Genomic DNA, 72,089 nt, shown 5'->3' with positions numbered 1-72,089 from the left:
AGTAGAAGAAATCCCCTCACTGGGAGTTCCTTATTTCAATGAAGTCATAGGCACGGTTCCTATTTTAAACCCAATTACAAGACTATTACGAGGGGTCTTTAAAAAAAAACTTTTAAGAAACCCCAAAGCATATAATAAAGTCCTCCAAAATGCCCTTGGAAAGTAGAAACAACATTTCCCCAATCTAACATGCCATACTCAAATATTAACATAAACCCCCCTGCAATATCCCAATATCAAACACCACTATTTGTTTGATCAGTAATAATTACAGCAGTCCTACTTCTTCTATCCTTAACAGTCCTAGCAGCCGGTATTACAATGCTTTTAACAGACCGCAACCTAAGTACAACATTCTTTGATCCTGCTGGAGGAGGAGACGCAATTCTTTATCAACACTTATTTTGATTCTTTGGGTACCCAGAAGTATATATTCTGATTCTACCAGGTTTCAGAATTATCTCTCACATTGTTACATATTACACAGGCAAAAAAGAACCTTTCGGATACATAGGTATGGTATGAGCAATGATAACCATTAGATTCTTAGGTTTCATTGTATGAACTCACCATATGTTTACCATTGGTCTAGACGTAGATACATGAGCATATTTTACATCAGCTATCGCTATCCCAAGCGTACAAACATCTTAAAAGTTACAAACCATTGAGCAAAGAAGACAGGTTTACTGAAGAAACCTATGGGACTCAACCTGGATGTGGTTTTCGGCTGTTTCTCCACCTAGGCTTGTATATTTGAAGTTGGCAGGATTTTAGAACTCATCAAATAGAAATTCCTCACTGTACAGATGAGGAAAAAGAAAATCAGATCAGATAATTGCCTGCGGTTATGGGCATAGTACATAAAAGAGTTGATATTCCTACCCTGATCCAGGATTTGACTCCAAATCCAGCACACTTTTGATTCTACTACATCATTTACAAATTACTTCTGTAAGTTGGAATTTTTACAAGACTTACAAAGCCTACCTACAAGAATTGTCATAAGGAAAACCCAGTGAAACCTTAAACAGCTAGGACTTATTAATTCTCATGATAATGTCATTTGCCCAAATCACCCATGAACTTAACTGATAGGACTGGAACTGAAACTCAGGTCTCCTGACTTCTCTTGAGATCAGTCATCCTCCATATGAAAATCAGATCTGAGAAGTTCAGCCAAGCCCAGGTCACAAGTTTTAAGCCTTCCCCTTGTCCTAGAAGGGCAACAGTAGATAGATAGCATGAAATGTAGGAAATCACAATTGTCTTGGGCATAAGAGATCTGGAAAGTACTTCAAGCTGCTTCTAGCTCAGACATTTACTAGCTGTCAGTCCCTAGAAGGCTTCAGTTTTCTCGCCTATCCAAAAATAAAATGAATATTTGTGTTTTTTTCCTCATGGGATTGTTTGTTATCTCTTTGTAAACACTAGACAAGTCATTGAACTTCTCTATTTCTCAGTTTCCTAATTTGCAAAAGAAAAAGATTGGACTAGAAGCTTTCTGATGTTCTTCTAATTCTACGATATAAACTTAAAATGTGACAGAAAGGAATAAGTTTCTTAATATTTTCTTTTAGAGATGAAATGTAGTTACATTGATGAAGGCAGTTTATGTGCCAAAAACTTCCCTGTTCAAATAAAATCCTAAGTCTACACCAAAAAGAGACGAGCAAAACACTGTGGTTTTCCACAGACCCCACAAATCTTGAAGTCGGGAAGGACCAGTTAATCCAGTTAATTTTAAAAAAGAATCTTCTTGTTAAGTTATTACTGTATCTTGAGTCATTGCCAGTCATCTTGATTTTTGTCTTGCCACTGGATTTCTGATGACTCTGGAAGAGAGAGAAAAGCTGACAACTTGGTACAACTCTGCCTTACTTACATCTATTACCCCCTGATGTCAGTGGTTCTTTTTGAGAAGAGAAAAGAAGGAGGGGAAGGAGGAGGAGAAGGAGGAGGGGGTGAGAAGGAAAAGGAAGAGGAGGAAGGGAAGAGAAGAAAAGAAGAACAAGAACAAAAGGAGGAAGAAGAACAGAAGAAGAAGGAGGGGGAAAGAGGAAAAGAAAAAGGAGGCAGACAAGAAGAAGAAGAAAGAGGAGGAGGTAAAGAGGAGAAAGAAGAACAAAAAGAATAAGAACAAGAACAAAAAGGAGGAGAGGAAAAGGACAAGAAGGTGGAAAAGAGGAAAGGAGAAGAATAAGAACAAAAAGAAGGAGGAGGAAGAAAAGAGAAATCTTCCTTTTCAAGTTCATAGATTCCTTGCATAGTTCCCAAAGTAAGTAAATCCCTGTTTCAAAGAAACAGATTCCCCTTCTCACTATCAGTGTCCATTTGGATAAAGTGACTGGGTAACTGTCTTGCTGAATCAGATTAGCGTGTGACAGAAATATGAAGATCCAAAAGTTTCAATAAGGAGAAACTGGGTTCCTGGCTTCTCCCCCATCCACCCATCCAGTGACAAAAAAATAGTGTATCTTGGCTGGAAATCAGAAATGCCCCTTCAACCAAGAAATTGAAACTTAGAGAAAGGTCCCTGGGTTTCTACTCAGAAACTGAAAGGGACACGGGGATGTTGGCCTGAGGAAGGGCGCAAATGATGATCACAGAGCTGAGAAAATAATAGTGGGAAAGGACCTGGGCTTCCCCAAAAGGCAGAGCTAGCCTCGTAACATTAGTTAATACTGCATAGACAAAGAGATGAGAAGAGATAGAATTGAGGCAAAAAGAACAATCACAGCATCATAGATTGAGAAGGGACCTCACACATCAATCAATTCCACCTCCTCATTTTCCAGAGACACAAACTGAGGCTCAACTTGCCTAGTAAGGAAGGAAAAGAACAGAATCAGAAGTGGAGTCCAATATTTCCAATTCCAAATTTCCCATGAATTTCTAATTTCTAATTTCATTTGTTTTTAAATTATTAAGTAGTACAGAAAAAAGGATATAGGTAGACCCCTCTGGTATTTATGATGTGTGTGAACTTGTGAAAGACACTTATCCTCTCTGAGCCTCAGTTTCCTTATTTGTAAAATGAAGAAGTTGGACCCACTGACTTCTAAGGCCCCTTTAGTTCTAGGTCTATGTTCAAAAAAAGAAAAAACCTATGAACTGAGCTTAGACCAATATCTGGCATATAATGGATACTGTACAAATGAACAAGGGATAGACTTGCTTCAATAAATGATGTCAGAGTGAAGTATTCCTTCCCTGCTAAGTCCCTCTCTGCTGCCAAAAGCACAGCCTCACAGATTCACATTGGGAGAGAATGTAAGTCATTTAATCCAACTTCTTTATTTAAGTTTCTTATTTACATTTTTTATTTTCCTTTTCAATTAACAAACATTTATTTTCTCCTCCCAATAAGTCATTCAGCAAACATTTATTAAGTATCTACAATGTGTCAGGCACTGTGCTAAGTACTGGAGATGACAAGAAAAAAAAAAAAAAAACGAGATAGTCTTTGCCTCCAGGATCTCACCATCTAATGGAGAGAATACCCAGAAAAGAAAAAAGAAAAAAGAAACTAAAAAGAGGGGAGAATACTTGACTTGGGGAGAGAAGAAAAGAGAGAGGAAGAACATGATGATGCACAATCATATTGGAAATGAGATGACTGGTCCTCTTTAAATGAATGGTCTAGGAGGAGCTCATCACTCTCCAGTGGCCACCCTTACTGAACAGAGGGAAGTTGCTGGGTCTTGATGAAGCCCAAAGAATTTTAGTCTTAGGACCAATAAATACATAATCACTCCCCTCATTTTGCAGATAAAGAAACCTAGAACCAGAGTAGACCTAGAACCATGGACATAGATAATTAGAATTGGAACCCCAAACACCTGACCCCATACCAACTTTAAAGGTTATGTAGCTAATTAGTGAGCCAGGTAGAAACTAAGTTAATGTTCAGACTATTATTGTTTGGACTTCAATGTTTTTCAATGAAATCTTATTCTGTTGGGACATCCCACTCTCCTTTAGATGTCAGGATATCTTTGTATACCTAACCACCACACATGGTAGGAAAAAAGGATAACAGGAAAGAAACATGGCAGGCTATGATTCCATCTATCTATCTATCTATCTATCCATCTATCTATCTATCTATCTATCTATCTATATTTATATATCTATATATCTATACATATATATATATAAATAAATATATATATGATACATTTATATATATATATAAATAAATATATATGATACATTTATATATATATATATAAATAAATATATATATGATACATTTATATATATATATAAATAAATATATATGATACATTTATATATATATACATATATATATGTATATATATATATATATATATGTATATATATATATATATATATGTAAAATGTCTTCCTATATATTTCCTCCCTCTCTCCCTCCAAATTGGGTTTCTAGCACTCACCAACCACCCAGGAAACTGTGGGGCTTAAGATTGGATAAGTATTGTGATTAATTGGTCTTTTCCTGAGGGAGAATGAAAAAAATATTGATTTTGAGATTACTGAGATAAGATAGTTTTATTTGTATATGAATCAGTGTTTGTATAAGTTATTCCAGACCATCTATCTGGGACTTTCCATTTCAAAACTCTTGTCTAGACTCATTATCTCATCTATTGTTTAAGGAGCAAAGCAATTTTGGTCAGAATTTAAGAGAGCAAGATTATAGGAGAATGAATGACTTAAGTAATTGTCTGAGATTCCCAGCCCAGTCTGTGTTGTTTTATCAACAGCTATAGAATGTTAGTGGATAGAGTACCAGACTTGGAATAATGAGAAAGACCTAAATTCAAATTCAGCCTCAATTATATAACTTAACTGTATATCCCTGGGCAAGTCATTTAATTCTGTTTTCCTCAGATTTCTCATCCATAAAATCACCAGGAAAAGAAATGTCAAAACAGTTCAGTATCTTCCCCAAGAAAGGGGTCTTGAAGAATCAGATACATCTAAATAACAATATCACAGTGACATGACTGAGTCTTGAGGAACCAGATACATCTAAATAACAATATCACAGTCACATGACTGAGTCTTTAAATTTTTATACGGTCTATGGTCCTTGCTCACTGAGGCAGCTTCACTACCTGCCTATTGCTTCTAGGATAAAATAGAAGTACACAATGTATGGAATATATAGATCCTTCCATTGTTGTTCAGCCTTCATTTTCAAAGAGCACCAATGACATCACAGATCACGTTTTTATTACACGTGATTTGGACTTAAGGGAGGCAGAATTGCTCGAAATCTCTCTTTGAGTCACCAAAATTCAGTGGCAAGACAAAAGTAAAGATAAATAATAATGAACCAGGGATGCAGTGAATGGCCTTGACATTGGTGACATCTGATCAAGCTCTAACCACTCTACCATACCTATTTCAGCCACCTTCCTGGTCATGGCAACAAATTGTTCTCATCCACCCATTCTTCCAGAAGATGTCTTCTCATGCTTGGTATCCCAGCATTTCCCTAGGTCAGCAATGGGTCTGAGGCTTCTGGATTTCACTCAGATAATCTGAGAGGGAAAGGGAGCTGGGAGTAGCAAATGTGAAAAATTTCCTGAAGGAGGCACAATTTTGAGGAAACCCAGGGAGTAAAGTATAAACTTTAACATGTCCTACCAACCTGGAAAAGCTTCAAGGATGGACCTAGTGATGAATCATGTATTTCTGGTCTAAGGATATGGCATATGGGGAGCATTAATAAATGTTGCCTGACTGGTTGATTGACCAGTCTAGCCTAGTTTCAGGGCAGTTCACCATCAATTTGACCACAGGATAATGCAGTTGTTTCTCAACTTTATAGAGCATGTCTTTCCTCCCCCCGCAACTATCACTTCCCCCCACAAACACTCACCCCTAACAAACGATTAAGCCCCTATCTCATGGCACAACAGAAGGCTGCAATTGGCAGGAGAACATGAGTTATCTGAGTCTTCAGTCCTCCTCAGTTCACAGTGATGGTGGCATCCAACTCAGGTTAGACCTTATTTGACTTTGCTTCCCCATGGTGGTATTAAATAATGGCTGGACTGTACTTAGTTTCAGTTGGGCTGAATTCGCAATGTCAATCTCACTTTTGTTGACTTTGATTTGAACTTTATTTTTATTGAGAAAAAGTGAATTCATTTAAGTTGGAAAAGCCCTTGAAAATAACCAATAATTTTGGCCATCACTTCATTTCCTCTGGGGACAGGGAGCCCTATCATTTGGAAAACTTCAGGGTAATGATATTTTTTTTTAGGAACCACCCACAAAGCCCAACTACAAAGGCAGAGAAAAGTTGCCTTTGGCAGAAGGTAAGACTCACACCTTTAAAATCAAAAATCTTTGCAGTATTGGACTCAAAATTGGATCAACAACTTATTGTACAGGTCTCAAAATAATTCTAAGCTTCTAGTATTATATACTTGATTTGGATTCAGAGGAAATGGGTTTAAATCTGAGCCATTCATGTTGCTAGTTGTATAACCAAGGGTAGAGTTACTTCAACACTCAGTACCTCAATTTCTTCATTTGAAAAATGAAGAGGTTTCTTGGGTTAGATAAATTCTAAGTTCTTATAACTCAGCTCTGGTTACACTTTCCCCTATCTTAATTGACCTCCAGTTCCAAGGCAGGGTCATGATTGCGTCCCCCTATCTCTTCTATCCACAATATTATTTCCCAGCCTCTTCAATTGTCAGTGTTTCCATTTATATGATGAGCAGACGAGCCAGACACCTTTTAAGCTTCCTTCCAGTGATCATGTAGCAAGGACTTAGAAAGTGTTTTCAGATCACAAGTTTACTTCCATACTACCTGTTTGACTTGGGTGACTCACTCCCCATTTCTGAACCTCAGTTTTCCACTCATCTGATACCAAGGAATTCATCTAGCTGATCACTAAGGTCTGCTCCAATCAACCAATGAATAAGCAAGCATTTATTAAGCAGCTCCTAAATACCATGCTTTGGGACAGGTAGATGTGTGAAGAGTGTCAAGCTTGGAATCAGAAAAATTCTTCCTGAGTTCAAATCTGGCCTTAGATACGTAGCAACTGTGGGATCCTGGACAATTCATTTAATCCTATTTGCCTTAATTTCCTCATCTGTCAAATGAGTTAGAGAAAGAACTAGTAAACCAGTCTAGTATCTTTGCTAAGAAAATCCCAAAAGGGATATGAAGAGTCAGACATAACTGAACATTAGCAAATATTATATATTTTGTTAAGAGCTTAAAATTGAAATGTATTCCATCTCCTTCCCAACGAGGCATTTTCTTTTTTCTTTTCTTTCTTTCTTTCTTTTTTTTTTAATGATGCTCAACATTTTTTATTAATTTTTTTATAATTATAACTTTTTTTTGACAGTACATATGCATAGGTAATTTTTTTTTTACAACAGTATCCCTTGTACTCCCTTCTGTTCTGAATTTTCCCTCTCCTTCCCTCCACCCCCTCCCCAAGATGGCAGGCATTCCCATACATATTAAATATCTTAAAGTATATCCTGACTAGGCATTTTCTCTGAATTGAACACTTCCCTCCTTACCTCTGCTTCCTGGCCTCCTGGGCTTCTTTCTAGTCCAAATTAAAGATCTACCTTTGGGATGAATATTTTCCCAGTATTCCTTAATCTTTGTGTTTTTCCTCCATGATTTCAACCAACATATATTATTATTTGTATGTCCATTGTGGTGGTTGTTGTGGTTGTTATGGTTGTTGCTTGTATGTTCCATTGAACCATGAGCTATTTGAGAGTAGGGGCAATTTTGTCCTTTCTTTGTATTTAGAACACCCCCTCAAACATAATTAGCACTAAGTAAATGCTAACTGACTCACTGAACAAAAACTCCTGCCCTCAAGGAACTTACAGTTTATCCCAAGAAACTAACATGTATAGAATAGATTAAAATGGTAGGGGTACTAGATCTCAGGAAAGATTCCTTGTAAAAGATGGCCCTTGAATCAAGTCTCTAACAAACAGATATTAAGAGGCAGAAGTGAAGAGGAAGAGCACTTCAGGCATAGGAGACAGAACAAAATATTGGAGCTCACACTTTGCTTCCATTGAAACACTAGATCCAATCATTAGATTAACCTTCTACATATTGTAGATTAGTCTGGCCACCTCTCCAGATACTCACATTTCTACCTTCATGCTTATTGAAATGGTATTTGAAATGTTCCCTCTTTCCCTTTTCTCTGTTTTCCTATTTCCTTCTTTATGGTCCAGTTCAGCATCAGATTCTTCTGTCAAACCTTCCACGACCACAGTAGTTCTTGGTGAGACAGTCATCCCTTGAGCTCCTGCTATTCTCATGATCTCGATTTTGAACCTGGTATTTAATTTATGATTTCTTTGGCTATAGCATAGTGTCTGGCACATAGCAGATGCTTAATAAATTCTTATTGACTAATACACTGTTAACTGACCAAATCTTACCTTCCCAACTAGTCATTTCCTCATTATCATGCAAGACTCTCTAGGACACTGACCCCAGACAGCAGAACTAGAGGCAAAATAAACAAATCCAATGCAACCAAAATTAAAAGGAAAAAAGAAATCTGGGAAACAATTTTTACTTCCAGTATTTTATAAGGGTCTCATTTCTAAAATATAGAAATGACTGAGTCAAATTTATAAGAATACAGATCAATCTCTAGTTGATAAGTGGTCAAAGAATACAAACAACTTTCAACTCTTTGAGGACAGGAATAAAGTATAAATTAAATGTCTCTTTAGCCCCAGCACTTAGAACTGGGAAAAACACACAAATGTTAATAATGGTGGTACTGTGGTCCCAAGATTGTTCAAAACTTTAGAACAGAACTTTTGATTTCTAATTTTCATAAATCTCTACCCCAATCCATAAATAAATGCCAAATGAGTGGGGCATATGATTAGTAATGCAGGAATTCATAGGAGGAAGCTGATATGGTCAGTGAAGGAAGACTTCCTGAAGAAGATGGCAATTAACAAAGCATTGATGGAGAATTAGCTTTGGGATATAGGATGAGAAAAACTGAAAGCATTCCAAGTGACAGCCATGATGAATAAAGGACTCCAGGAGCCTCAGTTTGGTGCTAGAAGAGACATCACAGGCCATCTAGTTCAAGAATTCTATTTTGTATTTAAGGAAAGCAAGACCAAGAAAGATATGACTTATCCAATGTCTTTCTAGGGTTGTATGTTAGGTTCTTACTAAGTGCTAATGAGATAATGAGATATTAGGTTCTTACTAAGTGCTAAGTCAATACTTAACAATTCTCTGGTTCCCCCCTTTAAGGGGAGTTTTACCCCTTTGAACTTCTGGGGAGGAGCTTAATGTTTAAAAGGAACAAGTTCCTTGGTAGAAGTAATTTTCCCACAAGCCCTTGCGTTATCCCACGCCCATTCTCTGGGAGGATAAAAGACGGTGGGACTCTGGAGGAGAGGAAGCTACTCTGGGTCAGAGTTGGTGGCTCTCTACAGGAAGAAAAATCTGGGACAGCAGATCTCCTCCCAGAGAGCGATCGGCAGTTTCTGGAGACAACAGGACTTTACAGTTGTACAGGGAGCAAGTTGCCCTCACTAAAACCAACCTTATGCCTACTGCTTGACATCATTTTTAACTTTCCATGAGTTCATCCTCTATGAAGTTTCATACAAGCATCTGCTAAGGACATAAAACTGTGTAAGAATATTTAAGGCATCCTTAGAAGTGGTATAAGAAGTCTTTCATTTGTATTTCTGCTTTTTTTTAAGCAAAAGAAAAATCCCTTCAGGCATTTCCATAGCCAAAGAAAGGGTGAAATTATGATTCAACAGTGAAAGGCAAAGAAAATGAGACTTTCCAAATGAACTACATCCTACAAAGCTTTTAAAAAAAAGGGGGGGGATCAGATATTACCCCATCTCCTTTACCCAATAAAAATGCAAGGAGAGTGTTCTCTGTCACGTCTCTGGTCAAATTAAAGTATCATTTTACAAAAGCATTAAAAGAAAATCATAGTGAGGAAAATGAGTGAGATAACTATCACTGAATGAGTCCTTTTTCCTCTACTCAAAGATTTCTCTTCTGAAAGTCAAAGGGCTGAGTAGCAAATGAGTTGTAAAGTTTTCTCAACCCCAACATCTTATTCCATGCTTTAAAATCCCTCTTAGCTCTGACTTTCCCTGTTCTAAATCATTTTCCAGCTCTGACCTTCCCTGTTCTAAGATCCTTCCCAGCTCTGACCTTCCCTGTTCTAAATCATTTTCCATCTCTGACCTTCCCTGTTCTAAGATCCTTTCCAGCTCTGACCTTCCCTGTTCTACTTCATTTTCCAGCTCTGACCTTCCCTGTTCTAAGGCCCTTCCCAGCTCGGATATTCTAAGTTCCTATGGTTTCTTTCTAGCTCAGAAATCGGATGCTCTGAGGCTTTTGCTAACTTTACTACTATGTATTCTGTATCCTAAATGGTCTGTGATGTAAGGTGATTTCTACTTCCATGATCATGTTAGCAATTGCTTCTAAAGACCAAAAGTGCCATGTCTGCACCTCCTGGCACAGTGTGCTTGGAATTCGTCTGGGAACTGTGGGCACGTCTTTCATATTCAGCTGGGTGATAGAATGTGGTAGTCAGAGCCCATAACCATTTTAAGCAAAAATAATCATAGTAAAAATTGCCCTGACTTCAGCCAGCTTTCATTGCTTCTCCCCTCTCTTCTCAGGCCTCCTGAGCCTCCTGTGCTTAAAGATCAATACCCTAGCTCCCCTTTCATCATTTACACTCATTATTTTGTTCCTCTCTTTCTGGCCAAACACGTTTTTCTCCCTTTTCTTGGCTGCCAGGCAGAGGGGAGAAACCTATAATGTCTGGAGTGTCTCTGGATCATGGTTTTCCAAGTCTCTTTTGTTTTCTAATAAGACTCAGGAAAACTTATTGAGGCCTTTTCTTGAATATCAGGCCCCAAACTTTGATAATTGTTCTTTTTAGCCAAGGAAAGATTTGAGAGCTTTGATTTTTTGGGGGGAAGGGGAAGCAAGAATTGTAGAAATAGCTGGACAAAGTGGTGCACATTGGAAATACCTGCTTTGAGGGAAGGTTAAGACTGGGGAAATCACATGAGATCAAAACTTTGGAGCTGCAGCGGGCTAAGTGGCTGTCCACACTAAGCCAATAAAGTGAGCTCCCAGAGATTAAGGGCTTGCCAGTTTAACTTGGGAGGACTAAACTGGCCTAGGTTATGGAAAAAACAATAGAGCAAGTCAGAGTTCTTGTAATGATTAGATTGGGACCAGATGGTAGGTAATTGGAATACTTCTAGTCTGGGCAAGACAGGAAGACCCAGTTTGAAAAAAATTTTAAAAGCTCTTCCATGACATGCCCATAATTCATGGGAGCCTGCTCTCTGGGCTCTGTCCTGGATCTTTTCTTTTTCTCTAGACAGTCACTTGGTGCCATTATCAGCTCCCATTTTTGAAACCATATTTTCTCTAAGGAGATGACTTTCAGATCTATTGATTTAGCCTCAGTCTCCCTCCTGAGCTTCAGTCATATATCAATTGATGCATGTGGACATTTCTAGCTAAATTGCTTAACTATGGTAGCTCAAACATAACATCCAAAATAGGTCTCATTATCTCTCCTTCAAATTTAGCTTTCTTTTAATTCCTTTAATTTCTTTTAATTTAATTTTCCTTTCTTTTCATTTTAATTTTAATTCACCACCATCCTTCAAGGATAAGATAATTTTGACAGGTTAGAAACCTGAGTTGAATCTAATAAGATGAAATTCAATAGGAATGAATACAAAGTACATATAAATGTATATATATATATATATACATATATATATATATATATACATATATATATACATACATATATATAATACACACACACACACACATATATATATATATATATATATATATATATATATATATATATTTTATACACACACACATACACATAAAATCAGCTTCACACATATAAAATAGAGGAAGTACAGTTAGAAAGTTGCTATTCTGAAATGATCTGAGGGGTTAAGTGAAATGGAAACTCCATTTGAGTTAGCAGTGTGATAGGGCAGAGCAAAAAGTAAACGTGCCATTGGCCTTCATTAAGGCATTAAGCAAGAACAGGTCTCAGGAACAGGGAAGTAAGAGTTTCATTGTATTCAGCCCTCATCAAATGTCATCTGGAGCATTGTGTTCAGTAACGGGGACCATGTTGTATGAAGGACATTGGTAAGCTGGAGATAATATGTCTTCAAGCATTTGAATGCCTGTCATGTAAAAGAGATTAAACTTTTTTACCTTGTCCCCTGACATCAGAATCAGGAGCGATGGGAGGAAGTTGGCAGAGAGGCAACTTTCACTTTGAATTCACTAAAAATGTTCTAATAATGAAAACTCTCCTAACACAGGATGGGCTGCCAGAAGAGCTAATGAACTCTCTCTTCTCAGAGAGAACCTCAAGCAGGAACTGGACGGTCATTTGCAAGGGATGCTACAGTGGGATTCTTTCATTGAGATTCCTCCCACTCTCAAATTCTGTGATTGAGTCTGTGAATACTTTCCATGATGAGAAACTCATTTGCTCACAAGAAATAGCCCATTCCATAATTTGATATCTCTGACTCATAAATAGGTTCTCTTTATTTTAATCCTATATATATATATATATATATATATATATATATATATATATATATATATATAATCCTATATATATATATAGGATTAAAAGGATATATATATATATCCTTTTAAATTCTACCAATTAAGATTAGCTTAGCCTTCCAATATGTTAAAGAATTAAGATTAAAACTCGTTTAAATTTATTCATTCAAAACAGCTCTTAATTACTTAACAACAAGATATTATAACAAATCTTGAATACAGAGCGAGAGAAAAAAATAAAAGAAATTTCTTTGGAATTGACCATCTAATATTTGAAGGCAACTAGTATAGATAGCCCCAATAGAACTTCCCATTCCATTTTTTTTTTTCAGTCTTGCCTCTTATAATATGTTACAAAAAGACAAAAATCCAAATAAATTGACTCCAGGGACCCTCTTCAATGTGTTGCTGCCATCTAGTGACCACCTTTTTCTGAATCAAGCCAAATATACCTCCAAAAAATCCCATTGAATATTCCATGATGAATTCATAGAAATTGCAACTAGAGGAACTTGGGAATTCAGCCAGGAGTACTCATCTAGATAGACAAGAATCCTGAGATCTGTGAGATATGATGGATTTATTCAAGGTCACATACCTTTGAAAAGGAATAACAATAACGATGATGATGATGATGATAACACATTTCTATAATGTTTCAAGATTTATAGAGCTCTTTACATACATCATACAGTTTATTTCCCATAAGTCCTTTGTTCTGCACACTTGTCATTTAAAAGGGGAAAGGATTAGATTTAAGCTCCTGTTTATATTATGTTTATATATGTATATATTATTGTTTATATTATGGCAGGTTTTAGCTCCATACAGCAACAACCTCAAAAACCTCCTGAAAACTTAGAGCTGTCTAAAAGTCAAATAGGTTAATTCTGATGGTCTCCATTACCAGAAACATTCAAGTGGATTGTGGGTAGCTACTTATTATGTATGTTATATCAATCAATCAGTAATCATTTGTTCAGGACCAACCATGTGCTTGGCAAGGTGGTATGCTTTAGGGCTAGAAAGGCACTAGGAAATCACTGCCCTAAAGGAGCTCGAGTCCAATTGGGGAGATATGATGCAAAAATGCACAAATAAGCTAAAAAGGGGTTGTTTGCCCTTCATTTTCTTTTTTTTTTCTTTTTTAAATTAATTTTATAATTATATATTTTGGCAGCATGAGTAATTTTTTTTACAACATTATTCCTTATATTCATTTTTCCAAATTTTCCTCTCCCACCCTCTACTCCCTCCCCTAGATGACAGGCAATCCCATACTTGTCTGTTCATATCCTCTGACCATTTATCAATTGGAGAATGGTTTGATTTCTTATAAATTAGGGTCCATTCTCTATATATTTTGGAAATGAGACCTTTATCAGAACTTTTAACTGTAAAAATATTTTTCCAATTTATTACTTCCCTTCTAATCTTGTTTGCATTAGTATTGTTTGTACAGAAACTTTTTAGTTTGATGTAATCAAAATCTTCTATTTTGTGATCAATAATGATCTCTAGTTCTCCTCTGGTCAAAAATTCCTTCCTCCTCCACAGGTCTGAGAGGTAGACTATCCTCTGTTCCTCTAATCTATTTATGATCTCATTCTTTATGCCTAAATCCTGGATCCATCTTGATCTCATCTTGGTATATGATGTTAAGTGTGGGTCATATTTAATTTCTGCCATACTAATTTCCAGTTTTCCCAATAGTTTTTTTTTTCAAATAATGAATTCTTATCCCAAAAGTTAATATCTCTGGGTTTGTCAAACACTAGATTGCTATAGTTGTACACTATTTTGTACTGTGAGCCTAACCTGTTCCACTGATCAACTAGTCTATTTCTTAGCCAATACCAAATGGTTTTGGTGACTGCTGCTTTATAATATAGTTTTAGATCAGGTACAGCTAGACCACCTTCATCTTCATCTTCATCATTTTTTTTTTCATTAATTCCCTTGAAATTCTCGACCTTTTGTTCTTCCATGTGAATTTTGTTGTTATTTTTTCTAGGTCATTAAAATAGTTTCTTGGGAGTCTGATTGGTATAGCACTAAATTGACCTTCATTTTCAAAAACAAAACAAAACAAAACAAAAAAAAAAAAAACAAAAAGACAAGACATTAGGAAGCTTGGAAGTGAATTGGATTAAAGTCAGAAAGAGCTGTACAGTCATTAGTCTCATTCTCTCTAAAATAAATAAATAAACAAACAAACAAACAAACAAATAAATAAATAAATGAATGAATGAATGAATGAATAAATAAATAAATAAACAAATAAATAAATAAATAAATAAATGAATGAATAAATAAATAAATAAATGAACTGGAGGGAATCAGCAAAGGAAAGACATTAAAATTAAGGATTGGAAAATGCCTCCTGCCTAAAAGAAGATTGCAGCTAGGACTTGGAGGAAGCCAGGGAAGCTAATGGAGGGAAGTGAGGAGGGATAGCATTGATGAAATGAAAAATATCCTGAGAAAATGTCCAAAGGCCAGAGATGGAGAGTCTTGTATAAAGAAAAGTAAGAAAGTAGGTATCAGTGGTCCACAGAGTCTATGAGGGGAAGAGGGGGAATTGAAATATAAGAAAATTGGAAAGGTATAGGGAAGGGAGGAAAGGTTATAAAATACTTGGAACATCTAGGAAATATGTTATGTTTTATCCTGAAGATATTTGGGAGTACTGGAAATGAGAGGGGGGAGAGGAGAGAAACTGAGAGAAAGAAACAGACAGATAGACACAGAGAGATAGAGAAAAGGAAGAAGGAAAGGAGAGAAGAAGGGAAGCAGAGAGGGAGAAAAAAGAAGGGAGTTTCTATGTGTGTGTGACTAGGAGTAACAGCAATAAGACATAATCAGAACTGTGTTTTAGAAAATCCCTTTGAAAAAAAATAAAGAAAAAAGAAAAAAAAAAGAAGAAAAAAAAAAGAAAATACCTTTGACAGTTAAATGGAGAATGGGTTGGAGTGGGGGAAGACTTGAGGCAGGCAAATCTACTGGCGGCTACTACGGTAATCCAAGGGTGATATGATGAAGGTCTGCACCAGAGGGGTCCTCAATATCAGAGGAAAGAATGGGATATATTCAAAAGACATTACAAAGGTCAAATTCTCAGGCCTGGTCAACAGATTAGAAGGAGACAATTAGAGAAAGTAATCTGTTAAGGATGGATCCTTCATACTGTTGAATCTGAATAACTGGCAGGATAATGGGGCTTTCTAAAATTATAGAGAAGTTTGGGAAATTTAAGATGTCTATTGGTCATCCAGTATGAGTTGTTAAAAAAGCAGTTGGATATACAAAATTAGGGGTCAGCAGAAAGATTAAGGCTAGATAAACACATTTGAGAATCAGGAGGTTCATGTTTCAGCTAGAGGGCCTCTGAGATACCTTCTGTCTCTGAGGATTTATAACTGATAGTCACTAAAGTTCTGGAAAAGGAGTATGGCTTGATCCGAATTATTGATTAGAAAGTTTACATTGGTGGTGAGAAGATCAGAAGGAAGAACATGCGCTTCTAAAGGTCCAAGAGTTCTCCCTCACTTTCAGCACATTCAGAGATGTCTTTCTGACACCTCAAACTGGAGGCTTATTTTGGCTTGAAGCCTTTTTGACTTCACTTGAATTAGAGAGAGTAAGGATGAGGGTGAAAGAACACATCAGTTAGGACAAGACTAATTGCCTACCATGTGCCAGGCTCAGTGATAATCACTGGAAAGTTTAACACTCCCCTTATTCCCAACAAATACACATCTTTAGCTGATTGTCCCAAATCACAAAAGCAGGGAGCAGTTATCCTTTTGATCCTATTTTTCAAGAAAGTAAAATTTTAACTATCTGTCCAAAAAAAAAATATGCTAAAGTAGGACTTCAGCAAAAATGACTTCTAATCCTTGCTCTGACCTTAAAGCCCAGTCTCTGTTCCCTTCTCATTAAAATGGGGAGTCTACACAACATGTCCTTGAGACTCATTTGTTCCAAGCTAAAGTCAGGTTAAATTTCAGGACCACTTGAAAGCAATAGGTCTTGGACAAGTTACTTCTCTGGTTGGGAATTCAGATCACTCTGTAAAATCAGGATGCTGGAAAAGTCGATCTTTATAATCCATCCCAGCTCTGATAACTATCATGATTTCAGAGGGGTTGCCTTCAAGTCCCCCTTTTTAGTCCCAAAATACCTAATTGGTCTAAATCAATTTTTAACCTGGGATCCATTAACTTAGTTTCTGAATATTTTGATAACTGTCTTCCTCTATAATTGTTTTTCTTTGTGGTCCTATATATTCTATTTTTGTTTACAGTGTTATTCTAAAAGAATTCAAGGACTTCACCACAAAGCAAAGTATTGAAGAAGAAAAATATCAGAACTTTTTAAAGGGTAATTATTCTATATCTCCTTTCCCCAAGATTTCACTTGTATGGGGAAGTTCCAAGTAGAAAAATTCCCTTCTTATGCAATTCAGTGTCTTCTATGCAACTTGTAGGCTCTAAGAGTTTCTAAGAACACCATGTCAGGAAACTGAATTGCTTCCATTTGAATTATCCTAGAAAGATTCTGAAGATTGTCTGACAGGATAAGGTCCTGGACAACAAGGTTTTTCTTGAGCTGAAGTGCCAAACATTCAAACTCTACTACAGAGGACACAATCCTGATGGGCTGGCCATGTTGTTTGAATGCCCAACATCCATTTGCTTAAAAGACTGTTATATGAAGAACTCACAAAGCAGGCATTCTGCAAAGCAGAATTGCAGCAGTTCAAAAGAAGCGTGAGGTGCCCAAGTTTAGAATTATCTGCCCTCCACTTGTTCATGTGGACCAGCCTATGGTAGAGCATTCTGAGCTTGTCTTGGTCTGATCAATCACAATCAAACACACTGTACTTTCTTCCAACATAGTGAAGCCATTTTAGTCCTTTTTAAAAAATGAAAGAATGACCAATGACTTGCTAAAGATCACACAGTATGTGACTGAGGCATTATTTAAACACAAGTCTCCCTGGCTTCCAGGTTGGTTATCCACTACCCCATATTGCCTCTAATTGAAAAAATAATAATAATAATTATACGATAGACACCAAAACTGAATACTGTGAAATTATGATGGCCCCAAAGGACAAGAAATAGAATGTTTCCTACACTGTCCCATATCGTCCTTGTACACAAAAGTAGATATCTAGGAATATGGATTGCTACGTACAATATTCGAGTTTGGCTATTTTCATTTTCTTTAACTCTGCCTTTGAATGAATGGTTCTCTGTGAGGAGCAGGTAAGATATACTAGAAAATACAGATGATATAAAAATATATACATATTTACATACACATATGTGTGTATATATATATATATATATGTACAATGCATTGTGCATACAAGTACATATTTACACATATATACATGTACTATATACATACATATGCACAAATAAATATGTATACATATATTTATATATGTAGATATATAGATATATATATATAATATGTGCTCACATATGGTATATACATATACATTTACACTGTGTGTGTATGTGTGTGTGTATGTGTGTGTATGTGTGTGTGTGTGTGTGTGTGTGTAGTCCTGTCATAGCCATTGGGAGCAGGAATTCTAACAATGTCCTTGGACATAGTTCACTGTTTTTCCTTCAGTTATAATTATTCCTAATAGGAATTAAGGTTTAACTCCCCTGGGCCTCAGTTTTCTCATCTGTAAAATTGGAGAGAAATGGAATATTTATTATGATTAACTTTTATTTATTTATTATTTAATATCCCTTCCAGCTTGAAATCTCATTCCCTTTTAACTTGAGATTAAGTCCTATCAATGTTTGCTCATATATGAAATATGTTAAAGGCAAGCCAAGGAATGTCCCTTGCTTTCCACTGCAGCATTTCAGCTTCCACTTTTACAGTGTCACCCAACAACCTCGATGCTATCATTATAATAAATCCACTTCTCCAGTTTGCATACAGACTCTGTTGATCGTTTTTATTGTACTTATTTTTTTATGTTTGTTACAAAAAGGTAAGGAAAGAGGGAGGGACATATTTGGAAAAAAGGACAAAGGTTTTTTTTTGTTTTGTTTTTTTGTTTTTTTTAAGATAGAAATAAGACATTTTAAATAATAACATTGGATAAATACATAGCAGTCATACAGATCTCCTTCATGAAAGTTCTTTGATTGTTCACAGTAACTTAGAGAGAACTTCTATTGCTCCAAGGATACTTAGGCACAACTGATGTCCTGAATGACCCTAACATTCTAGTATGTCTTCTAGTATAGAAAAAGTCAAAGAGGCTGACTGTCTTCACCCTAAAAATCAGTCCAGCCAAGGTCAAAGAAGTTGATCGCCAGAATGTCCATAGGATGGTGTGTTAGTTGGGCACAGTTACTTGCAAAGATTTCCACAGGGACTCAAAATCCACATTGGCAAAGGGTTTACCTAAACCTGCTTCAGAGATCCCTGAATTTTTTAAGTGTATTTATTTATGAGGTAGTGTTGATGACATTGTATAAGCAGAAATAAATTGGTTTGGTTTTCAGATAATATTAATTATCTAATTGAAATCAGAAGAATTCCTACTTATTTTGATTCTGGGTAGCAAATTTATTGCAGGGAGAGCTAGGTAGTGCAATGTATAGAGAACTAGGCTTAGAATCAGGAAAACATCTTCAGGAGTATGACCCTGGGGAAGTCACTTAAGTCCATTTACCTCAGTTTCCCAATCTATAAAATGACAGGGAAGGAAATGGCGAGCCATTACAGTATCTTTGTCAAGAAAACCCCAAAATGGTGTGCCAGAGATGATTTAACATGATTTAAATAACTAAACAATGCCAACAAAGTAAAAATCATTTCATATGACTAGAGATTCTGGCTCCTTGAAACATATGGCACATGTGTATATTCTTCACATTCTTGTTCCATCAAAAATGATTTCACTCTATACAGTTTTTCCTAAAGGAAAAAGAGCTTTCATGCTAAGCATATTGGAAATTATGTTATATGATCATGCAACTGTGTAAAGTTTGGTCATCTCTCAGTTATAATCCTTCTCTGGGAGGAAGTTTCTTTTCTGTAAAATCTTTTCCCTGTTCAGGCGCCAAATTGTGAGGGTCCGAGCTAGCTGCTCTGAAGGCTCAGAATAAGTCCTTGCTCCACGTTGGGCACCAAACATAAAGTTCTGTCATCTCTCAGTTATAATCCTTCTCTCGGAGGAGGTTTCTTTTCTGTAAAACCGTTTCCTCTGTAATCAGGTTTCTTGGGAGGCTTCTGGAACCTCCAGCCAGAGTGAAGGTGGAATCTCGAATCCTCTTCTTCCTGAATCCTGGCTCCAAAGTGTCCTTGAGTTTCCCTGAACTTCTCCTGGGAAGTCTTGTTCTTCTCCCAGTCTAGACTCTCCTTCCAGACTGCTGTCTAAACTCAATCTCCCAGTCTAGACTGATTCCTTGCCCAACTGCCCTCCTCTTTTATCCTAGCAGAGATTGGGCTAGTGAGAACTCCCAGGAGTTTGTGGGAACTCCTACAGCCAATGAATTTGCTTCTTTAAAGGTGTAAACTCCTTTAAATATGCAAACTCTTTTTCAGAAGTCTAAAGGTGTAAACTCCTAAAGGTGTGAACTCTGAGCTAGAGAATTGTTTAGACAACCTGAGTTATCACCTTGTAATCCTAACACAACTGGAACACTATAACCTATGAAACACTTAGAAAGTCTGTAAGGGACAATGGTGAGATAAGAGGTAGCTATAAGCAGCCATGACATATAATCAATGAGGTTTTCTGAAGAAGTATAAGATCCAAGGATGTCATCATGGGAGTATATACCAGAAAGAAAAGGTGGATAAATCACTTGTTGAGGTCACATGTTGATGTCAAAGATAGGCAGAATGTTTTGTTGATATCTTCAGAAGTGGAAAAATCAAAGATGGTTCCAAGTATAAGACATATTTTTTGTGTCAAATTTTTGGAACACCATTGTCAAGAGCAACATCAAACAGGCAGATATGGAGGGATCACATTCTGTTTCACCTTACATCACTGGGAGGGATTCCAAAACTCATGAGATCATAAATCCACTGCAGAACTGAAGTTGAGGAATATGAGAAACAAGATCAAAAGATCCCTGGATCACAGAAAGCTCAGCAACACCATGGGAATCATCTTGAAGGAGCCAACTGGTTGACTCGCCTGTTTCCTTGCCAGTTTCAGTAATGCAGCTAAGCACAGGTTGGAGAATACTTCCAGTGTCAGTACAAAAAAAAAAGGTTATCATACAGCTTCTGTCCTTTGATGTTCAATGGAAAGTTTGTTTGAGAACCTCCCGCAGCAGATCTTTGGAGTCAACCAAGTGGTGGCCTGTTAAGAAATGACAAGGGTAAATTTTCTGAGCACTGTTTTTGTTGTTGTTGTTGTTGTTGTAGTAGTTGTTGTTGTTGCTATTTTGGTTTTTATGAAAGTTCATGAAAATAAATTTAATTCTATAAGCCCTTCCTAGCTTTCATAGGCTCAGAATCATAATTTCATTTGGATTTGAGAGTGGACAATTGCAGAAGCAGAACTTTGCCCTTACAGATTTAGCAAAAAAACACTATAGCTGAACTCTGCCATTTATAGAGGATTGTTTTGTGAAGGACCTTGCAAAAGCTACTCCATTGCCTTTTTTTTTTTTTTTTTTTGTAAAATGAAGAATTTAGAAGTTATCTCTATGCATAATCTTGAACCATATCTAAGACTAGATCTAAATCTTATGATAAAGAAAGATCTGAATTCAAATCCTTGCTCCACTATTTTCTCTGTGTGTGACTGAAGCACCTCATGCCTCTTGACTATTCCTTATATAATAAATTCATAGAGAGTTGGAAGGAATCTCAGAGACAATCTGGTCCAAGCTCATTATTTTATAGGAAGGGAAACAAAGGCTTGCAAAAGAGAATTGATATGCTCAAAGTCACATAGGTAGTAAGCATTAGAGGTGGGATACTGCCCAAGTCTACAAAGATATATGCTTTTTCTGTTCTACCATACCATCTCTTCCAGATGTGACTTTTCTAATCTGAATGTCTCAGGATTATAAATCTGTAGCTGAAAATAACATTAGAAATAGATTAAGGGACCAGCATAAAATAATGGATAGGTCCCTGAAATTGAAAATTTAAAAATCCTGGGTTCATATCCTGTCTAGTCCATCCTGGGCAAGTCATGTAAATGTGTGCCTCAGTTTCCAATTCTACAAAATTCTATATAATAGCACCTGAGGATCAGATGACATAGTGTATGTAAAGCATTTTGTAAACTTAAAATGCATAAAATGTTACTTTTATCATCATCATCAATGCTTTGTTTATAAGTCCTTTAGCTGTCCCCTGGGCTTGAATCTCCTCCAGGGATCTAACTATCTAGCACATCTGACACAGCTGTCATCTACCTATCTGTGTGATCTTAGCTCCACAGTGAGAACGGGTGTTAAGGACCATGACTAAGTGCACCGTAAAGGGCAGGTCAGTTCTCTGAGAGCCTCCACAGCTGTGAACATCTGAAGGAGTTACAAAGCAGCCTTTACTGACACAGGTGTTGCTTTCGGACTGTGAAAATAAATTGGATAAAGAGGTAAGAGGAGAGAGGACAGACAATAGCAACTGCCTCTCAGTGGAGAGGTCAGAGAACAGCAACTGCCTCTCAGTCTCCTTGAATCACCATCATCCTTGCACAAGAAGAGAGGAAAAGGTCTACCAAAGGTAAAGAAAAGTTATATATTGTGTTCCCAACAAACAGGTATGAAGACCTTTCACAATCGCTGAAAATTGTATAACATTGTAACTGCACAAAGCAATAGACATGTTACTTTATTTTACTTAACAATAAAATTGGCTTTGCTTTAAAATATATCTTACTCTTTGATTTATTAAATGTATTGAAAATATATGCAAACAGAAGGGAAAGGAAGCAGTCTTATTATTCCCATTTTACAGATTAGTAATGAGAGACAGACAGAGGCAGACAGACAGACACAGGACACAGACACAGACACAGACACACAGAGACACAGAGACACAGAGACAGACACAGACACAGACACAGACACAGACACACAGAGACACAGAGACACAGAGACAGACACAGAGACAGACACAGAGACACAGACACAGAGACAGACACAGAGACACAGACACAGAGACAGACACAGAGACAGACACAGACACAGACACAGACACAGAGACAGACACAGACACAGAGACACAGAGACACAGAGACACAGAGACACAGAGACAGACACAGAGACAGACACAGAGACAGACACAGAGACAGACACAGAGACAGACACACAGACACAGACACAGACACACAGACACAGACACAGACACACAGACACAGACACAGAGACACAGACACAGACACAGAGACACAGACACAGAGACACAGACACAGAGACACAGACACAGAGACACAGACACAGAGACACAGACACAGAGACACAGACACAGAGACACAGACACAGAGACACAGACACAGACACACAGACACAGACACAGAGACACAGACACAGACACAGACACAGACACAGACACAGACACAGACACAGACACAGACACAGAGACACTAATCTGTAATATCAGGTTCATGTGACTATTTAGTGTCTGAGGCAGGATCAGAATGCAAGTCTTCCCATTTCCAAAAGCAGAATAGTTCTAGTCCCTGAAATTCCAGCCCACCATTTCTCCCCAAACGTACTAGCCACCATGTGTACAAAGCAGCCCTCTGAGTGAGTTATTTTCATATTTACCAATATCAGAGCTTCACCCACTTGACAGGCACCCATTTTTTGTTTCCATAAACAGTAATAACAGAGTCCCAGGAGAAAAGCAGTGAAGATCACAAAAGAGAAGGCGATGAAGAAGACCTTATATCCATCTGCAAGGCAAGATCATCAGGAAGTGAGGCTACATGGTTAGGGCGCTCAGCGTAGCGTCTGGCACATAGTAGGAGTTTAATAATGCTTATTGACTGACTGACTTCATAGCCTAGGATCATAGAGGAAATGTTATCTCTAATCATAGATCTAACTCTGGAAGGCAATAAAGAGTCCACAATCCGATTCCCTCATTTTACAGGTGAGGAAACTGAGGTCCAGTGAAAGAAACATGGGATCACAGATCTAGCAAAATCTAGTCTAATGTCTTCATTTTACAGATGAGAAAACTGTGCTCAAGCAGATGGAGAGTATGTATTTCTAGACCTATCAAGGACCACCTATCTAGCCATCTATCCTTCTTGTGTGACACATCGATAAACTGAGGTTCAGAGAGTCACTGTCTTATCCCAGGTCACACATACAGTATATTATAGAAATGAAATTTGAATGCAGATGCTCTAAATTCAAACTCATTAAATGTTCCACTGTACCACAATGTCAGACTCTGTGTCTATGTAATTATTAGAAATATTAAGAATATTTAATGAAGTTAATAGAAAAGATTGTGGGACAAAAAGGTTAAAAGAGATCACCTAATTCCTTTAGTGCTCACCCCTTCCTTTTATTTTTATTTTTTTTTTTTGAGGCTGGGGTTAAGTGACTTGCCCAGGGTCACACAGCTAGGAAGTGTTAAGTGTCTGAGACCAGATTTGAACTCTGGTCCTCCTGAATTCAAGGCTGGTGCTCTATCCATTGCGCTATCTAGCTGTCCCCCCAACCCCTTCCTTTTAACAAAAAGGGAAACTGAGTTCCATAAAAAAATTATATGGAAATATAGCTTGCTCAGAGTTAGTAAACAGCAAAGTCCCAATTAAAATTCTAGGTTTCTGACTTCCAATTTAGGCCTTTTAAGTTTCACTAGACTTAGTTTCACTAAGATGAGACTGTGTGCTATGGCTTTTGTGAGGGAAGAGTTAAGAGGCAATGGTTCAGTGTACAATGGAATAAAGAGACTTGGGATTTTAATCCCAGCCATCTCTTACTATCTGTGTAAATTTGGTCAGGTCATAACTTCTCTGGACCTCAATACTTCATCTATAAAATGATAGGGTTAGACTCAATGGCTTCTAAGATTCATTCTAGCTACTCAGTCAGTGATCTCCAACTTGGGTTGCAGTCATGATTTACCCTCCATGTAACTTTATATATTCTTGTGTACTTTACACCTCTCTGAGACAATTAGAATGATGACAATGATTCCTATCTAGATGATGTCAAAGGAATATAATGAGAGAACTTATAAAATGGAAGAAAGCAGGAGATAAAACTGTTTAAAATAAATTTTGCTAAGAAATATACATATATGTATGTATATATTACATTCTATAATTAGTTACATATGATATATTTTATTTTATATTAATATTAAAGTCCAAATTCATTTCTCTTCCAATAAAACTATGCTGTTTTTCTTTTGGTAAACAACAGCTGGTAGTTTTATTAAATTATCATTTATATTTACAAGATTCTAAGTCAAATTAGGTATTTGTTTCAGTTCCTTATGAAACTAGAAACAGAATAGATAGGTATGGTTGAAAAAGGGAAGTCGAGACGTGAGATTGAGTTGGCACTGAGGGTAACTAGAAGGTCACGGTGTCACAAAAGCAAAAGATTTCAGTTTTGGAAGGGGCCTTAGCATTCACTGAGTCCATTTAAAATATTCTCTAGTACCCTACTCTTGGAAATCTAGCATTTGCATTGAAGATTTTGATACAATATCACGGCACAGTCCAGTCCACTTCTGATTAGCTCAAATTATTGAATTATTCCCCTTCCGCCAAGCATTCATTTCTCTCTTTTTTAACCACTTTTCCTGGCCTCTCTGGGACCAGATAAATCATAATTAAATCTCTTTTTCTTCTGCCTGAAAGCTCTTAAGGAATTTGAATAAATATATTCCATTCCCTTCTCTCCCTACCCCTATCTCTTCAGTTTTCTGTTTTTCAATTATTCCTCCATTTCCTCACCAAATTCTCACAAAACATGGACCCAGGACCTAAGTGAAACAAGAGAAAGAGCCAAAGGATCTGAATTGAATTTCCTCTCTTCCACTGGTTTAATGTCTGGGCTAGCTTTTTGGAGTTCCTTGGGACCAGCCTTAATCTTAGTTCAGGAGGCAGGAGAGCCACCAGGAGGCTGGTCAAAAATGGAATATACCTCTTCCCTTTTTTCTTTGCCCTTATATACCCTATTACAATTATATCATTACAGCATACTACATATGTGTGAACTAGAGAACCATTACATCACCATACTAAGTATGAAGTATATATGTGATCGAGAGAACCATGTCTCATCTTTGTATGTTCATGTCTAGTCCTTGAAGGCAGAGACTAATTCAGTAGCATTATTGTGTCCCCTGTGCTTAGCATAATGACTGGGGCACAATAGTTACTTAATGCTGTTTCCAATGATAAAATGTAAGTTCTTTGGAAGCAAGAAATGATTTTATTTTTGTCATTGTCTTCCGAGAACCAATCTTAGGATCTGGGATAGGAGAGGTATGAATAAGTACTTGTTGATAGTTTGTGCGGATCAGTACATGGTCTGGGATGGCAACATCGTGAGATGGAAAGACACCATCATGGGACATAGTATATAAAGACTTGGGTTCAAATCTTGACACAGTTACTTGCTACTTGTATGACCTTGATCAAATCCTTTTTTTTCCCCCTGGACTGCACTTATATTTAAATAGCCATTTTTTGGGTTATTCTTTCTAGCTCAAAATCCATTTTTCTTCTATGTGACATAAACAATCTCTCCTCTCCCCCTTGGAGATAATTTCCATGTCCTCCTTCACCTCCACCAATAGCCCCCACTTACCAGTAGGTCTATGGAACGGATGCTCCAATTTAATACTTGTATTGAGAATCGGGTGGCGAATCACACACATTATTGGCCAATGCTGGGGGACCTGGGCAGGGATGTAGGTGAAGTTGCTGATGACAGTTACAGTCTTGTTAGGATGCCAAACATAGGTCAGTTGCGGCATGACCACTAAGCCATCCGGCAGGTCCCAAGTGATCTCAGGTGCTGGTTTTGCCATCAGCTGGCAGCTCACTGCCAGTCTTTCCTCTTCTCCCATGGTCAGCAACTGGGCATCCACCTTGGGTTTTGATATAGCTGTTGGTTTAATAGGAGAGTCCCTAGTTAAAAGTCCTGAGAAGCAGCCAAGATAAGGGAACAAAGTCTTAGTCTCACCCTCTACCCCCACCCCCATGAAACCATTCTATTAGCCCTGGGACTCAACCACAATAGTTAAAATCTTGAATTTATACCAAGTAAGGATCAGCTGAAAAAGTCAGAATTTTCAGCTCAGAGAAAAGACTTAGGGTAGGAACACATGACAGCCATGTTTCAACATTTGAAGGGCAGTCATGTGGAAGAGTTAGACTTTTTCAACTTAGATCCAGAAGTTGGGATCAGGGCCAGTGGTAGGTGGGGAAAGGGTTTAGTTATGAAGAGGCAAATTTAGACTTGAAATCAGAAAACAAAAGAAAGATTCCCTAACAATTAAAGCTATCTAAAAGTACAAGGGGAGCCCTTGGAGGTGGGAGTTCACTCTAATGGAGGTCTCTGAGCAAAGACTGGACGACCATTTGTTGGCTTTGGTCCTGGAGATTTTAATTCATACAAAGGTTTAGAATAGATGGTTTCTGATCCCCTTTCCAACTCTATAGTATCCTAATGTTCTCTCTCCCCAGGGCCTTCTATCATACATGCCCAGAACGAAGCCTAGGTCAAGCTTCCATGGGCTTTCAAAGATGCCAGTTGAGCATGCCCCAGGGGGAAAGGGCAGGGACACTACATCAGAAATTATGTCTTCTTGTGGTTATAAAAGGGAGTGTTTTGTCGAATCATGAAACAGAGGTGAACTCCATCCCCTTGGCATGCCCATGCAGACTTTTTGGTATTTCCTTAAAATTACAACAAATTTTACCAACTGTGGCTTAGTGAAGAGAATGCTATAGTTGGAGTCAGAAAGAATTTGAATCCTTCTCCCTGATCCTTACTAGCTATGAGACCGTAGGAAAGCTTTTTTTTTTTTTAAACCTCCTTTGTCCACAATTTCCTCATCTATTAAAAGAAGTTTGTAATATGACCTCTTTCTATCTTCCCAGTATTTTTTTTTTACATTCTTCTGCTCCCACAGCCTACCATCAAGTTATCCAGGAATCTTGGTCTTCTTGCTATTTCACACACCCAACAAAACATCTCCCACATCTGGGCCTTTGCAATGGCTGTTCCCTATCAAGCTTTCTCTCCTTACTATATCCTTTTAGCTTCCTTGACTTCCCTCAATGTTCAGGAAGCCTTTTCCAGTCTTGCAACTGCTACTAGTTCCCTCTCTGAAATTACATTCCATCTACTCTGTAAACATCTTTTTAAAAAAACTTTGTTATTTCCATTTTAACTCGATCTTTAGAATGTGAGCTCCTTGAGGGTAGGGGCCATGTTTTGTCTCTTTATATCTACAGTCTTCAACAACTAGAAAGCACTTCAAAATGCTTCTTTACTGATTGAATGGGCTAGGAAGTCTCTGAGGACCTTAGTGTCTTTTTGAATATTCCTGTCCTAAGATATATTTCTTCTGGTGAGCTCCTTGGACCCTAAGTGGCTGCCCCAGCAATAGGACACTAGTAAAATCAACTTTGCGTGTATGTGTGGATGTGTGTGTGTGTGTGTGTGTATGTGTGTGTGTATGTGTATGTGTGCGTGTGCGCGTGTGCGCGTGTGCGCGTGTGCGCGTGTGCGCGTGTGCGCGTGTGCGCGTGTGTGCGTGTGTGCGTGTGCGCGTGTGTGCGTGTGTGCGTGTGTGCGTGTGTGCGTGTGTGCGTGTGTACGTGTGTACGTGTGTACGTGTGTACGTGTGTGTGTATGCGTATGTATATGTGTGTGTATGTGTATGTGTGTGTATGTGTGTGTGTGTGTATGTGTGTGTGTGTGTGTGTGTGTGTATGTGTGGTTGTTAGTGTGTGTGTGTGTGTGGTGTTTTTATGTGCCAGATGCCTTCTTTTTGGAACTAGATTGGGAGTTCTATGATGGTTGAAAATGAGTGCTATTCTTCCTTGTCTCTATCTTGGGGCCAAATGCAGCGCGATTATTCTTGTGGGCACCTAGAGAACTGGTTCCCTAAGAAACGCTAGGAGAGACTAGTTTTGGGAACACTATGCTAAATAATGACAAGATGGACAAAGAGTTCTTTCTCTATTTCCTCTAGTAAAACATTTTATCATAATGACCTTTGAAAAAATGGCTTGGGAATCCTCCTCCTTCAAATGAGTTAGGAATCAATGGAGCAAAGCTATTTCCTAAGCTTAGCCAGTAATGGGATTAAAAAGATGGCCAAGAGTGAGCTATATATCCTCTTTGAGGATCCATTAACTTGTATGTTACACCAAGAATGAAGTAACTAGTTTATATGTATAACTTCAAAGAATTACATTAATATATGACTTCTTGTAAATAGGAATTATTCTATTCTTTGTATTTATTTGTGTACCCAATTTAGAACTTAGAACCACACCTGGTACATAGTAGGTATGCAATAAATATATATTGATGGGTCTGTAACAGATTCTCATTTTTGGTAAGAACCTTGGAGATCACTGGAACAAGAAGCCTTTCTGCAACTCTGCTTGGCGATATTGAATTTGGGGGATTCTGGTACTTCCCAAAGCAGCCCAATCCCCTTTGGAACTCTTCTAATGGTCAAATCTGTCATTACATCTAGAAAACCTATTTCTTTATTAGATATACCCACTGGCTCCCAGTTCTGCCCTCTGGATCCCAGCAGTTGAATCTTCTTCCAAGGACAGCCAGGCAAATACTTGAAGAAAGTAATCAGGCTTGACCTCCTCATCCCCGTAGGTCTTTGCTCCTCCAACATAAAGATCCCCTTTGCACATAAAGCACTCTGATTCTGTTATTCTCAGGAACTCCCCTTATCTCCCAGATGATACTTGGTATTTCCCTCCCTTCCACACCAGAAGAAACCGTTGCTTACCACCTCCTACCCCTATTCATCCCCCCTTACTTCTTTGGGAGGATGGAGGATTCTGCTGATTATTATGGCTTGAGTTAGAGAGGAAAAAAAGCAAGCATAAAATCTTCAATGACCCCATTCTATGGTTGGATGGTACAACCTAGACTTCATGTCATAATAATAATAATAGCTAATAGTCATATAACACTTTCAGATTTAAAATGTATTTTCTCTCCTACAATCACCTGAGGTAATTAATTATTATTATAAGTATGTGTCATTATTCCTATTTCACAGAAAACCCTAAGGTTCAGAAAAAAAAAAAAAAATGCCCAGGGTCACATACTATTTAAATACCTGAATTGAATTTCTGATGATTTAATTAGCAAATTTAGTTGTATTTTAAGTATACTCTACTTGACTATATGTTGGTTCTCTTAGAAAATGGGAGCTGCCTACGGGCATCAGCACTTTTGGTTTTACATCTTTAAAGCATTTTGATTTTACATTACTATTTTGATTTTATATTTTTAAGTTATTTTGGTTTTACATTTTTAATCTATTTTGGTTTTACACTTTTAAATTATTTTGGTTTTACAATTTTAAATTCTTTGCATTTTACCTTAGCAATGCACTTCGGGCACACACAGAAAGTGCAGCTAAGTGACACAATGACTAACTTTTGTCTGACTTTTGTTGATCTTTTTGACAACAACTTTGTTTCCACTGTGATGTGGAAAGGCCTGGATGGCATTTGGAAAGGCCCAAGTTGGGCCCCGGGGACATTCCTTCCTAGGTGCAGATCTAGCAACAGAGTTCATCCCCACCAGAGACATTTGTAACCTGGGGATCCAAGAGAAGGACATGACAGATGTCCGCAGCCCTTCAGACGCTGATGGCAGCAATGTCCCTCCTGACCATGACACCAGAGACATCAGACACAGTTCCAGTGTTGCAGCTGAAATGGACTGTTTTGGGTGATATGCAATATAAAGACTGTAAATGGACAATGGGCCTGCTTGCTTCTCCCATGGCTACTTGACATATGGTGGCCTGGGGAGAGGCTTTGCCCTATGCTTTCTATTGAAGGACTATGCTTTTAAATTAGTGGGTGAAAAACCAACACACCCACCTGCCGTTGTTATTGAGACAATGTTACTGGACATGACTTTGCTTATGTGCACCTGTGAAACTAGAATTGCTCTAGGATTGTGAAAAGTACAATAGAGAAGTGTGACAAGCTAGAATTGTTCTATAATTGCGAAAAGTGCAATAGAGAATTGTGAGAAACTAGAATTGCTCTAGGATTGTGACAAGTGCAACAGAGAATTGTAAGAAACTAGAATTGGTCTAGAATTGTGAAAAATGTAACTAGAATTGTGACAACCTACCTCACTGATATTTAATTGTTAACTAGAATTGTGATGTTTTACCTTGTTGACTTCCCACCTCAGTGTTGACATCCTACCTCATTGGCATCCAGCCTCTTTGGCATATTATCTCAAGTATGACTTTGATGAATGGGTTGAACACTTGGGCTACTGTTGAGCCTGGTTCTCATTGTCATACTTCTGTTTACTGATCTGCTGCTTTGGACCTCCTTGGGCATAACACTATCATCTCATGGATCAAGTGAACTATAGCTGGTGCTAAAAGTTTAGCTTGATGAGATGTGCGGTTCCCGCAAAACAAGAGAAGGGAATTGTAAGGGCCCTTTAAATGGGTGGACACAGTGCATCGGGAGATTGAGGCCCAGAAGTAATTTCTGTGGATATTAGGACTGCCTTGTAGGTGGGATCTTGGCCACGATGAGATAGCTTCGTAATGGGTGACTCTCTCGCTGATTGGCTGTGTGTGTGACCTCACAGGCCCTTTATAAGCCCACTGCAGGCAGCAGTCATTCTCTTTAACCTGGCCTTCTTCACCCTGGCTCCCTAGCCTGGATGGCCAAGCCAAGATGGATAGCCAAAAGAGGTAAGGATTTTGGTAGTGAATACATGGGTCTTCTGACCAGGTGTTCACTCAGGAACCAACAAGTCAGGGCATCAGTCAGGGCATTATGTGAGTAGGTATAATAAAGGCTTTTAAGATTACACGTGGCTGTTCTTGAGTGCACTACCTGTTAGTAAACTATAGATTTAAGAGATTGTGGCCAGAGACCTTTGAAGGCCTCAGAGGAGGTGAGCCGGGTAGAGTTCACACTGCAAAGGTCAGTGGTCAAAGGTACTCTGCTGGGCCTAGGACAGACTAGTAATTGTAACTGCCAGGAGAGCAGGTTACAAATGGCAGGTGTTCACTACCAAAATCCTTACCTCTTTTGGCTATCCAGCTTGGCTTGGCCACCCAGGCTAGGAAGCCAGGGTGAAGAGCGCCAGGTTAAAGAGAATGACTGCTGCCTTCAGTGGGCTTATAAAGGGCCTGTGAGGTCACACACACAGCCAATCAGCGAGAGAGTCACCCATTACGAAGCTATCTCATTGTGGCCAAGATCCCACCTACAAGGCAGTCCTAATATCCACAGAAATTACTTCTGGGCCTCAATCTCCCGATGCACTGTGTCCACCCATTTAAAGGGCCCTTACAAAATCCTTCTCAGATAACTGCTTGCTGTTTGACCTGGGCAAGTCATTGAATTTCTTTAAACCTCATTTTTCTTCTCTGTAAAATGAAGATAATATTAACTATCTCCCAGAGCTATTATGTGAAGATAATGATACAATAATTGTAAAGTGTTTATCACAGCGTTTGGCACATAGGAAGTGCTATAGAAAAATTACTGTCACTATCACTGCTACAAATTAATATTCAGAGATTTATAGTGACCTACCAGGATCACCAAGTTAATTAATGCTATAACCAGACTAGAAGGCAATTGTTTTCCCTTTTACCCAGTGCTCTTTCTATATCATAATGCCTCTCTGGTAGGGACTTCCCTTCCCAAGACCTTGCCTGTCTCGACCTCCACCTTCTCCTTTCCACTTTCCTCAGTCAGCATCTTTTCTCTGTAGCAATTCAGTGATTTCCCATCAAAACACATACTAGGTCAGCTGTTTAAAGTACAAACAATAATTTACTGTAATGGGTGGAGATCTCAGGGTCCCAATTATAAAGTCAAGGGAAGTGACTAGTGTAAGGTCAAGCAGCTGGTCGGTGGTACCTCTAGAATTAGAATCCAGCTCTGCCGACTCTTAAGCCAAGTGCTTACAAATCTCTTTCTTATGTCTTCCACTTCCTAATAGTTTCTTTTTTCTCCGATGACAATACATAGCTTCTTTGGCCAAAGGAGATACGCAGAGTTAAATAGAATCAGGGGGACCATAGACAGACCTAGGTGACATCTCAAACCTCAGAGGTCACTTCTTTGATATAGATAAGGAAACTAAATCCAAGAGAGGCTAAGGCACCTAGATATCTTCTGAGTCAGTGCTCATTCTATTGTAGTATGCTCATTATTTGGTCCAATACTCCCAGTCACCCAAGTCCATAATCTTAATGTCATCCTTGACTATTCTGTCTCATTCCCATAATCCAATATATTGCCAATTCTTGTCATTTTTCCACAAAATTCTTGACATATATGTTGTTCCCCCACACACACTCATATGCAATCATCTCTCTACTTCAGGCTCTCCATCAGTGGAAAGAGAAAGCAAGGCAAGATTATAATCTCTCTTCCATCCAGCAAGATTCTTGAGGGCAGGGATTATTTTCATTCTTTTTTGTACCCTCGGGTGTCTAGCACAGTGTCTGGCACATAGTAAGTTCTTTATAAGTACTTGTTAATTGATCAATCACATCTGGCATTCATATAGTGATTTGAAGTTTGCAAAACACTTTTTATAGAGGGTCTTCTTTGAATCTCACAAGAGTCCTTTGAGGCAGATACTATGGAGAGCTTTGTTCCCATTTTACTTATATGGGTTCAGAGAGATTACCGACTTACCTAGATTCATAAAGCTTAGTTAGTCTAAAAGCTGTTAAGAGAACTATATCTTCCCAAACTATCTTTTCACATCACCTCACCAATGAAAATCTTTTTTCAAAGGTGGAACAACTATGGGGCTCTGACAAATAGACCCCATATTTTTTGTGCATGTTCTCTTCTTATTCATACTAATCTAAATGCTAAATCTGTACCATTTTTTAAAGTCATTTTCCCTCTTTGCCAGGAAACCATATTTTTTTTGGTTCCATTCTTTGAATTGAAAACCATTCTTTGAAATCACAAAAATGACAAGAATTGGTAATTGATTGGATTATGGGAGTGAGGCAGAATAGTCAAGGATGACATTAAGGTTGTGGATTGGGTGACTGGGAATATGGCGGGACTGGGACCAAATTATGAGCATACTACAGTAGAATGAGCACCGACTCAGAAGATATCATCTAGGTGCCTTAGCCTCTCTTGGCTTTAGTTTCCTTATCTATACTAAAGAATTGAGACCTAGGAGAGATATTAAAGCCATCTGGTTAAACTCATATATGGAAGGAATACATGCTATAAACATATCTCTAATGTCTTTGTATCAGACAATGGTGAATCTTCCCCAGGATCTTATTAATACCTCTGCATCTCTGCAAGGCACATATTTGAAATCTGTTCCCTTAAAATCCATTTAAAAGTTCAATACCTTAGGTAAACTTTCATGAAAAATAAACTAGAAACAGGAAATGGAAACTCTACAGTTCTTCTGGACATAAACAAATTTATTTCGGAAGCTACGGAAGAATCAAATAATTCTAAGAAAAAACAAATATGAAATTGTCTCTGTCCTTAAGAAAGCCACCTTCTCTTTAGGACTATAATATGAGTGTAGATCTGAGAAGAAATAGGGAAGCTTTCAGCCTCAAAAGGGAACAGGAATGTGATGCAACGAGAAGAGATAACCTATCGTCTAAGAAATTCAGCTTAGGTTGGGGTCTGTCACTTTTTATCTTTGTGGCTTTACAAGAACTTCTCTAGGCCTCATGAAAATGAGAAGTTGGATTACATATCTCTCAGCCCCTTTCCTATTTTAAAGCTATAAGTCTGACATCCTGGAATTAGATGGGCTCTTAAGGTCTTTCCCATGATAAAAATAAGATCCCATATCACCAATGATTTTCTTGCAAGAAGAAATCCCAATCTGAGCAAAAATGCAGAGTGACACATCCTCCTCCTCTGGAGCCCTGCACATGTTTTCTTGTCCTCTGGGATCATGAGACCTTGATCTTATGGTCTGTGGTGATCATGCATGTGTGGGAGAAAGAGCATGAATCACTCAACTATTGGGCAATGTGCACAAAAACATGAGATTAGACAAGTCATTGTAAACATTATCAAGAGGAATGGGATCTGAATGTCACCATGAAGTCCTCTGATAGAGTGCTTCCTCTTTCAAAATAATCTCTGAATTATATATAGAGATATACGTGCAAATATGCACAGATCCATGGAATATAAAATAAATAAAATAATTAACCTATAGATAAAGTTCTATCTATAGATATACCCACATATGTGTATAGAGGAATTAATGGGGGTAAATATATTTGAGTTTTCCAAAAATTTCATGTAGTTTTAAGCTAATAAAGCTTTTAAAACTATTAAGCTTGAAAAGCTTAGAACTTCCTTAACTCCAAGAACTTCATGTAAATATGTTTATGTAGATATATATCTACTTATCCATCTATCTGATTATCTGTCTGTCTACCCATCCATCCATCTCTATCTATTCCATCTATCTACCCATCCATCCATCTATCCATCTCTATCTATTCCATCTATCTACCCATCCATCCATCCATCTATCTCTGTCTGTTCTGTCTTCTAATAGACTCCCTAAGAATAAGGACAGTTTTTGTTGTGTTGTTTTTTATCATTCATTTGTTTTGTATTATATTATTTTTATGTCCAGCATCAAGGGTCAGCACCAGATACTTAACAGGGTTAAGATAGGTATTGGTTGATTAATTAGCTCATGTTGTTCAGTCCTGTTTCTGACCAGTTCAGAGGTAGATTCAAATGTTCCTTCTTATCCTCAGTGGCTATGTGACTCTGGAGAAATAATTAACCTCTCTATGGCTCAGTTCCCCTCATCACTAAAAGGAGGAGAGTAATATTTGAAGGGAACACTATATAAAAGCTGGTGATTTGCTCCCTTGCTAGTAATAAAGCTGTTTTTCTTTCAATGAGTCCCTCTTATGGCCTCTAATGTCCACTACTTTATTGTCAAGTCAAAAATGTGTAGGATAAAGTGGCAGGGGAAAATCATTTTATAATGGTGGTGATGATGATGATGATGATGAAGATACCAGGTGAAATTTATATAGTGCTTTATGGTTTACAAAATGTTTTCTGTAAAATTGTTTCATTTTAGCTTCAGACCAATTGCAGGATAGTGGGGCGGGACTAAGTATAACTATCCTCACTTAACAGATGAGGAAACTGAGGCCCAGAGAAGTTAAATTTGTGAGAAGAGAGATTGACCCTGATTCTCTGTTTAGCACTATTTTTTGCACTCTACTGCTCCTATTTTACCCCAGTCCTTGCCTTTCCTTTTCTTCTTCCCTCACTTCAAGCCTTTCAGACTTTTGATAGTATCTCCCCTCTCTGAAATCCCCCTCCACTGAACATTTCCCTCTGGGTTATGGTCACCAAGGGTTCTTGTTACTGGAAAGATATCGGTTAAGCTTTCTTTTCCCTCTTTGCGTCCTACATACATTAAGGAAGCTGGTTGGGTATCAAGTCAAGATTTTTAAATTTTATTTTCAGTTTGAAATAACAAAGAAGCCAAAATAATAGCTTTTCTCTCAAGAAATTTCCCTAATTCTCTTCCCCAATAGTTGATGACAAGATCTTCTCCACAGAAAAAGGTCACTATGAGTCAGTTTCTTTGGGTCCTGACAGTAACTACTATTTTAATCACATTATTTGCTGACACAACTCAGTAATCTGAGTAGAGAAAAATCAGGATAAAGAACTATGGGAAGTAACTTTCCATGTCAGCTTGATTTACTTCAATTGTTCATAGAGTTTCATAGAGGTTAATTGACTTATTCATTATCAAACAAGTCATAAACAAAAAAAGGCATTCTTGTACCTTCTGTGTCTTGACTTCCTCAACTATGACACAGAATGCTGTCATATATTTGAGGTACATTTTAGTCATATATTTCCTTATACATCCCCAAATCTTCCCCAAATAAACATTTTGATTTTCACACATGTCAGAGGCTGGTCTTATAAATCAAAGTTATGACTTCTGCAGACCTACTAAGAGTAGATAATGCATATAGATTTATTCCCACTCGTTATGCCTTCTGCTGTCACAGGTTTTACAAAAGGAGAGCCATTATAGCAGCTAATTTTTCTATAGTGTTCTAAGGTTTGCATATTTTGTCATACTTGTCCAGTTGATTTGTGTCTGCCTCTTTGTAAAGATACCTGAGTGGTTTGCCATTTCTTTCTCTAGTTTTTTTTTTTTTTTTTTTTAACAGAAGAGGAAACTGAGGCAAATGAAATGAAATGATTTGCCCAGTGCTTGAGTTTAGATTTTAACTCAGATCTTCCTGACTCCAGGACTAGGACTCTAATCTCTGTAATATCCACCTGCCCTGGAGTTCACATTGCAAGAGAATCCAGGTCTTCTTGCTTTTTTCAATGCTGTGTCCCCATTGCCCTGAACTACTTCCCATATTTTGCAAATAGAGAAGTGAACATCCTAAGAAAAACAAAGAGCAATGTAAGGCAAGCAAAATTAACTCCTTCCATAGACCTACTTCAAATCTTGATCATTTCTAAGTCTGGGGAGTACAAATCAATGAGGTGTGCAGAGAAGGGGAGTGCATTTTGTAAAGCAGAGTACAAGGAGAAACGGCAAGGTTGAAATGTTCTGATTTGGGGAAACACTCTCTTTACCTGTGTTACATTTTATTATTTTCATTTGATAAAAGCAAGGGGCCTCATTCATGGAGTATTTTCATAGAGTTATTATTGCACAAGGATCACAAGTCTCAAGGGCCATGGGGAAGCTTTCTGATAGGGTGAGGCGAGTTGTAGAAGAAGCTAACCAGCTTCTTGCCTGCCTAGGTCCACAAATTTAAGAAAAATCTCTTTTTTTTCCTTTTTTTTTGGGGGGGGGAGGCAGGTCTTTAATGAAGATGATATCATTCTCATTGTTTTCATATTCCCCCTTTTTTTTGTAATTTGTACAGATACTTGACTAGTTCAAACCCTCAGCATTGATCCCCTAGACTATTTTTTTTTTTTTACAAATATGTTACTTTCTTTGTGCTAAGTGTTTTCCAATTATTATTTCACTTGATCTTACTCCTGGTAAGGAGATATTTTTGTTACACCCCCAATTTGACAGATAGCTAATGTAAAAAAGAAAAGCAGATTTTTGAAGTGATAACAATTCCATCCATCTTCTAATTGATCTCCCTTGTTTGTAATGCCTTCCCTACTCACTTGCCTCTCTTAGAACCTCCAATTTCCATCAAGTCAGAGAACAAATTTCTCTTCCTCAAACCTATGAATTGTGAATGTTCACTCAAATTATTTTGCATTTATTGAGCTTATATAAATGTGTCGTGTGTATGTATTTATGTATGTGCATGCATGTGAATGTGTGTGTATATGTATATATGTATGTGTAAAAATATAAAGCATTTTTCTGTGGACATGGTCCATTTCCCTGAACTTTCCTCAGATCCTCATTCTAAGAGAGAAGTTGATATTAATCAATTAATAGATTCACCATCTAGATGATAATAAAATATTCCTAAAACACTATTCTGACCATGTCACTCCTCTGCTCAAAAATCTTCTGTGGCTCTTTATTGCCTTGATGATCAAATGGCATTTCAAAAAAATATTGGAATTCAAAACTAAAAACCTGGATTCAAATCTTGACTTCACCACTTATTACCTATATCATGCTTACTGTTCAAGAAACTTCAGTTCTCTGGGTTTTGGTTTTCTCCTGGCCCTAAAAGGCCTTGCAAGCCCCTTCCCCTTTCTAGATCTTAAGAATGCAGCAAGCCCCAAAATGAATAAACAAATACACAGTGAAATAAATAAGAAATAGCAAAATAATTAAAAAGAGGCTAAGTCAACAACATAGGTAACCGAAATTAAACAGCAAGCAAGTAAGCAAAATAGTAAATAAGTAAGTTTAAAAAAACAATAAAAATGAGTAAATAAGTAAACAAAGAAATGAAAGGGTGGATAGATAAATGAATAAATGATGGATACATAGATAAATGGTAGATAAGTAGATCATAATAGATGATAAATGGGTAGATATATAAGTAGATATAGAGAGATACTAGATGGATGGATGGATGGATAAATAGAAAGAGTAAAAACTGGATGTGAGAAAAAGAATGTAAATTGGAGAGTTAGCTTCCCTCTAACCTAGACATTGTCTAGTCATATGCCCTTGACTACTGGCATTCTCCCTACTTGGATTGAATCAAAATAGAATTTTTTATAGAGAAAATTGACTCAAATTTGTAAGAATACAAGCCATTCTGCAGGTGATAAATGGTCAAGGGACATGAACAGACAATTTTCAGATGTAGTAAAGACATTTCTAGTCATATGAAAAAATGCTCCAAATCATTATTGATTAGAGAAATGCAAATTAAGACAACATTGAGGTACCACTACATATCTCTCAAATTGGCTAAACTGACTAGAAAAGATGATGGTAAATGTTGGAGGAGTTTTGGAAAAACTGGGATATTAATACATTGTTTGTGGAATTGTGAACTGATTCAACCATTCTGGAGAACAATTTGGAACTATGTCCAAAGGGCGATCAAACTGCATACTCTTTGATCCAGCAGTGTCTTTACTGGGATGATATCCCAAAGAGACCTTAAATGAGGGAAAGGGACCCTTATGTGCAAAAATGTTTGTGGCAGTGAAACTGGAAACTGAGTAGACGCCCATCAGTTGGGGAATGGCTGAATAAATTATGGTATATGTATTTATGGAATATTATTGTTCTATAAGAAACAATCAACAGGAAGATTACAGAGAGGCCTGGAGAAAATTACATAACTTATGCTAAGTAAAGTGAATAAAACCAGGAGAACATTGTATGTGGCAACAACAAGATTTGTAATAATCAACTGTTATGACAATACTGTATGAGGATGTATTCTGATGGAAGTGGAAATCTTCAACATAAAGAAGATCCAACTCACTTCCAGTTGATCAATGATGGGCAGAAATAACTACACCCAGAGAAGGAACACTGGGAATTGAATGTAAATGTTAACACTACTGTCTATCTACCCAGGTTACTTATACCTTCGGAAGCTAATAATTAATGTGCAACAAGAAAATGGTATTTACACACATATATTGTATCTAGGTTATATTGTAACACATGTAAAATGTATGGGATTACCTGCCATGGGGGGAGGGAGTGGATGGAGGGAGGGGATAATTTGGAAAAATGAATAAAAAAAATAATCAACTGTTATGAACTTGACTTCATCAATGGCGTGATTCAAGCCAATTCCAATAGATTTGTGAATGAGAGAGCCATCTGCATCCAGAGGGAGGACTATGGGAATCGAGTATGGATCCCAACCTAGTATTTTCATCTTTTTGTTGTTTGCTTGCTTTTTTCCCCCTCATCTTTTATATTTTTCATGCAGCATAATAAATTGGAAATATATTTATAAGAATTGTACAAGTTTTGACCTATATCATGTTACTTTCTGTCTAGGAGAGGAATGGAAGGAAGAACGGGAAAAATTTGGAACCCAATGTTTTACAACAGAGAATGTTGAAAACTAACTTTGCATGTATTTTGGAAATAAAAGGCTAGTATTAAAAATAAAATTTTAAAAATTATGGACTTTTTCACCAACAAAGAATGTTATCAGCCATCTAGTCCAAATCATACAGTAATATATCCAACAAGAGGTTGTCTGGTCCCTGTTTAAAAACAGCAAAGGAACTGCTTCCCAACAAAAGAACTCATCCACTTTTCTATAATTCTCATTGTTAGATTGAATTTCCCACTCCTTGTCCTTAGATCCACCTTAAGCCCTTTAAAACCTGCAATTTCTGCTCCTGTTCCTTCCCTATGGAGCCAAACTAATCAAGTCAAGTCTCTCCTCCAAGCATCAGTCTTTCAGCCCCTGAAAATGGGCTGTCCCTGCCCCTTATATACACTGTCTCCCTTTTCCCCTACTTTTGGATTAAATATCTGCTTTTCTTTCAAGCAGTTCTCACAGGCAACAACCAGAAGCATATTTTATCCTTCTAATTGTTTTTTTTTTCCTGAGTATCCTTCAATATCTCATTGTATTTCTTAAAATTTTAGCTTCTGGAACTGTATATGATTCTCTTGATGAGGTCTGACCAGTGCAAAATACAACAGGGCTATACAAAGCACTTTGGCACAGTTCCTGGTGTGGAATAGACATTTAATAAAAACTTGTTTACTTGAAACCTAATTTATGGAAGCAATGGCTCTCACGAGAGCCTAAGATTGAATTAGTTGTTTTGCTTGCTTGTTTGTTTTCCTTAATGATTGTTGAGTCTGTCCTAACGTCATTGCCTGACATTTTGTTCTAATGTTATTGCCTGACATTTTGTTCTCTTTGGGAAAACAAATCCTATAAGAATAGTCCATCTGTCCAGGGTCCCAATTGAATGACTTACCATAAACACTCAAACACATTCTGCCCACGACGGGTCCTATGGGGAAGATATTGAAAATGCATCTGTAGCATCCTTCATCTTTTAAGGAGACCAACTCAAGCGTGATAGCTGAGGAGTTCAAATCACTTTGGGTCACTCGGACATGGTCATGGTAGGATCCAAGTAATCTGGGGCCATGATTGGAACTGTATGTGGCTATATTATCTGTTGTTTGACCTTCTTTCTGCCATGTGACTTGGAGAACCTCCTTCTCAGTAGACAGTTGACAACGCAAAGTCACATTCTCTCCAACAATGCTGGTCACGTCTGTCTCATGAATCACCCTTGGCATTCCTGAAGATAAAGGGAACATAGAAAGAGCTCACAATCACATTGTGTTTCACAAAGTCCTTCCCTGCCACAAACTTGTCAAAAGGTTAGTTGTGTAAATTAGCCTGCCAATTTTATAGAAGAAGAACTAAAGGAAGTATGGCCAGTGAAAAGAAGACTTGATTTTTTGACCTTGAGGCTCTGGATTTAAATTCTTTTTCTTCCACTTATTATCTCATAAACTTGAGCAAATTGCTTAATTTCTCTGATCCTGTTTCCTCCTTTGTAAAAATTACTCCAGTGACCCCTTAAATATCCTTCCTGCTCTAACTCTGCAATCAATGAAATTAAATTTATTGACCAAGGTCATTCCATTGTTGTATCATAAATAGAAGTCAGACAACTTCCAACTTTAATCCAAGTGGTGCTTTTTTCCCCATTACAACATAAAGTCTCATCTATCACCATCCTTGATCCTCTTATTTTTAGTTTCCAAACTTCCATTTTCCATGTTGCTCCATGTTCCCTAAACTCCCTTCCCCAACCATCCCCAATTACCAATTCTTGCCTTCTGAAGGCTTTTCTTAGAACTATCTTGAAAAGCCTCAGTGATGAGAAGAATGAACTAAGGGCTTGATCCCCAAGTCCTTTTGTCAATTCTAATAACAACCTATAATTAACATAATAATAAAATAATACTATAATACTGCTTACTATTTATAATATATAAACTGATAAATATTGTGATGATATATCAATCAATAATCATCCATTAAGCATATTAAATGTCAGACACTGTGCTGGGTTCTGGAGAAAAAAAAAAAAAAAAAAAGAGAATGAAACTACACCAACCTTCATTTAATTGACATTCAAGGACAGATGGCAGATATACACGTAAACACATATAAAATATGTATTCACAAAATATACACAGAATGAATACAAGGCAGAATCTTATCCTTCAAAGCCATCATCCACCAAAAGAAGGTTTGTCCCAAATTCAACTCTCAGGGCACTTAAAAAAATCCATCAGCTTAAAAAATCAGTGCCTAAACAATGTGAACCAATGCTCTTCCCCCAAGCTCCATTTCTCCCTCCCTCCTTCCTACTAATTTTCTTTTCATCATTTGACCATACCAGCAACCATGCTCCTGGAGACAGAAAGCACCACACACACTGTCAGCAACATCATGGTTATGAAACCAAAAGAAATTTTCAGACAAATGAAGCATTTTGTTCTGCACTTCTCCCTTTTATGATGTGTGGTCTTGTGATTGGCTGGGGAATTCCCAAAGTAGTGAGATATCGTATTTGGGTGACTGACAATGTTTCTTGGATTTTCACAGAAGTTTACCACCTATATGACTTATAACAAGCCAATTCACCTTAGAATGAAGGAATGAAATGAAAATGAAAGAATCCCTAAGGCCATCCTGAGCTGTAAATCTATGATTCCATGATATTAAAAGCAGCTGTCATCATTACAGCTCCAGCCAGAAATTTAGAGAAACCAAGACTGAGATCACCCCCCAAAATTCTTACCTTTGATACCAAATTGTTCTTGAAATGGTCTTCTATTGATAGGGAGTGTAACCTGAGAATACCAGACAGGTATTAGAGGTAGGCGGAGGGTAAGAGAAAAGGACAGACACCAAATTCTCTTTTCTACTAGAAAAGTTCATTTATAGTTTTTTTTTTTTTTTTGATGACATGCAAATGCATATAATCTAGTTTGAAATCTGGAACTGCTAGGCTACCTTACTTCATTTTCCTCCCATTGGTTCACTTGATATTCTTAACCTTTTGTTCTTCAGATGAATGTTATTTTTTCTAGCTTGATAAAATAATTCTTTAATATTTTTGATTAACATAGCACTGAATAAACAAATTAGCTTAGTTAGAATTGTCAGTTTTATTATATTGGCTTGGTCTACCCATGAACAGTTAATATATCTCCAGTTGTTTAGATGTGTCATGTGGGATGAAGCCAAAGCACTACTTAAGGGAAATTTTATTTCTCTAAATACTTGTGTTAATAAAATGGAGAAAGAACAAACCAGTGAATTGGAACAGCAATTAAAAAAAATAGAAAAACAACCTCTTAAAAATCCTCATTTAAACAATAAAATAAAAACTTTAAAATTGAAGGAGAAATTATTAAAGTTAGAAGTTTTTCTTTAAAAAAATAGAATAAATAAAGCCAGAAAGTGATTTTATGAAAAAGATTACTTAATTTGATTTTTAAAAAGAAAAAGTTACTATAAAAAATGAAAAGAGTGAATGAATCATCAATGAAGATAAAATTAAAGCAATTATAAGGAGTTATTTTATATAATTATATGTCAATATAATTGACAAATCTTGACAAAAAAAATTGACGCTCCTGAGATAAAGAATTAGTCAAGCAAAACCAAAAAAATTAAGAAAAAATGTTTAATATCTACTTGGAAAAACAACAGACCTGGAAAATAGATCTAGGAGAGATAATCTGAGGATTATTGGACTTCCCAAAAATTATGATGAAAAAAAGAGCCTAGACACTATTTTACAGGAAATCATCAAAGAGAACTGCCCAGATGTAATAGAATGAGAAGGTAAAATAGGCATTGAAAGAATTCATCAAATACCTTCTAAAAAAGACCTTAAAATAAAAACTCCAAGGAATATTGTGGCTAAAGTTCAGAACTATCAGACTAAGGAAAAAATATTACAAGCAGCAAGAAAAAAAAAAATTCAAATACCAAGGAGCCACAATAAGGATCACTCAGGATCTAGCTGCTTCTACATTAAAGGATGGAAGGGCCTGGAATCTGATATCCCAAACTGCAAAAAGAACTTGGAATGTAGCCAAGAATAAACTACCCAGCTAAGCTGAGCATTTTCTTCCAGGGAAGAAGATGGATATTTAGTGAAACAGGTGAATTCCATTTATTTCTAATGAAAAAAACCAGAGCTAAACAAAAAATTTGACCTCCAACTGTAGAACTCAAGAGAAGCAGAAAAAGGTAAAAAACAAAAACAAACAAACAAATACTCTTGAGAACTGTATTTCTGTTATGGACATACATAAAGAGTGCATGTATAATTTGATTTTACTGATATAATATAAAAAGGGGAAGTAGAAATGGGAAGGGGATAGTATCAGAAAAAGTGAAAAGGGGAGATAAAAAGAGGGAAACTACATCCCACAAAGAGGCAAAGGAAACTTATCATATCTGAGGGAATTTAGGGAGGGGGAAGAACATTGTGTAAATCTTACTCTCATCAGATTTGGCTAAAGAGAAATTAATTGACATATTTGTTTTACAGAGAAATTTCTCACCTCATTAAAAAGTAGGAGAAGAAAAGGAAAAAGGAAAAGAGTAATAAGGTAAAGGTATAAGAAAGGGGAAGGGATTCAAAGGGGGTGGGAGGAATTCTAAAGAGGGAGAGCTGTATGAGGCAAGTGGTGCCCATAAATTTAATACTGGAGAAGGGGGGAAGGAAAGTAAGAAAAAGAAAAGCCTAATGTGGGGAAAATAAGATGGCAGGGAATACAGAATTAGTAATTTTACCCATAAATGTGAATGGGATGAACTCTCCCATAAAATAGGGGCAAATAGCAGACTGGATCAAAAGCCAGAACCCTACATGTGTTGTTTACAGGAAACACATTTAAAGAAAAGAGATATATACAGAGTAAAGGTAAAAGGCTGGAGCAGACTATTATGCTTTAGCTAAAGTCAAAAAAGCAGGGGTAGCCATCCTTATCTCAGAACAAAAGTAAAAATTGATTTAATTAAAAGAGATAAGGAAGGAAACTATATATTGCTAAAGGATAGCATAGACAATGAAGCAATATCAATACTAAACATATATGTACCAAGTTATATAGCATCTAACTTCCTAAAGAAGTTAGAGTTGCAAGAAGAAATAGACAGTAAAACTATAATAGTGGGAGATTTCAACTTTGCATTCTCAGAATTAGATAAATCAAACCACAAAACAAATAAGAAAGTTAAAGAAGTAAATAGAATATTAGAAAAGTTAGGTATGATAGATCTTTGGAGTAAACTGAATGGAGACAGAAAGGAGTACAATTTCTTCTCGGCAGTAAATGGAACTTATACAAAAATTGACCAGATATGAAAACCTCGAAATTAAATGCAGAAAGGCAGAAATAGTAGGTGCATGTTTTTTTCAAATCACAATGCAATAAAAACTACATTCCACAAAAACCTAGGGGTAAATACACCAAAAAGTAATTGAAAACTGTTATGGGCAGAATTCTGAACTTGCAACAAAGGATTCTTACAAGGTGCTAAGTCAGTGGAATTGATAGAGATAGTGATTGTTTAGTATGGTACTTAACAGTTCTCTAGTTCACTACATGTACTTAGTACTTAATATAGTTCCACAAGATTCACACCCATGATAAGAGAGCATATAACCTCAGACAAACTCAGCCAGAATCAGAACTGGAAGACAGACCATAATGGTGGTCCTCCTGCCTTCCCCCCCTCCCGAAACCAAGACACATTCATGAACACCTCAAGAAGCTGGCAGAGGCAGAGAACACAAAGGACTAGAAGCAGGAGCTCAAACTCTTGGAACCACGGAGAGAAATAGACCTCAAAGAAAGCTAACCGGCCCCAGGAAAGGAGACATGACTTTGAAGGAGACAAAGGATTTGGCTACACTTGTCGTGATTTCCGAACTGAAACAAAGGCTGCTTGCAGAGACCCCAAAAGACCCCAACAAGGTAACATTACAGGAAACTAAATAATCTCATCCCAAAGAAACAATAAACTGGGAAAACATTTTTAATCAAAGGTTCTGATAAAGGCTTCATTTCCAAAATATATAGAGAATTGGCTTTAATTTATAAGAAATCAAACCATTCTCTAATTGGTAAATGGTCAAAGAATATGAACAGACAATTTTCAGATGAAGAAATTGAAACTATTTCTAGCCATATGAAAAGATGCTCTAAGTCATTATTAATCAGAGAAATGCAAAGCAAGACAACTCTGAGACACCACTACACACCTGTCAGATTGGCTAGGATGACAAGAAAAGATAATGCTAAATGTTGGAAGGGATGTAGGAAAACTGGGACACTGAAACATTCCTGATGAAATTATGAATACATCCAGCCATTCTATAGAGCAATTTGGATCTATTCTCAAAAAGTTATCAAACTGTGCATACCCTTTGATCCAGCAGTGTTACTACTGGGCTTATATCCCAAAGAGATCTTTTTTTTTTTTAATGTAGCTTTTTATTTACCAGATATATGCATGGGTAATTGTTCAGCATTGACAATTGCAAAACCTTTTGTTCCAACTTTTTCCCTCCTTCCCCCTACTCCTTCCCCCAGATGGCAGATTGATCAATAAATATGTTAAAGTATAAGTTAAATACAATATACGTATACATGTCCAAACAGTTATTTTGCTGTGCACAAGGAATTGGACTTTGAAATACAACTAGCCGATAAAGGAAATCAGAAATGTAGGCGGACAAAAATAGAGGGATTGGGAATTCTATGTAGTGGTTCACAGTCATCTCCCAGAGTTCTTTTGTTGGGTACAGCTGGTTCAGTTCATTACTTCTCTGTTGGAACTGATTTGGTTCTTCTCATTGTTGGAGAGGGCCACGTCCATCAGAATTGATCCTCATAGAGTATTGTTGCTGAAGCATATAATGATCTTCTGATCCTTCTTTAAAATCTCTTTGGAATATAAGCCCAGTAGTAACACTGTTGGATCAAAGGATATGCACAATTTGATAACTTTTTGAGCATAGTTTCAAATTGCTCTCTAGAATGGCTGGATGTATTCACAATTCCACCAACAATGTATCAGTGTCCCAGTTTTCTCACATCCCCTCCAACATTCCCCAAAAAGATCTTAAAGAAGGGAAAGGGACCTGTACATGCAAGAATGTTTGTGGCAGCCCCTTTTTGTAGTGGCCAGAAACTGGAAACTGAGTGGATGCCCATCAATTGGAGAATGACTGAATAAATTATGGCATATGAATGTCATGGAATATTATTGTTCTGTAAGAAATGACCAGCAGAATGATTTCAGAAAGGCCTGGAGAGACTTACATGAACTGATGCTGAGTGAAATGAGCAAAATCAGGAGATCATTTTATGCTTCAACAACAATACCATATGATGATCAATTCTGATAGATGTGGCTCTCTTCAATAACGAGATGAATCAAATCAGTTCCATTTGTTCAATAATTAATAGAACCAGCTACACCCAGAGAAAGAACTCTGGGAAATGAGTGTGAACCACTTCATAGCATTTCCAATCCCTCTATTTTTATCTACCTGCATTTTTCATTTCCTTCATGGGTTAAGTGTACATTATTTCAAAGTTCTATTCTTCTTGTGCAGCAAAATAACTGTTTGGACATGTATACATATATTGTATTTAACATATACTTTAACATATTTCACATGTATTGGTCTACCTGCCATTTTGGGGAGGGGAAAAATTGGAACAAAAAGGTTTTGCAATTGTCAATGCTGAAAAATTATCCATGTATGTATCTTGTAAATACAAAACTATAATAAAAAATTAACACTCCAAGTGAAATGAATGAATATTTACAAAGGTATAAACTTAGCAGAAGAAGAAATTTAATGAATAGTTGTATTTTATGGGGAAATGAATAAGCTATCAATGAACTCCTTAAGAAAAAAATCTAAGACCAGATGGGTTCACAAGTGAATTCAATTAAAGATTTAAGGAACATATGCAAACTATATGAAAAAACTATATGAAAAAAATTAGGTAAAGAAGGAATTCTACCTAAATCCTTTGATAACACAAATATGGTTTTAATTGATAAACCAGGTATAACAAAAACAGAGAAAGAAAACTATGGAGTATATTCTAATTGAATACCAAAGCAAAACTTTTACATAAAATACTAGCAAGGAGTTTATAGCAATATGTCACAAAAACCAAACACTATGACAAGGTAGGGATTTATACCATGTTCAATATCAGCATAATTGAATATAACAAAAACAATAAAAGTTAGATGATTATATTAATAGGTACAGAAAAAGCCTTTGACAAAATATAGCATCCATTCCTATGAAAAGGAATGACAAAGGGGCAATTAGTTGGTATAGTGGATTGAGCATCTGATGGATGTGGCTCTTTTCAATAGTAAGGTGATTTGAGCCAGTTCCAATGGTCTTGTGAGGGAGAGAGCTGTCTGCACTTAGAGAACTGTGGAGACTGAATGTGGATCTTTTTTTGTTGCTGTTTGCTTGTATTTTCTTTCTCAATTTTTTTTCTTTTTATCTGATTTTTCTTGTCAAGAGTGATAATTGTGGAAGTATATGTGGAGGATGTACACATGTTTAACATATGTTAGATTGCTTGCTATCCGGGGGAGAGGGAGGAACAAGGGAGGGAGAAGAAAGTTTGGATCATCCTTTTGCAGGAGTGAATATTGAGAGCATCTATGCACATATTCTGAAAGTTAAACCTTTAAAATAAATAAGTAAGCAAACAAATAAATGAATGAATAAATAAATGAACAAAGAAATGAATAAATGAAATGGTTTTCCTTATATTGAGCCTTTATAGGACCCTGCAACTTTTCCCCTTGGTTTCAAGTTCTGACTCAGGGTCTAAGCAGAACAAGTTTTACCCCCTCTTCCATGTAACTTTTCTTTTTCTTTTTAAAGTTTATTTATTTTTAGTACACATTGTTTTATGAATTATGTTGGGAGAGAAAAATCGGAGCAAAAGAGAAGAGCCATGGAAGAGATAAACAGAAAAAAAGAAGGAAATATAGCATGTGTTGATTTACAGTCTCCTTAGTTCCTTTTTCTGGATGTGGATGGCATTTTCTGTCTAAAGTCTATTAGGATAGTTTTGGATCACTGAACTACTGAGAAGAAGCAAGCCTTTCATAACTGATCGTCATCACACATTCTTGCTGTTATTGTGTACAATATGTTCTTGGTTCTGCTCAGCATCAGTTTATGTAAATATTTCCAGGTCTTTCCGTAATCAGCTTGTTCATCATTTTTTATAAAACTATAATATTCCATTACCTTCATGTACCACAACTTGTTCAACCATTCCCCAACTGATGAGCATCCACTCCTTTTCCAATTCTTTGCTACGTGTGGTCAGTTTTCAAATACTTGATGACAATAATCATGTCTTCCATGTTCCACTTTCTCTAGTGAGCTTTTTCTTCCCCCAGGTAGATGCCCAAGTTCTTTCCATCTATCCATATGTGACATGATCCTGAGAATCTCCAACATTTTGGTCTTCAATCTTTACATTTTCAATTAAAAATGTCTTTCCTGAAAAATGAAGCTCAGAAAATAATATAATACTAGAATTGAAATCTCCATAAAGACTATTACCCCTCTCTTTTTGGAAGCTAGGTACTTAATCTTCTAACCTAAGAGTGAATTAACTTTAGCTTTGACAGCATGTTACTGATTCAAACTTAACTTTTCATACAAAATTCCCTAATCCTTTTTCATATGATTTGGCTTCCTTTTATGACCTCCATAGTGAGTTTAAACAAGCCCCCTATATTAGTTTATCTGAATGCCCAGGAGAAATACCAGAACATAATTAGATTGGGAACTCCTTGAAGATAGAGACTAAGTTTTTGCCTTTCTTTGAATCCCCAGCAATTAATTCAATACCTAGCACATAGTAGATGTTATTTAGATAATGATAACTGTCACCCTGATGCTTCATGTCTACCCGTTTTCTCCATCATACTCTGGGCAGAATAATCAAAAATATCAAAACCATATGCATTTGACTTTTATATGATTTAATTCACTACATCTCTGGTTCCCCAAACTTTCCTTTTCCTGATACATATAGATATATAAATGCATGTTATTGTACATGTGTGGATATTTACATATATATGTAAATTTGTTTATATACAGATAGAGAGATAAATAGATTGATGATTAAAAAAAAACACTTAAAAAAAAAACTTCTTAAGCACCTAGTATGTACAAGCATTGTGTTGAGTTCTGATAAAAATATTTGAAAAGTAAGGTCATTCTTGTTTTCAAAAAACTTAGCCTAATGAAGAAGATAATGCATATGTATGTGTGTATCTACACATATAAACATATACACACTGTACCTATATGCATATGTGTCTGTGTGCATGCATGTGTAAATATATGCATACGTGTAATAATGCACACATACACGTGCATGGATGTGAATGCATATAATAACATTTATATCACATCATCTTCTCCATTAGATTGAAGTTTCTTGAGGATAAAAATGGTTTTACATTTAAGGAAAGTGTATCATTGTAACGAGCTGTCGTCTTCAGAAGCTGCTGGATCGCTCTCTGGGAAGAGATCTGCTGTGTCTACTCAAATCTCAGACAGATTCTTCTTCCTGTAACGAACCGTTGTCTCCAGGCAGTTGCTGTTAACTCTTGTCCAAAGAAGTGACTTCCCTTCCTGCAGAGAGCCCTGTCAAGCCTGATGCAATTCAGAGTCTTCTTCTCTTCCTGGAGTGCTGTCCTCTTTATCCTCCCAGAGAATGGGCGTGGGATAATGCAAGGGCTTCTGGGAAGAACCACCCCAGCCAATGAGCTTGCCCCCTCTATCAAGTCAACCTGAGTTCTCACCTTGTAATTGTCGAACCTGAATTCTCACCTCGTCACTCTCCAGACAACCCGAGTTCTCACTTAGTAATCCTAACATCTCCCCCTTTCTTTTGATTTAGAACATAGGACAGTCATGACCTTGAAACATAAATCCATCAATATGGGAAGTATTACAGATAATTACATAAATTACATAAGCACATAGTAACATAGTAACGTAACACATGCTAGAAGTATATAACATAATCATAAATTGAAAATTTATAAATGTCCATAAGTCCATTGTCCATTAGTCTCATCTTGTGTGAGGAAGTCCAATGATTCCTGCTGGTTTTTAAAGTTCTTTAACAGTCTTCTTATTATCCATGCTCTTTCAGTGTCAGATGTTTCTTAGATCTTCTCCTTTATTTTGAGGTCTTTCTCTTTTTCTGTCTCTCTCTGATGGACAAGGCGAATATGACTCGTTGGCACCCATCTGATTCCTTCTTCATCTGTTTTCTTCTGTCTGTTAAAATACTAGCAAACCCTCTCTCCCAGGCAGTTAACCTATCTAATTTTCTTCTATTTACCACTTTCTAAATCTCTTCTCATCATCTGGCAATTACATTGGAGTTGTTTGCACTGGACACAGCCCTGTTGGTTTAAAAGGCCTGTATTCTCCCTAAGTGTAATCCATTTTTACAATCTGATTGCCTTTTGGCTCACTTATCAGGTAATCCCTTTCTGCCATGTGATTGCTTTTCTGCTGGTTGATTAAATCAGAGTCCTGGCCTTCTAAAGGTTCTTTGGGTGTAACATCAGCTGCCATCATGCCCCAAGTCTTTTTTGCCTGGGGCCCTGAACCTGGGCCCCTCATCCCATTTCCCTGAATTATTCTACACTCTGATGCCCAATGGAATCCTCTGTTGCATTTTGGACATGGGGTTTTAGGTCTTCTCTCACCCTGTCTTTTCACTGTATCTCCAAATCTACACTGAGCTCTTAGATGTCCAATTTTTCCACATTGAAAACATCGCCGAGTTTCTCTAGAAGGCCCTTGCCAGGAGGGACCCTGTCTTTCCACATTCATCATTGTCTGAGTGTAAAAAGCATTTGTTCCCACTGTAGCACAGCGTCTTATGATCTCCTCTAAAGGAGCATCTTTGTCTAATCGCCATATAATTCTTTTGCAAATCTCATTGGCATTTTCCTTAGCCAGATGTCTGGTCATTATTTCTGTAGCTGCATTTTCTCCAATAGTTCTTTTGACAGCAGTTTGCAAACGTCCCACAAAATCTGCAAAAGGTTCATTGGGACCTTGCTGTATTTTAGTGAAAGCCTCTCCACGATCTTTCTGTCCAGGAAGGACACCCCAAGCTTTTATTGCAGCCTTAGCAATTTGTTCATATATTGTCATGGTATATAATTCTGTTCCGAATTCTCTCCATACTGACCTTCACCAGCTAAGTGCTCAAAAGTGAATTGTGTGTTAACTCCTATTTCCAAATTGCATCTGACTTGAATTTTACATAATTCATGAAATTCCGCAAGCCATAATAAATTTTCTCCAGGTTCCAGACATGTCCTTGCTATGGATTTCCAATCATTCGGGGTTAGGACTTCATAAGACAAACCATCTAGTAACATTTTGACATAAGCTGATGTAGCCCCATAAAGGGTACAACCTTTTTTCAAATCCTTAATTTTATTCAAATCTAAAGGTGCATATCTTCTCCTTTTTTTACCTACAGAGTCAGTATTTTCAATCACAGGATATGCATGTATAAAATCACTTATATCCTGTCCTTCTCTCTTAGCTTTAACCAGTGCTTTTTCTAATCTTGTCATAGGCTTAGGCTGCTTCACAGGCAATTCTGTTTGTGTTTCTGCCTCTTCCCCTCTTTCTTCCTCCATCTCTGAAGTTGGGGTTGATGTGGGCCTGTCAATAATCTGTTCTCTAGGCAGGGTTGAAGCTTCTTCAAGAGAATCATACCATAATTCCTCATTTAAATCCTCTTGCTCTAGGGAAAGATCTTGATCTTTCCTTTTTTCCTCACACTTCCTCCTCTGTTCATTTTTAGAACTTTTCCTTCTCCTACAACTTGCTTGATAGTTTAAGGCTAATTGAACTATGTTGTAGATATAAAATACTTCTGCAGAAATTGAACGAGGCCCATTTTTTGCTTGAAATTCTTTCATTTCATATCCCACTAGCTTCCATTTATCTACATCTATCTTTTCTTCCTCTAAGAACCAAGGGGATGTGCGTCTTAATGCAGCCAAGAGTTTAGCAATCTGTACCCAGGTTACAAGTAAACTCTGCTCCTCAATTATCTTGATTATACTCTCTATAGTACCACTCCTGAATGGGGGTGGAGCTGAGGTTGCTTCTGGGGCTGGGGTTGAGTCGGCTGAAGTCCAGGGATTGAATATAGCTAACATCTGCCCCATTTCAGCTATAAGAGATTCCTGGTTTAGCCCTTAACAAGTTAAGTTCCTTATTTATCTATTAGCACGCTCACTTAATCTTTAACAAAGTTTCCTCGTTACTCACGGTTCTGGGTCAGAGAGACTGAGATCTAGATCAGAAGCTTTTCCACTGGAATCAGGACTGTGTCTGTCCCTGTTCGGGCGCCAAATTGCAAAGGTCTGGTCTAGCTCCTCTTGTCAGGATAAGCAAAAGTCCTTGCCCCACGTGTGGACGCCAATTGTAGCGAGCTGTCGTCTCCAGAAGCTGCTGGATCGCTCTCTGGGAAGAGATCTGCTGTGTCTACTCAAATCTCAGACAGATTCTTCTTCCTGTAACGAACCGTTGTCTCCAGGCAGTTGCTGTTAACTCTTGTCCAAAGAAGTGACTTCCCTTCCTGCAGAGAGCCCCGTCAAGCCTGATGCAATTCAGAGTCTTCTTCTCTTCCTGGAGTGCTGTCCTCTTTATCCTCCCAGAGAATGGGCGTGGGATAATGCAAGGGCTTCTGGGAAGAACCACCCCAGCCAATGAGCTTGCCCCCTCTATCAAGTCAACCTGAGTTCTCACCTTGTAATTGTCGAACCTGAATTCTCACCTCGTCACTCTCCAGACAACCCGAGTTCTCACTTAGTAATCCTAACATATCATCAGAACATTGATGCCTGGAACATTGTAGTGAGTTTTTCACCATCATCATCATTATTATTTTAACTTCATCTATTCATGCATCTTGTTAAGTTACAAAATTCAATTTTGTTTTAAAATTTGGGGGGTGAAGCTTAAGAGCAGAGACAAAACAGATCAGTTTAAAAACAAAACAAATTTATGCAATTTTAGTTCAATTCAATAAAGTTCTATTAAGTACTTATTATGTGCAACCACTGTGTTAGGTGCTGGAGTTAACAGAGATAAAAATGAAATGTCCCTACTTTCCCAGAGTTTACATTGTATTGGGAAGAAAAGACCTTTATTCCAATAAGGAAATACACAATGTTTAAAACATAATTAGTAACAATGGAGGAAGAAGACTAGAAGGATGAAATGGTACTTGAGCTGAATTTTATGAGTACACATACACATTTTAAAATGATAGAGTTAAAGGCAAAATCTTTAATAGGATAGAGAGAACTAGGCAAAAGGAGTGATTCTAGAGGTTGCTGTGACAATGAAAGCTGTACAAAGTGTGGGCTACATTATCCAGAAATATCTCCCCACCTCAATAGCACCTACGGATTCTCACAAGGGCAGAGCATTATGGTGTCAAAGTAAAATAGAAGTAGGTCAATAAGACAGATATAAGGATGCCTACAGATGTAATATCAACTCAGAAAACCATAGATTGACATTATCTATGTTTTGTTGAATTTTAAATGGACCATATGAAATGTTTCCCAATTTTAGTTTGGTCTGGCTATAGTTTGGTCATAGCTCATCTGCAAAGTGAGCTCAATGACAGCCTCTAACCCAGTGTTGCTTCAAAATCTGGATATAATATCCTCCCACTATAACAGTCCCACTTTGAGCAATATATCATCCTTTTCACAGCAAAAATATAGAAATTAAATTTTTAAATAAATAACCACAGCAAACACAAAAACCTCTAAACAACCTAGGAATCTCTTTAGTATAGATATCTGATTTATCTAATGGTGCTAGGTCCCAGGTCAAAAGCCCTACAAATATATGTCAAGCAAAAATAATTGTAATTATCATTATTATAATTTTAGAAATAACACAAGAAGAAAATAAGTCCCTAGTATGATATAGATATCAATAGTATCTTATATATGAATAGGATCATTTCCAAAGAGCTTTACATACATTATTTAATTTAATTTGTAATAACCCTTATCAGATAAGTGATGCAGATTTAATTAGACTCTCTCAAACTCCATCTCCTCATCTGTAAAATAGGGATAATAGCAACATCTTCACAGGGTGTTTGGGAGAATCAAAGAAGATAAGTCAATAAGTCAAGACAAGCCAATAAACATTTATGAAGCCTTTACACTATGCCCAAGATAAAGAAAGGCAAATACAACCCTTGCGCTCAAAAAGCTTGCATTCTAATGGGCACATCATTAAAGGAGATGAAAAGTAAACTTTTAAAATGTGATGTAAATTTGAGCTATCAGAGTAGCAGGGTGGGAAAGATAGCAGAGAACCTTAGAAAGCTCACTTCTCTGTAAGCTTCCATTTTTTTTTAATCAGAAAATGAGACAATTGAACTAGCCAACCCCTAAGGGTTCTTTCCAACTCTAAATGCACGTACCACCATTTTTAAAGTCAGTCTAAACTCCCAATATCTTTCATTGCTCTCACAATTGACACATCTGCCATTTCTCTTACAATTGACTCATATAGGACTTCCAGCTATTTCAGAGAAGCAATCTAATCCACATGATTTCACCACAAAGATCCCGAAATCCTACCTTCAGTGAACTGTTTCAATCTCTTAAGGAATCTGAAGTCATGTGTTTTGCCACCAAACATGTTGTTCTATCCTAAATGTATATGTCTTAATGTGAGAGTAGTATATATTCTTTCACAAGTTAATAGAGAAAAAATAACTATAAAAAAAGAACAACACCAAAAAGCAGAAGGAAACTGATGTAATTTTAGATGTGCCCTGGGGGTTTCTTTGTACCATTACTGGAAAGAACTGAGGAAAATAATTTTTACTTTCATTTTTACTGCTGCTTGTAGTCACTTTGTCATATCTTAGAACCACTCAGGTAGAAGAGAAACCAATGCCCATTGGGTCCAACCTAAGCCTGAACGAGAATCTCTCTGAATATCCCAGATAAATGGTCCCTGAGCTTCTACTTCAAGACCTTCAGGATAGGGGTTAGAGTGCTGGATCATAGCCAAGAAGACCAGGGTCTCTGATTCTTGCTACCTGTATGACCTTGGCAATCTGAGTCTCAGCTTCCTCATTTGCAAAAGGGAGGATAATGTTTGCAATCTTCTCCTTACAAGGGTTGTTATGAGTGTCAAATGAAGTGTACAGTGCTTTATAAATGTCATTTCTGACCATTTCCCTGAAAACAGCAAATTATATTTTGGACAACTCTCATAATGAAGATGATTTTCCTTACATGAAGTCAAAATCTGCTTGGTCACAACTTTCACTTATTGTTCCTAATTCGCTGGAGTGAGGTGAGCAAGAATGACCCTTCCGCCACATAACAGCCTTTCAGATGTTTAAAGACAATTATTAAGCTCCCTCACTTTTTTTCCTATAAGTTCAATGCTCATGCATTACTTTTGCTGATCCTTATAAAATCAGGTTTTTCATCCCTTCACCATCTCCCACAATCCTCCTTGTTCTGCAGTTTATCAACAGCTGTCCTACAATGAAACATCCACAATAGAGCACAATATTCCAAAGTAAATGAGACTATCATCCCATCTCTATGGTCAGCCATATTCTGTTTTGTTTGTTTCTTTTTGCTGAGGCAATTGGGGTTAAGTGACTTGCCCAGGTTCACACAGCTAGGAAGAGTTAAGCTTTGAGACCAGATTTGAACTAGGGTCCTCCTGACTTCAGGGCTGGTGCTCTATCCACTGCATAACCTAGCTGCCCCCGTCAGCCACATTCTTGTCATGAATCTTCTGTCATTGTGATCTAAGATCCCATTCATTAAGTTGGTTCTAAAGAACAAGGGCAAGAAACTTTAAACCTCAACAACCTGAAGAGAAAAAGCAATTTCAGAATGATGAAAAGAGAAGAGAGCAAAGCCTAGAAAAATCAGCAGAAGGAAGTAGCAATGTTTAACCCAGAAATGATTTAGAGATTAAATCTTAAAGGAAAGGACTTTTAGAAATATGTGAATGGAATTTGTAGAGACAGATTTCTGCTCATCCTAAGCAAAACTAAAAATTAGAGCTGTCAACTCCCTAAGTATATTCGTCTTATTTTAAATAGATAAAATACTTATGTCTGACTATTCTCAGCAAGTAATACTATAGTAATCTATTGTTTGATAAATCCAAAGAGTCCAGCTTCTAGGATAAGAGCTCATTACTTGACAAAAATTGCTAGAGAAACTAAAAAAACAGCATGGCACAAACTAGGCATAGAGCAACATCTCATATCCTATCCCAACAGGAGGTCAAATGGTTAAGATAAAAAAGGTGATACCATAAGCAAATTAGGAAAATAAAGGATAGTTTATCTGTCAGATCTTTGGAGAAGGGAAGAATTTATTACCAAAAAAAAAAGATATAAAGAACATTATAAAATGAAAGATTGATAATTTTGATTACATTAAATTAAAAAGATTGTGCACAAATAAAATCAGTGCAGCCAATATTAGAAGAGAAGAAAGCTGGGAAATAACGTTTATAGCCAGTGTTTCTTATAAAGGCCTCATTTCTAAAATTTATTAAGAATTGAGTAAGTTTTATAAGAATAAAAGTTATTCTCTAATTGGTAAGTAGTCAAATGATATGAATAGGCAATTATCAGATTAAGATATTGTAGCCATGTACAGTCATATGAAAAAATATTCTAAATGTATTGAGGAGATATCTATTAGATTTTTTTAGAGAAATGCAAATTAAAACAATTCTGAGGTACCATCTCACACATATTAGATTGGCTACAATGACAGGAAAACTGGGACACTGATGCACTGTCAGTGGAGGTGTGAAGTGATCCAGCCATTCTGGAGATTTGGAAATTTTCCCACAGGGCTATAAAACTATGTATACTCTTTGATCTAGTAGTGTCATTACTGGAACTGTATCTCACAGAAATCATAAAAGAAAGAAAAGGATTTGCAAAAATGTAGCAGTTCTTTTGTGGCAAGAATTGAAAAATGAGTGGATGCCCATCAATTGGGGAATGACTGAATAAGTTATAGTATATGAATGTAACAGAATACTGTTGTTTTATAAGAAATGAACAGGCTGATTTCAGAAAAGCTTGAAAAGACTTACATGAACTGATATTGAATGAAGTCACAGAACCAGGAAAATATTGTACACAACAAGAAGATTATGTGATGATCAGCAATGACAGACTTAACTCTTTTCAGCAATTCAGTGATCCAAAGCAATTCCCATAAACTTAGGATGAAAAATGCCATCCATATCCAGAAAGAGAATTATGGAGACCAAAGGTGGATTGAAGCATACTATTTTCACCTTTTCTTTCCTTTCTCATGGTTTTTCCCATTCTTTGTGATTAATCTCCTTTCTCAACATGACTCATACAGAAATGTATATGTATAACCTGTATCCAATTTCTTGTTAGTATGGGGAAGGGAAAGGGAAAGGAGGGAAAAAAAATGGAATAAAAATTTTTACAAAAATATATGTTAAAAACTATCTTTATATGTAACTGGAAAAATGATATACTATTAAAATAAAATTTAAATAATAATAATACAATAAACACAAAAGGAATAAAGGATTGGAGTATTAAGTCATACTAAAAATAGGATACAAAGATTAAGTTTACTTTCCAGCTAAGGAAAGGAAAAGTAGTATTATTAACCAAACAAAATATTCACAAATGGAAAAATAAAAATTTTATGTAAAATTGAAAATATTTTGTAAAAATAAAATTAATACAGTTAGAATAAGATAGAAAGCAATTTGCTGGGAAAATACTTCTTTCAAATATATGATAAGATTTAAGATTTGATTTCTGTAATATCCAACACATATGGCCAAATAACAAAAATATATAGACCAAAAGCCATTCCCCCATAGAGAAGCACTCAAAAAATGATTAACTGTGAAAAAAAAAAAAGAATTTCAAATGATTGATAGTCATATAAAAAAATTAAATCAACATTACAACATTATTGCACTTTTAGCACATTGACAAAAATGATGAAAGGAATAGTCAGTGTTTGCAGCTTGTGTAAAAATAGATCACCTAATATTCTCACTGTTGATGGAGCTCTAATTTAATCCAACCAATTTTCAAAAATTTGAAATGTTCCCTACATTTTGATCCAGAAAAGTCCAATAATAAAAAATGAAGGCCACATATATTCTTAAATACTTAGAGCAGCGCATTTTAAAGGAACAAAGAACTCTCTATATAGCAGATGCTTATCAATAGGGAATTACAAAACAAATTATAATTAATAGGGATTATACTTTTTGAACTAGAACTCATTTTACAAATGAGAAAACAATCACCGAGACTAAATTATTTATATCAAGCCACACAATTAATAAGTGTCTGAAAAAGGAATCAAACTCAGGCCTGACTCCAAAGTCCACTTTTCTATCGACTATATTACAAAGGAAAGTAATGGAATATTAGCGAAACAATTAATAAAAGGAGAAAAGAATACTTACATCAATTGAAACAAAGTTAAATAAATAGAACCAGGAAAACAACACAGATCATGATACTTAAAGGAACAATCATAGCAAAATGCTTAAAATAATGACAGGTTCCAAAGAAGAACTAGATTAAGAAACTTCCCTATTTCTTTTTAAAATTTTTTATTTAGTATTTTTTTTCCCCAATTACATGATTTTTAACACTCATTTTTAGATTTTAAATGTTCCCCCCCCCCATGCTGAGATTAAGTGACTTGCCCAGGGTCACACAGCTACATGTTAAGTGTCTGAGACCAGATTTGAACTCGGGTCCTCCTGAATTCAGGGCTGTGGCTCTATCCACTGCACCACCTAGCTGCCCCCTTTAACACTCATTTTTAAAACTGAGTTCCAAAGCCTCTGCCTTGCTCTCTCTTCACTCCCTACATTGAGAATTCATTATAAATTATACATGCATAATCATGCAAAATATATTCCATATTAGTCATGTTGCAAAAGAAAAAAAAATAGATCAAAAAACTCAAGAAAAATAAAGTTTAAAAAGTTCAATCTGTATTCAGACACAATCAGTTCTTTATCTGGAATGAATAACATTTTTCAGAGTCTTGGGTTTTCTTAGATCATTGCATTTTTAAGAATTAGGTTATTGACAATTGATCATTTGATAATATTGATGTTACTTTATTATACACAGTACATTTTAATTTGCATCAATTCAGGCCAGTCTTTCCAGGTCTTTCTGAGAGCACTGCTCTGCATTTTTTTAATAGTACAATAATATTCCATCATAATCACATAGCACAATTTGTTAGCCATTCTCCAATTGATGAGATCCTCCCAATTTCCAACTCCCTGCTACCAAAAAAGAACAGCTAAATATCTCTATGCAGATAGGTCCTTTTCCCTTTTTTAAAATCATATTTTAGATACAGACATAATAGTGGTACTGCTAGATCAAAGGGTCTACATGATTTTATAGTTATTAGGGCATAGTGCCAATTGCTATAAAGAATGGTTGAATCAATTCACAACTCTACCAACAGTGCATTAATGTCTATTTCCCCATCTCTGCTCCAACATTTATCATTCTCCTTTTTTGTCTTCTTAGCCAAATAGGTTTAAAGTAGTAGCTCAGAATATCTTGAGTTTGCATTTAATCTCACATTGAGCATTTTATCACATGGTTATAAACAGCTTTGGTTGCTTCTTATGAAAACTTCCTATTTCTTGACGATTTATCAGTTGAGGAATGGCTCCTGTTATTATAGATTTGACTCAGTTCTCTATGTGTTTGAGAAATTAGGTCTTTATCAGAGAAACTTGCTTCAATTTTTTTTTCACAATACAATAGCTAATGGTATTTCCCTCCAACCTCTGTTTATCCTGTTTTCTCTCTACTTTCACTGTCCTTCCTCAAGCATTTTTCTGCTAATTCCTCCAATTTGCTCTCCATTCTATTACCTTGTCTTTCTCTCATCCTCTTCCCCTTCTACTTTCCTATAAGGTAAGACACATTTCTAGATACAATTGGGAATGTATGTTATCTCTTCTTTGAGGCAATTATTATGAGAATAAACTTCACTTCATGTAGAATATGGACTAATGCCCTGGAGAGCTTCAGGGTCAGTCAGAATCAGGATCAATTAAAGTCCTCGGTCTTTAGGGGGAGAACTGAAGGAGGCAGCCAAGCAAAATCCTGGATCCTGGAGTCCAGAGTCACCAGCTTCTCTCCTCCTCATCCTGCCTCAAAGTGCCTCTGTCCTCCCTCCCTCCACCCTCCAATTCTTGTCTCTGATTATCTTAAAACAAAGCATTCAGTAAGCACCAACAGTGAGAAGATCCATTTATCCAAATATATGCTAATAGAGTCAGTGTCTCACATTGAATAGGTAATTAGACTTAAGTCTTGGTTGTCTGATTCAAGCATATCTTTTTGGAGTTTTAGCCCTCTACAACTTCTCACTCCTCTGTCATCTTCTCCTCCATGTAAATTTTTTTTTCTTGCCTCTTATGTGAGATAATTAACCCCATTCTTCCTCTCTTTCCTTTTCTCCGAGTGCATTCCTCTTTCTTACCTTTAGTTATATATTGAAAGACATTATTCATACATATTCAACTTACACCTATGTCCTCTGTCTATAAATACTCCCAACTGCCCTAATAATAGAAAAGTTTTTGAGTCCTAAGTATCATCTTACTTACTATAAAGGAATGTAAACAGTTTAACTAATTAAGTCCTTTATGATTTCCCTTTTCTAATTACCTTTTTAGGCTTCTCCTGAGTAATATTTGAGTATATTTGAAAGTCAGATTTTTTTATTCAGCTCTGGTCTTTTCATCAAGAATGTTTGAAACCCATTTACTATGTTGAATATCTTTTTTTTTTCTTCCAAAGATGTTTTCAATTTTTCCAGGTAGGTGATTCTTGGTCACAACTCTGTTTTCTTTGCCCTTTGGAATATCATATTCCAAGACCTTCAATTTTTGAATGCCAAAGCTGCTAAACCTTGCATTAACCTAATAGTAAATCCACAAAACTTGAATCAATTCTTTCTGGCTGCTTGCAATATTCTCTCTGTTTTCGGAGGTCTAGAATTTGACTATAATATTCCTGAGTTTTCATTTTGGGCTTTCTTTTAGGGGGTGATCAGTGGATTCCTTCCATTTTACCTCCTAGTTGTAGAATATGAAGGCAGTTTCCTTGATAATTTCTTGAAAGATAATGACTAGGTACTTTTTGTTGTTGTTGTTGTTGTTGCTCATGCCTTTCAAGTCATCTAAATTTTTTTTTAATTCTTTCTCCCATATATCTCTTTTCCAGATCAGTTGTTTTTCTAATGAGATGTTTCATCCTTTCTTTTTTTATTCTTTTGGTTTTGTTTCTTGATTTCTTATGAAGTCATTAGCTTCCACTTGCTCAAATCTAATTTTTAAACAAAAAATTCCTTTAATGAACTGTTTGCATCTTCTTTTGTTCAATTCTATTTTTTTCCAGAAAATTTTATGTGCCTCTTTTCCCATTTGACCAGTTGTGTTTTTCAAGCTATTCTTCTCTTCATTGAGTTTTTTATACTGGCCTATTCTATTCTTTAAGGTGTTATTTTTTTTTCAGTATTTTTTTGTATCCTTTACCAGAATATTGACTTTTTCATTAATTTTTCATGAATAATTCATTTCTTCCCTCATTTTTTCCCCTCTACCTCTCTTACTTGATTTTCAAAATCTTTTTTGAGCTCTTCCATGGCCTTAGACAAATTAGTATTTTTCTGTTAAATAGATTTTTAGGTTGGAATTTTGATTTTGTTATTTTCTGAATGGGCATTTTGATCTTCCTGCTCATCATAGTAACTTTCTATGGTCATAAGGTTTTTTTCTATTTTCTCATTTTTCCAGTAAGTTTCTTGACTTTTAACTCTTTGCTAAAATGGGGCTCTGCTTCCAGAGTGAAGGACGCACTATCCCAAGATTCAGGTATTTTGTGTACCTGTTTTCAGAAATACTTTTAGGAACCTGTGAGTTTTTGGTTGTGATCTAAGCAAAGGTGTTTACTACTCTCCTGGCCTGAGCTCTGTGAGTGACCACAGGTCATTTTTCTGTCCTGGAACTATGAGAAGAGTTTCCATTCCACTGTGGCCACAAGCTTTGGTATGCTAATACTCTTACTCACCCTGAAACTGATACCCAATTCTACAACCTGAATCTGAGCAACAGAGTGCACAATCCAGCTCATGCCACATCTATGTATTATGGGCTCTATTCTAGAGCTCTCACTTTACAGATGGTAAGGGGATCAAACAACTAGTGAGAAGAATCTCGTTGCTAGCACTGGGGGCAAGACTCTGTAGCTTTGTCTATACTCAAATCCAGATTGCAGAATTGTGCTCCATTCTCATCTTAGTGAGACAGATCTTTCCTTCCAAACTTTTAAGTTGTCTTTGGCTGAAAAATCATTTTATCTGATTCTTCTGTGTGTTATTCTGTTTCAGGAATTATTTATGGCCTTTATAGGGGGACAAAGGGTATGAAATATTATGCATAAATAAGATTATTTTTATAATATTCTCATTAGTTTTGCTGTATTAATTCTTTGTTTCTCATTTTATTTTTGGTTATGAGACAGTTTTCTGGTAAAAGGGTATACTTTAGAAAATATGTCATATGAAAACTAAAAATATCAATAAATTGCTCTTTTAAAGTCTTCTAAACAACATTAACTTTTTACCCTAGTTCTTTTCCATCCCTTGAACATAAGTTCTCTACTGATTGCTGTTTGATTAATTCAAATTGTCCTGTCATTGGTGTGAATGTTTCTATCTGGCTTAATTAACATAGTTCAGTGTATTGTTGAGTGAAAAAGATACTGGATCCAAAGTAAAAAAATAAAAATAAATAAATAAATAATGAAAAGGATTTGAATTGAATTCCGATACTTCTTTAATTTTTTTTGGCCTTGGCAGTAATTTAGTTTGGTGGATTTTTATTTGTCTGTAAAATGTTAGAGTTGGATCTGTGGCCAATCATTGAATACTGCCAGGACTGGAGTCAGGAAGACCTAAGTCCAAATGCAGACTCAGAAACTTAATAGCTTATGGTCCTGGACAAATATTTTACCCTATTTGCCTCAGTTTTCTCATCTGTAAAATGAGCTGGAAAAGGAAATTCAAAGCACTGCATTATTTTTGCCCCCCAAAACCCAATTGGGGTCACAAGAAGTTGGACACAACTGATATGACTGAACAAATAAAGTCAAATAGTAATACCTGGGGAATGTCACTAGTGACTATCTGTCTTGAATTTCACCTCTGGAAGTCCCAATTATTACATCAAGTGCACAACTCTTCACTCCACCCACAAGCATAAGATCATGACTAATTCTTTTTGAAATCTAAAACTATGTCAATAGTATCCTTCTGATGTATGAGAATTCCACAACTTCCCAGCATAGTACTTATAAGGATATAAGTCCTCAAAAGCTGATTGAAGCATTGAGAAGTTAAAAGATTGATAAGTTAATATCATGACATCATAGAATTCTAGCTAAAGACCTAGAAGAGCTCTCAACAGCTATTTAATAGCAGGCTCTTCATGTAATGCAAAGAATTTAAATGACTTGGATCCAGGTTCATAGTAAGTCATTGAACAAGCTTTTAATGAGCACTTGCTATGTGTTAGGCACTATGCCAAGACTGATGCAAAGAAAGATAGAACACAATCCCTGTTTTCAATGTATTTCCATTCTAATAAATTAGAAAACTTATAAATGACTGGGTATATAAATGAATGAATAAATAATATTTATTGCATGCTTATGTAGCTCTAGCTTCGGGAGATTCATGCACCTTGATGACCTAGATACTCCCCCATCACCTTGTTGTGAGTTCCATGAAAATAGGAGCATCTTATTCTTTAAATGACTTAGCGCAGAGCCTGGCATACAATGTGTGATTAATAAATGCTCTGTCTGTGTGTGTACTTTCAAATAGAAAAGTATGATGCTCTCCAGGAATTCTCATTCTAATGGAGACTACACATATGTTTCAACAGCATTTGAGAAGGCAAGGCCCCCCTTTTCTTTAAGGTACAATGCAAAAAATATAGTAATTCTTATTCTTTCTTATTCTTTCACATAATTTATCCTAATTAACATTTTTTCACATTGAGCCTTTGTCCAACAGAAAGAACTTTGGGTGCAAAAACCATGTGTTAAGGAAGAAAGCAGCTATAGCTCCTGCAGAAATAGTTATCATTACTGGGAGAAAGACAGAGACACAAAGACAGACAGAGATACAGAGAGGGAGAGAGAGATAGATCACAAGAGACAGAGATGGGGAAAGGCAAGAGACAGAAATAGAGAGGCAGAGAGAGATACAGAGAAATGTTTCAGTAATAGGAGTGAGAAAAAAAAATAAAATGAAAGCATTTGTTATCTATCAAGCAGATGCTCCAGAAAATATAGTAGAAAAGATGGGCGGAAAGATACCAGATGAAGGAAACAAGAATGGACTTTCTTTACACCAAATGATGATGACCATTCAGAAGTATTTGTGGCAGCCCCTGTTGCTCAATCAATGATACCATAAGAAGCAATTTAAACATATAAACTTCCACAATCAAGTTTCAGTTTAAATATTTCTAGTTAGATAGATGTCATTCTGTAGGTAGGATATTAGTCCTTGAGACCATTTAGAAACTGAGTAGAACCAAGTGTTCTGGGAAGAAAGCAGAATGAGCCAGAGAATGAACTCTCTCAAGATTCCCCATCGAATAATAGAAATTCCCTTCCAAAGATGCAAAATTACCCTCAAAACATCAACTGAAAATTAAAAACTCCTCAAGTATATGACCAAGCTAAAGGATAGTTGATGTAATTACATTGAAAAAAGATATGGATTCAAAGAAGATGAGATTAAATATCCAGAAGAAAACTATACAGCAATCTTTGTCAAAGAACATCAGCAAGAAGATAATAGAGATCTGGGGAAGCTCTAAAAAGATCTCAGAGATAGTGTTCTTTAAAAGGGGACATTCTTGTACCTTTAGCGTGTCCCAAGAGTCTCAGTGAAGTTTTTTTAATTATTAAAGCTTAATGCTAGAGAAGCTTTAAACTACACTAAGACTTTGGGGACATCTTTATTTTGAGAGACTGTCTATGATAGAGACCAGACCTGGAGTGAGGATTTTGGTGTCTGTATCTAAGCAGCCAGCCTAGAATTCTGAGTAAGATATGAGAAGTTATTATTCTAAAACAATTCTAAGTCAAAATGAATTGGAAAGAATGGGGCAGTTCAATCTATAAGAGGGGAATAAAAGAATCAACTGACATTAAAGCTTAGTAAGAAGAGTAACCATTATTCTTGAATTGTTGGGTAATTTCTTTTTGGTTTTTAGTCTTATTCTATTTTCTTAGCTAGAAAAATAGTTATATTAAAAATAAGATCTCAAGCTGATCTGGGATCTTTTAATCAACTCAATGACATTGTCTGATGGACAGCTGTCCCTTTGAATTTGATCATCTCCATAAAGAAGATGTGGATATAGCTATGAATGTGTATAAATAGATTGATGCCTCCTTGAAGAAGATGAGGGATAAAATCTTGGTTTATGGATGAACTGGATCACTTATAGGACAAAGGTTCCTAGAAAAAGATCTGGACTACATCAAGCCTTTCTCAATTTGCTCTTACTCTATTTTTCCCCCCAGAGAGATTCAGTTAGATTTGAAGACAGGACAAAAGCAGAGACTAGAAATCATCAAGAAAATGTATGAAAGGAAAAAGTGGGGACAAACAAGCAAACCAGGTGCTGACTGATATCTACTCATCTTTATAATTCTGCACATTTGTTTTTAGGCATTTAAAAATATCCTTGTAAATAGAGATTCATAGACTGTGAAAAGGGCCCATGACAGAAATTATGTATGTATATATAAATATGTGTATGATTGTGAATGAATATATATATTTACATACATATGTGTGTATGTATATACTTGTGTATATATAATGTGTATACATGTATGTGTGTATATCTTGAATTAGATATTTTATAGGAGGAGGAAATAAACATTTCTACAGCACCAACTATTTGTCAGGTATTATACCATTTGCTTACAAATATCACCTCATTTGATCCTCACAACAATTCTGGATATATGCTATGATTATCTCCACTTTACAGTTGAGGAAACTGAGGTAAGTGGAGATTTAGTGACTTACCAAAAATCAAATAACTGGTAAGAGCAAGACTGGGTTGAATTCAGATCTTCCTGACTTCACGTCCATTGTTCTATCCCCGAGCCAATCTTGCTGCCTGTAAATACCTGCAAATATCATCTTGTTACGGGAGCCATCAACTTGTAGATGCTGGGGATCTAATTCTGACCAGCAAAGATCCCTTCATGTGAGAGGATGATAAAGATACAAGGAGATTGAGAGGCAGTTGCGTTCTCTGACCTCTCTCTTTTCCCCTCTTACCTCCAATTTATTTCATTCCCAATCCACAAGCAACATGTGCAGTCAGTAAAGGCTGCTTTGCAATTCCTTCAAGTGTGTTATGATTCACAGCTGTGGGGGCTTTCAGAGCACCCACCCACCCCTTAATGGTACAGTGCCTTTTAACCCTTCATAGGCTTTCTGGGTTTCACACTTAGAAATGGTCCTTAACATTATCTTATCTTAGCCTCCAAACAAACCAGATGTGAAAATGTTATAATTGCCCCAAATTTGCTGATGTGGAAACTGAGGTAATGATTAAATGACTTGTCCCAGATCACACATCTAATGAACAAGTATTCCTGATTTCAGGTCCAGTTTTCTATCCACTGATACACATCAATAAATTTCTTCTTAATTTTTGAGTAATATAAAAAAACACTGACCTGTCATTAGCCTAAATTAAATCACAATCAAAACTGAAATCAAGTAAGACAACTGAAACCCCATTGTCTTCTGGGAAATGTGAATTTTATTAGGCTCTGTTCAGCATAATTTCCCATGAATTTGGCCAATCAATAACTAGATCTAGAACATAATACAATAATAATATGATTATGATAGTATAATAATAATAATATAAGTGCATGTTAACAGGTAATCAGGGATCAAATATGGCTTTAAAATAATTGGGGAGAATCAAGGAGTCATTTTCCCTGCCACACCTCTGCTTTTCTGCCTTCTTCCTCTTAAATGGGACTTGATAACCAGATAAACTCTCTTTGCCTTCCATACCAGCTTGCACCAAATGACAAGAGCATTAAGGAAATCCCTTCCCTCATCCAGCAATGAGGAAATGGTAACTAGAAGCCCACATGCTTACAGCTGACACTTGCCAGGTGGTGTCAGAGGAGAGTTTGTGGTAATTGCAGCTTCTCTTTCCTTTTCTGAAAATAAAACTGAAGCAAGAGTTTTAAATAACAGAATTTTTAAAATTTGCCTTAGTGTTTTTTTTTTAATTTAATGTTTGAGTCTAAATTTAAATACTTTTCTAAATTTACAAATATTATCTTATCCTCAAAACAACCCAGAGAGGAAGATGCTATAATTGCCTCAATTTTACAGACGTGGAAATTGAGGTTTTGATTATAAACTTAAATACTCCTTTAAAAAAGGAATATTTCCACATACTGTGTACATCACAGAAAGAGAATGATATATGTAACTAGGAAGCTCTAATTCCTTAACATTTGCTTTAAAAGAAAAGATATAATAGATTATACACATTACTTTCAAAACTATTCCAATTGTCTATATTCTTTTTTTCTCTTCTCTTTATACTTCTTTTTTTAATAGTATTTTATTTTCCCAAACACATGTAGTTTTCAACATATATTTTTGTATAACTTTGTGTTCTAAACTTTTCTTTTCTTTATTTTATATTAACACCCTGTCATCCTTTTAAGTATTAAAGAATTTTCCTAGATTGAGTTCAAAGAAATAACATTATTTCTTAAGATTGATGGCCTCTTGAAAAGCTCTTTTATTTTAATTATTAATAATTAAATTATTAATAATAATTAATTAATAATTATTTATTTTAATTTTTAATAATAACTTTTTTATTTGTGTTCTAAATTTTCTCTATCCTACCATTATCTCCTTTTTCTTCAAGATAGCAAGCACTATTGTATAGGATAAATATGTGAAATCCTTTCAAACATATTTCAAAATTTGTTATGTTGTGCAAGAAAAATCAGGCCAAAAGTAAAAAACAAACAAACAAACAAACAAAAAAAAAAACATGAGAAACAAACAAAAAGGGAAAATACTATGCTTTGATCCACATTCACCATGCTCTATAGTTCTCTCTCTAGATGTGATTGCCATTTTCCATTCAAAGTTTATTGGAATTGCCTTGGGTCATTGAGCCACTGAGAACCTAGTTTGTCATAGTTGATCATCACACAATCTTGCTGTTACTGTGTGCAATGTTTTCTTGATTCTGCCTGTTTCACTCAGCATTAGTTCATGTAAATCTTTCTAGGCCTTTCTAAAACCAGCCTGTTCATCATTTTTTATAGAACAACAATATTGCATTATTTCCATATATTTATTGAGTCATTTCCCAACTGATGGGAATCCATTCAATTTCCAATTCCTTATCATTACAAAAAGAGATGCTACAAAAAAATTTGCACATATGTCCTTTCTCCTTTTTTATTACAATCTTTGGTATATAGACCTGCAGTGAGACTGCTGGATCAAAAATATGCACAATTTTATAGCCCTTTGGGTATGGATCCAAATTGCTCTCCAGCAATTCCACTATCAAGGTACTAATGATCCAGTTTTCCCATATCCTCTCCAACATTTATCATTATTTTTTTCTGTCACCTTAGCCAATCTTTCTATACTTTCTTTCTATACTTCTTAAATTGCTATGACTCTTATTTTTTCCTTTTGTCTCAAAATCCCTACACATTACAACTATTCCAATTGTCTATGTTCTTTCTTCTCTTTATATTTCTTTTTTTTTTCAAAAACATTTTATTTTTCTCTTCCTTCCATTGCAGTTAACTTTTTCCCTTTTACTCTTATTTTCATTAGATTTGTTTGCTCAAAAAGATTTTTTAAATATTTTGTCATAAGAATTCATTATTTTATCTTTTACCAGACTTTTTATTCCTTATCGAGCCTTAGACTCTCTCCCTAGGGAAAGATTGGTGACACAGTAGTTGGAATAATAGGCCCAGAATCAGGAAGGAGTCATCTTCCTAAGTTCAAATCTTATCTCAAACACCATTATCTATGTGACCCTGGGCAAGTAACTTAACCCTGTTTACCTCAGTTTTCTCATCTGTAAAATGAACTGGAGAAGGAAATGGAAAACCACTCTGATATCTTTTCTTTCTCCAAAAAAAATAAAATGGAGTCACAAAAGTTGGGCACAACTAAAACAATTGAACAATTATATCAATAGATAAAAAAATAATTTCTTCCTTGGTGCTGTAATTTATTCATGATCGAACCATTCATATTTAGAGCATATAGATATTTGGAACTTATTTTGCTATAATGTAAAGTGTTGGTCTAAACATATCTAATTTCTACCAGAATGCTTTTCAGAAGAACCATTAGGGTTAGTTTTTGCTTATCAGTTTGTTTGATTGTTTGGTCAACTACTAAGACCTTAAGACTGAGAACTCAATAGATAGGGTCTTTGGGTTTGTTAAATTGTAGATTACTATTTTAATCATTTATGTGTTTTATGTTATCTACTCTGTTCCACTGATCAAGCTCTTTATCTTTTAACTAAACAGCAAATTTTTTGGATGATTACTGCTTTGTTTGTGATTTGGTGATTCTAGATCCTTTTCCCTCCTGAATATTTCCATTATTTCCCTGTGTATATATAATGGGTATTACAAACTTTTTATTCAAAACTTTTTTCTGTGTCCATTGATGCAATAATATGATTTTTACTACTCTTGGTGTTAGTATCCTAATTTATGTCATAATTTTCCTTGAGCCAGTTTTGCATTTTGGGTATAAATATGCCTCAGCCATGTTATATAAACTTCCTGTTATGATACCACAGGCTATTTGCTTATATTTTATTTCTAATTTATGTATGAATACTTACTGGAGCTGGATGATTTCAATAAAATCTTGGAGGACTTGTATGAACTGATACAGAATAAAGTGAACAGAACCAAGAGATCATTTTAAACAGTAATACCAATATTTCATAATGATGATCAACTGAGCTCTAAATCATTTTTGAATGGGAGAAATGCAAATTAGAATGACTCTGAGATACTACCTCACACATATCAGATTGGCCAATATGATAAATAAAAGGAAAATTGTAAATGTTAGAGGGAATATGGGAAAATTGAAACACTAACCACTGTTGGTAGAGATGTGAAGTGATCCAACTATTTTGGAAAATAATTTGGAACTATACTAAATGGGCTATAAAACTGTTCCTATCCTTTCATTCAAAAGTATCACTGTTAGGTCTATATTACAAAGAGATCAAAAATGGAGGGGGAGAAGCTACTTGAAAATTGGGGGAATGGCCATCAATTATGGGGTGGTTGAACAACTTGTGATATCTCACAGAAAATATTAATGTGTTATAATGACAAGTAGGATGATTTCAGAAAAACATGGAAATA

The 72,089-nt window shown here is 36.3% G+C and overlaps 1 protein-coding gene across 1 annotated transcript; it reads right to left on the bottom strand.

Annotated features, from left to right (window-relative positions):
* Window positions 1-18,623: 18,623 nt before the first annotated feature.
* On the bottom strand, window positions 18,624-42,804 carry LOC141553949 (OX-2 membrane glycoprotein-like). The gene is made up of 5 exons (XM_074285422.1): window positions 42,731-42,804; window positions 41,285-41,617; window positions 26,451-26,750; window positions 23,436-23,563; window positions 18,624-21,010 (listed from the first exon to the last, which is right to left on the bottom strand). The coding sequence occupies exons 1-5, from the start codon at window positions 42,783-42,785 to the stop codon at window positions 20,924-20,926; spliced, it is 903 nt and encodes a 300-aa protein (XP_074141523.1). The 5' UTR covers window positions 42,786-42,804; the 3' UTR covers window positions 18,624-20,923.
* Between the last annotated feature and the right edge of the window lie 29,285 nt (window positions 42,805-72,089).

Source organism: Sminthopsis crassicaudata, chromosome 2 (assembly GCF_048593235.1).
Source record: "Sminthopsis crassicaudata isolate SCR6 chromosome 2, ASM4859323v1, whole genome shotgun sequence".
NCBI lineage: Eukaryota > Metazoa > Chordata > Mammalia > Dasyuromorphia > Dasyuridae > Sminthopsis > Sminthopsis crassicaudata.
Note: the sequence above shows the minus strand (reverse complement) of the source record. Positions and strands in the feature narration are given on the sequence as shown.

Coding starts and splice junctions, on each gene's coding strand:
- LOC141553949 (XM_074285422.1), bottom strand. CDS start 42,785: ATGATGTTGCTGACAGTGTGTGTGGTGCTTTCTGTCTCCAGGAGCATG. Junction 41,618..42,730: donor CTCCAGGAGCATGGTTGCTG/GTATGGTCAAAT, acceptor CTTTATCTTCAG/GAATGCCAAGGGTGATTCAT. Junction 21,011..23,435: donor TGGGTGAAGCTCTGATATTG/GTAAATATGAAA, acceptor ATTTCTTAACAG/GCCACCACTTGGTTGACTCC.